This window comes from Gopherus evgoodei, unplaced genomic scaffold, assembly GCF_007399415.2.
Source record: "Gopherus evgoodei ecotype Sinaloan lineage unplaced genomic scaffold, rGopEvg1_v1.p scaffold_48_arrow_ctg1, whole genome shotgun sequence".
In the NCBI taxonomy this organism is placed as follows: domain Eukaryota; kingdom Metazoa; phylum Chordata; order Testudines; family Testudinidae; genus Gopherus; species Gopherus evgoodei.
Genome location: NW_022060069.1, coordinates 289,435 through 361,523, shown reverse-complemented (window position 1 = coordinate 361,523; position 72,089 = coordinate 289,435).

Sequence of the window (72,089 nt, the reverse complement as noted above, 5' to 3'; positions counted from 1 at the left end):
TTCCCTTCATGTGGACCACGTCCATGTCATAGTCCTGCAGGAGCAGGCTCCACCTCAGGAGCTTGGCGTTGGCTCCTTTCATCTGGTGCAGCCAGGTCAGGGGAGAGTGGTCAGTGTACACGGTGAAGTGTCGCCCAAAGAGATATGGCTCTAGCTTCTTAAGGGCCCACACCATGGCCAGGCATTCCTTCTCGATAGCCGCATAGTTTTGCTCCCGGGGTAGCAGCTTCTTACTCAGGTACACGATGGGGTGTCTCTCCCCCTTTTCATCCTCCTGCATCAATACCGCCCCCAGTCCCGTGTCTGAGGCGTCGGTGAACACCATAAAGGGTTTGTCAAAATCCGGGTTTGCCAGAACTGGGCCACTAACCAGAGCCTCCTTCAGCGCCCGGAAAGCCTCCTGGCACTGCTCAGTCCAGATCACCTTGTCTGGCTTCCTCTTTTTGCACAGTTCAGTGATGGGGCCGGCTATGGCACTAAAGTGGGGCACGAACCTTCGATAGTACCCCGCCATCCCAATAAAGGCCTGGACCTGCTTTTTGGTTTGGGGAGCAGGCCAGCCTCTGATCACCTCCACCTTGGCTGGTTCCGGCTTCAGGCAGCCGCTCCCCACCCGATGGCCCAGGTAAGATACTTCAGCCATCCCCACCTTGCACTTCTCAGCCTTTACTGTTAACCCAGCCTTTCGGAGTCAGTCCAGGACTTGTTTAACCTGGGACATGTGGTCCTCCCAGGTCTGGCTGAAGACGCAGATGTCGTCAATATACGCCATGGCAAAACTCTCCATCCCCCTCAGTAGCTGATCCACCAGGCGCTGGAAGGTGGCCAGCGTTTCCTTGAGGCCAAAGGGCAGGGTCAGAAACTCGTAGAGCCCCAGAGAGGTGATAAAGGCCGATTTCAGCCTGGCATCTGCGTCCAGCGGCACTTGCCAGTAGCCCTTTGTAAGATCCATAGTGGTGAGGTACCGAGCACCTCCCAGCTTGTCTAGGAGCTCGTCAGGCCTGGGCATGGGGTAGGCATCAGATACGGTAATGGCATTGAGCTTTCGATAGTCCACACAGAACCGGATTGACCCATCCTTTTTGGGGACCAGCACCACTGGCGAGGCCCAAGGGCTGGAAGACAGCTGGATCACCCCCAAAGCCAGCATGTCCCTGACCTCTCTTTCAAGATCCTGGGCAGTTTTACCAGTGACCCTAAAAGGGGAGCATCTTATAGGGGGATGTGACCAGGTCTCTACCCGGTGGACAGTCAAATTAGTGCGTCCAGGCTGGTTGGAAAACAGCTGTCGGTACAGATGCAGCACCCCTCTGATCTCAGCGTGCTGGCCCGGGGTCAGCTGATCAGAGAGGGGAATCACCTCCAGGGGGGAACCAGCTTTTGTCCCAGGGAATAGATCCACTAAGGGGTCATCTCCCTGCCCCTCCCAATGTCCACACACGGCTAACACCACATTCCCCCTGTCATAGTATGGTTTCATCATGTTCACATGGTACACCCGACAGTGATGTGCCCGGTTTGACAGCTCCACCACATAGTTTACCTCATTCAGTTACTTGATAACCTTGAAGGGCCCTTCCCAGGCAGCCTGGAGTTTGTTTCTCCTAAGGGGGTGAGAACCATCACCTGATCCCCGGTGGCGAAGGCACGGGCCCGTGCCATGCGGTCATACCAGACCTTCTGCCTCCTCTGGGCTCGGGCCAGATTCTCCCTGGCCAGGCCCATGAGCTCGGCCAGTCTTTCCCAGAGGGTCAGGACATACTCCACCACTGACTCTCCCTCGGGAGCGGCCTTCCCCTCCCATTCGTCCCTCATCAGGTCTAGGGGCCCCCTTACCCGCCTTCCATACAACAGTTCGAAAGGTGAAAACCCGGTAGATTCCTGGGGTACCTCCCTGTACGTGAACAGCAAGTGAGATAAGTACTTGTCCCAATCCTGCGGGTGCTGGTTCATAAATGTTTTTAACATCATCTTCAGCGTCCTGTTGAACCTTTCCACCAGCCCGTTGGACTGGGCGTGATACGCTGAGGCCCAGTTGTGCTGGACCCCACATTTCTGCCATAAGGACCGGAGCAGGGCCGACATGAAGTTGGACCCCTGATCCGTTAAGACCTCCTTGGGGAACCCCACCCAGCTGAAAATTGTCAGCAGCGCATCTGCCACTGTGTCTGCTTCAATAGAGGACAAGGCCACCGCCTCGGGGTAGCGAGTGGCAAAATCCACCACCACCAGGATGTATTTCTTCCCTGACCGGGTCGTCTTGCTGAGGGGTCCCACTATGTCCATGGCCACCTTCTGGAAAGGTTCTTCTATGATGGGTAAAGGCCTCAAAGCCGCTTTCCCCTTATCCCGGGCCTTCCCCACCCTCTGGCAGGGGTCACAGGATTGGCAGTACTATCGGACATGGGTAAAGACCCCAGGCCAGTAAAAGTTCTGTAGCAGCCTCTGCCTGGGTGCGCCGGATTCTCTGGTGCCCTGCGAGAGGGATGTCATGAGCCAGGTACAGCAGCTTGTGACGAAACTTCTGGGGAACCACCAGCTGCCTCCTGGTCCCCCATGACTCTACTTCCCCTGGGGGAGCCCATTCTCGGTACAGGAACCCCTTCTCCCACAGGAACCTCTCCTTGCAACCTCTCCTCATGGTCTGTACCGCACTGAGGTCAGCCCGGTCCCTGGGCTTCCGCAAGGATGGATCTTTCTGCAACTCGGCCTGGAACTCAGCAGCTGGGACAGGGATGGGGACCGGCTCTCTCTTGCTGGCTGGGTCTGAGACCGCAGCCTCTCTGAACCGTGCCCCTGGGCGTTCCCCGCCCCCTGGGTTAGGGTCCTGCACCTTGGGTCGAGTACCTTCCCTGTTGTCGGGGTGCAGTGCCCTTTGCCGACTCTGACTACGAGTCACGACCAGGGCACTCTGGGTGATACTAGGCCAGTCCTCGAGGTCCCCTCCCATTAACACGTCCGTGGGCTAATATGGGTGTACCCCCACATCCGTGGGGCCCTCCTTGGCCCCCCACTTCAGGTGTACCCTCACCACGGGCACCTTGAATGGGGTCCCACCCATGCCCATCAGGGTCAGGTAGGTGTCAGGCACCATCCGATCTGAGGCCACCACCTCGGGCCAGGCCAGCGTCACTTCTGCGCCCGTGTCCCAGTACCCAGTGACCTTCCTCCCATCTACCTCCAGGGAAACAATGCACTCTTTCCGGAGGTGCAGCCCCGCGCTCACCTGGTATACCAAAAACCCGGAGCCTGGAGCATCCAGCCCCCCAGAGGAGCTGACCTGGGGACCTCCTCCCTCCTTCACGGGTGGTATGTTGCCAGCCTCCCTTTCCTGGGAATGTAGCCCCTCCTCCGATTGGGTTTTTACCCAGTCCACCCTCTGCGGGTTGGGTCTGCTTGGTCTGTCCCTGAGCTTGGGGCACTGGGCCCGTATGTGGCCTCGTTGGCCACAGCGATAGCAGCCCATGTCTCGTGGGTCCCCTTGAGTGGGTCGGAGGGACCTGACGCTGGATGTTCCCCTTTTGGGGGGGTTCTTCATAGGCCCCCTTTTGGAGGTCCCATGATGACTCTCTCTCTGCATTGAGGCAGGCCTGCTCCTTCGAGATTCCTCCCCGCCATCCCCTGCCCGACTGTCCACAAATTGGTCAGCCAGCGTTCTGTGGGTTCTCCGGCTTCTGGTCCATCACCCACAGTCTCAAGTCGGACAGGCACTGCTCGTACAGGTGCTCCAGTATGAATAGGTCAAGCAGGTCCTCTTTAGTTTGGGCCCCAGCTGTCCACTTGCGGGCATACCCCTGCGCCCGGTTGACCAGTTGTAGGTATGTGACCTCACGGGTTTTACGCTGGCTCCGGAACTTTTTCCGGTACATCTCAGGAGTCAGCCCAAACTCGCGGAGCAGGGCCTGTTTGAACAGTTCGTAGTCCCCTGCCTCCGCCCCTTTCAGTCAGCTGTACACCTCCACGGCTTTGGAGTCCAGTAAGGGGGTGAGAAATGAGATCCTGTCTGCAGGGTCAACCCTGTGCAGCTCGCAGGCATTCTCAAAGGCCCTCAGGAAGGTATCTATTTCCTCCCCCTCCTTACGCCAGGGCAGCAAGTGTTTATCAAAGCTCTTTGTAGGCTTGGGTCCCCCCTCACTCACCGCAGCCGGGGCCTCACTGCTCCTCAGCTGGGCCAGGTCCAGCTCATGTTTACGCTGTTTCTTCTTCTCCTCCCGCTCACGCTGGCGCTGGTTCTCCTCATGTTTACGCTGGTTCACCTTCTCCTCCAGCTGTCGCCTCTTTAACTTGAGCTCCTCCCGTTTCAGTTCCTTTTCATATTCCAGCCGCATCCGCTCCATGGATGCCGAGTGTCGCCGGGAGGATCCTCTGCTGGGGGGTGAGCTTCGCTGGCAGGATCCCCTGCTGGCCGGGGGGGTCACGGTGCCCTCGGTATTCACTGGGCTCCTCCTCGCCCTTCCCCTAGGCCTAGGAAGGGGGGGTCTCAGGAAGCCCTCGTCCGCCGGCTGACCACTCCCAGCAGGGACAGACACTGGTGCCTGCGCTGCATCTGCCCGGCTGTTTCCCTCAGAGACAGGGCTCCGTTCATTCATGCGGTATCCTTGCTCCAGCTGGGCAATCAGCTGGTCCTTGGTGAGCCTCCCCGGGTGCAGCCCCCTCTGCTTGCACAGCTCCAGCAGGTCACACTTGCGCCGCTTGGCATACATCTTCCTGCTGGGCACTCACAGGCCGGGGTGCTCGCCGCTCCCCACAGTTTCCAGGGGGACCCCTAGTGCATCAGCCCTTCTTGAGGTCACCACCTCTCTGCCAGGGTCGAGCTGTAGACTCCTCCGCCCCTGGGACTGCTCACTGCATCCCCCGGGGGACCCTGTTACTGCAAAGTCCTTCTCACTGGGCACACACTCCCAGGGGTTAACCACCCCTTCGTTTTATGCTCCCCAGTCACTTACTACAGGAAGCGTCGTCCACGGGGTGCAGTATATCCCACCTCTGCCACCAGTTGTCACGGAGTGTGGGGAGTCCAGTCCTGCACCCCTCTTTCTGGGACTTACAGTGACTCTCAGCCAGCCAGTAAAACAGAAGGTTTATTGGACAACAGGAACACAGGTGTCATAAACAGATAGCTAAGGGTTAATGTTCTTTTACCTGTAAAGGGTTAACACAGGGAACCATACACCTGACCAGAGGATCAATCAGGAAACAAGACTTTTTCAAATCTGGGTGGAGGGAAGTTTTGGGCGTGAGTTCTTTGTCTTGGTTCGGTGACCCTCTCGGCTCTGAGATTGATTTTTCTATCTCCAGGCTTTCTAATCTTCTGTTTCCAAGTTGTAAGTACAAGGATAGTAAGACAATAGATTTATATTGTTTTCTTTTGTATTTACATGTGTGTAGTTGCTGGAATGTTTTAAATTGTATTCTTTTTGGATAAGGCTGTTTATTCACTTTTTTCCTTAAGCAATTGACCCTGTATATTGTCACCTTAATACAGAGACTATTTTTAATGTTTTTTTCTTTCTTTTTTATATAAAGCTTTCTTTTTAAGACCTGTTGGAGTTTTTCTTTAGTGGGAACTCCAGGGAATTGAGTCTGCAGCTCACCAGGGAATTGGTGGGAGGAAGAAGTCAGGGGGAAAATCTCTTTGTGTTAGATTTACTAAGCCTGACTTTGCATACCTTCTGCGTGAGGGGGAAGAGAGATTAGATCTCTCGGTATTTGTGTTTCAAGGACTGGAAGCAGGGAATCTCCTAGGGTCGTCCAGGGAGGGGAGCCTGGGAGGAAGTAACAAGGAAACAAGGGGAGGGGGTTATTTCCCTTTGTTGTAAGACTCAAGGCATCTGAGTCTGGGGGTCCCCCAGGGAAGATTTTGGGGAGACCACAGTGAGCTAGGCACTGTATAATTCCTAGCTGGTGGCAGCAATTACCAAGTCCAAGCTGGTAACTAAGCTTGGAGGTTTTCATGCTAACACCCATATTTTGGACGCTAAGGTCCAGATCTGGGAAGAAATGTTATGACAACAGGTTACAGCAGAGCTTGCAGGCACAGTCAGGACCCCTCCATCGAGTCCTTCTGGGCTTTCAGAGTGCTTGGATCCTAGCTAGGATACCCTGAATTACGCCCACACAGCCCCAAGCCCAAACTCAAACTGCTTCCCTCCTGCCACTCCCTTCCTTTGTTCCCCTTCCCGGGGCAAAGGTGTTGACCTTTCCCCTCCCTTACCTAGCTCAGGTTACAGGCTCCGGTATCATCCATCCCCTAAAGTCCTCCCCTGCTCTCCCATTCCCCACACAGACAGCCCCTACTCCATCACAACTTCACACAGCACACATTTAAGATTCAGAACTAAAACAATTCTGAAATTGTGTTTTGTAAGCGTTGATTTATTCCCCCAGAGGAAAAAAACCATTGCCTTGGATTGCAGGTGTGAGGTCAAGCTTTACACTGAATGTATCGGAGAGAGTGCAGCCTCTGAGGATTATTAATGAGGGTTTCAGGTTGCCATGTTAACGTTTGGCCCTTCTGCTCCGTAATAACTCAATAATACACTTCAGTGCTCACCACTTTTTCAACCTCTTTCTCTCTGCTGCATCATTTTGCAAGAGCTCCTTATTCAGCAATGACTCCCATTAGGGAAGCATATCTCAACAGCATTAACAAGACAGGTTGATTAGCTGCAAGGTGGTTGCCTCATCATGAAGCAAAAAACTATAAAATAACTCCCAGAAATACGTTTCCCCACCAGTCCAGATTCTTGCACTTCCCCCACACAGAGCTCCACAATCTTCTATTCAAGAAAGGCCTAGTTTAGCACATACTTGGATGGCATGCTGGAAAGGACTTAGAAGTCCTGGCTTTTATAGTGCCTAGCACAACAGGGTCTTGGTCCATTACTTGGGTTTCTAGGTACTATGGAAGTACAAATAATAATGAACATGAGCTCTCAGGGTGGTGCAGCAGGTAAGAAGGCGAATACAATCCTATGATATATACACAGGGTATATCAAGGAGGAACAGGGAGGGGGTATTTTCTCTACATGCAACAATGGGGACACCACTACCGGGATTCTTGATACAATTTTCAAAAGAGACTGTCTCTCTTTTGAAAATGGGTATAAGGCTTCTACAGCACTTCTGGTGCTTTTGAAAATGTTATCCACTTCTGGTGTCCACATTTTTAAAAGGATGTTGAAAAATTGGAGATAGTTTAGAGAAATAAGAACAAGTCTTGAAAAAAACTTGCTTTATAGTGAGAGAAGCCTAAGAAGCTCAATGTTGTTAGCTTATTAAAGAGAAGGTTAAGAGGCGATTTGATCACAGTCTACTAGCAGCTACCAGGCATAAGATGTCCGATAGCAGAGGGCTCTTAAATCTATCAGACAAAGACAAAATGAGATCCAATGGCTGGAAGTTGAAAACAGGAAAAAAAAAAGGCACACATTTTTAATCATTAGGATAATTAGTCACCGGACAGCTGGAACTGGAACAGCTTATGTAGGGATGCAACAGATTGTCTATCATTTGGAGTCTTGAAATCAAGATTGAACATCTTTCTTAAAAAAAAAACCACTCTGGTTCAGTGGTTTTCAACTTTTCCCAGATTGGGATGCCTTTTTTGTAAATTAGTGACCAGCTTGTCCGCTGAAGCCAGGAGGAGTTTATATCCTTCCAAACTTTTTCAAAATCCTTACTAATGTAATTGTAGCAGTTCCTATTTTCCATATACTTTTTTTGTTTGGGGATTTTTGAAGCTTTGAGCCTCACTGATATCTTGTGGCTATGAGTTCCAGAGACCAATGGTGCTAATTGTTGGAAAAAAAACTTTTCCTTTTTGCAGTTTGAAAGCGCTATGGCCTGAAGCCTATGAGAGACAGGAAGTAACTGAGTGAGCTGTTAGCTGGAGAGTAAGGAGAGTTGACTGAGGGAGGAAGTACCCTATTTACATATTAACTGCAGATGGTTTGGAGACTGGGGTATAATTTGTCTAAATTTTGTACTCAGCCCATATTTTAGAGATTACCTTGTTGGGAACCACGTGGGCAAAGCCTTGAGAATGACCAGGTAGCGGGGTCACCCTGATGAAGACTGATGTTTGCCAAGGTTGGGTAAGAGACTCTAGCCAGAATCCTACTTCAAAGGCAAAGAAATTATGTATTCCTGGATTGGTGTTGGGAATATTTCTCTGGCTGATAGGGACTTTGCTAGGTCTTCCAGGCCACTGGTTCTCTTGTATTTAAAAGAGCTGAACTTGCTTTACATGGACAGGTCTCAGCAGTGGTTCTAGTCTATCTTAGATCAGCTGGACTTGTTATGCTATTGTCCTGTATCTTATGCAGTCATTTATATGAGTGTCAAATACAACCATTCCAATCTGGTAGGAATTCATATCCATTTTGCACTAGTGTAAATAGCTACCATGTGAGATCAGTTATATTACAAGCCCACTTTCTTCTACTGTAACTCACTGCACAGGAGGCATGGACAGCAGAAAAACTAGGCCCTATCATCTTTTGTCTATGACAAGACACTCAAGGCACAGTGCAAGCAAATCTACCCGTGCTCATGACTTCACTGAAGTTTTAAAGGAAACAGAATTTTTCAATATAAACACCAGATGAAAAGGGAATTGCTCTGCCTCAGGCACCAGCCAGTCACACAGAGAAGCACATCTGGAAGAATCATAGATTATTAGGGTTGGAAGGGACCTCAGGAGATCATCTAGTCCAACCCTCTGCTCAAAGCAGGACCAATCCTCAAATGACTCCTTCAAGGATTGAACTCACAACCCTGGGTTTAGCAGGCCAATACTCAAACCACTGAGATAGCCCTCCCCCCACTCAGCTAGCCCAATACAACAAAGCACAGGTTTGGAGAGGAGTTAAAGATTCAGTTAAATAAATAAATAAATTAAATAAATCCTTTTGTTTCTTAACAGAGGTAGAAAAGGCTAATTAATCCCAGCTGGGACCAGTGGATATGCAGCTGCACTCAATGATTATACATTTCCATTCCCATGCTGGTGTATATTGTGGAATACCCACAAGGAGAAAGCAGCATCGCTTTCCATTTCCTTAGGTCATTGATGTATGTCTGAGGATACAGGGTGGAAGATCACCCCTGTGCTGGGAAAACACCATGTTAAAAAATCATGAGTCAGATCTCAAAAAGTCATGAGACGCTTTAAAAAAAGATAAATGTTGTTTTTTTTCTATTTGCCTTCTGGTGTTGGAAACTTTAGGGGTCAACATTTTAAGCCATGGGGCTTAGAAACTTGCTGCTTATTTTCTTTTTTTAAATAAAAGCTGAGATTCTCACCTAATCACAGGATTCCAGGAGCTGGGGCTTGAAGAAAAAACACCACATAAAACTTTTTATCTGAGGATTTCCAAGTGCTTTGCAAACATGGATTAATTAAGCCTCACAAACCCCCATTTTATGTTATTAGCAGTAATATTATAGAGGATCCATTTAACTAAGCTCTGTACAAACTCACAGAGGCAATCTTTGCCTCCCCCGTCTACCCTGCTATTTTTAGCAGTGTAGAATCCTGCTGCTGGAGTCATCCCCTGCCACTGTGAAAGGCTCTGGCAGGGGGAGGCACTGGAAAAATATTCCAGCAGCTTTCTGCTGCCAAGCCTTTCCCTACTGGCTCCCTTGGCCAGAACCTTTCACCGACATGTAGCTATGCACCACTGTGGACGCAGCCTGCTTTTCACTGCAGCACGTTGCTACACCTATCTGACACATTGCCACAAGAGACACGCAGTGCAGACATAGCCTAAGTAACTTGCCCAAGATCACAGAAGCCAGTGGCAGAGCAAGGAACAGAATCCAGGATATTTATTGGACTAGAGAGAGATGGACTATCTAGCCCAAGGTTTAGGGAACTCAGCTGGGATGTGGGAGACCCAGACTGGAGTCTCTATACCACTGAATATTTAATGATTTATACAAAACGGATCAGCTCCAGAAGGAGAGACTGAGAAAACCTACCCCAGAATGGTTGATAGCCTGGTATTTATGGCACTCACTTAGGATGTGGGAGACCAGGATTCAAGTCCTGTTCCCAGCTAGCCCTAACACTGGGTTGCTGAGGGAGTGCTCACCCTTGTTTTTTGTGGTTTTTTTTTAAATGGCCTCAGTTTTTCCTCCCTAAGTGGGGAACAGGGACTTATTTGAAGTCATCAAAATTTTTACAAGATGGAAAAACCACTTCGTGTCCAGCTCTATCCCTCACTCTTTCCACTAGAGCCACTTCTCCTTTGGACAGTGGAGTTCTTTGCTGTATGGACATACCCCGAGAAACATTAGCTTCAAGAACTATGAACTTCCCTGTTGCTCTCAGTAGAATAATCACTCTGAAGTATACTAATAAAAACATCCGGCTATGATACTTACCAAGCATAGGTAGACTATATGAAAGTACATTCCATACAGATTTCAAGTTTTATGTTTTACTAAAAATTGAATATGATGTCTATAATATAATTTTTGTCCTTAGAATGAGGCCTGCGAGGTCGAGGGCAGAGAAAATGTCTGATGGGAGTGGAAGGTCTCCAAGGCAGGGGAGGGTTCATGTGAAAATCTCAAGTAGGCACTGAAAGCTCTGAACTTGGGGGGACAAGAAATTTAAAACAAGACTGGGCAACAGTTTTATTTCAAATTATTCAATACAAACAAACATAACTTGGTATGAATTTTCTTTTAAAAATCCAGTGGATTTTTCTGCAAAATCCAGGGCAAAAATTCCAGTAAATAGGGAAAATGTGCTGCCAGGCCCTGGAGGTTTTTCGCCTTCCTCTGCAGCATGGGGCACGGGTCACTTGCTGGAGGATTCTCTGCACCTTGAGGTCTTCAAACCTCAATTTGAAGACTTCAATAACTCAGACATAGGTTAGGGGTTTGTTACAGGAGTGGGTGGGTGAGATTCTGTGTCCTGCATTGTGCAGGAGGTCAAACTAGATGATCATAATGGTCCCTTCTGACCTTAAAGTCTATGAGTCTATGTGAAGTGGGGGAGCCCCATCTCCTAGGAGATTTAAAACTAGATGGGCCAAAGTACTAAAAAATATGGTGTGGGGAACAACCCTGCACTGATCAGGAGCTGGGAGTCAGCGGGATTAACAAAATCAGGGGCGGCTCTAGACATTTTGCCACCCCAAGCACGGTGTCATGCCGCAGGGGGCGCTCTGCCGCTCACTGGTCCCACGGCTCCGGTGGACCTCCCGCAGGGGTGCCTGTGGAGGGTCCGCTGGTCCCGTGGCTTCGGTGGAGCTGCGGGACCAGTGGACCCTCCGCAGGCATGCCTGCGGGAGCTCCACCAGAGCCGCGGGACCAGCGGACCCTCTGCAGGCATGCCGCCGAAGGCACCCTGCCTGCTGCCCGACCGGCAGAGCACCCCCCGCAGCATGCCGCCCCAAGCAAGCGCTTGGCGTGCTGGAGCTGGAGCCGCCCCTGAACAAAATGTGACCTACCGACGTAGCTTCTGCCTTTCTCTAACCTCTATGGTTCATAGGTTACATGTATTATGGATTCACCTGATTGTCATCCTGTTTATGTGAGATTTCAGTGCAGTTACTCCTGATTTGCACTGGTGAGGGAGAAAAGAATCCAGCATGCACATCTTTAAATCTTCCTATTACATGACTCGCATATTCATAAGCTCACAAGTACAAGCCTGACTCATAGCACAGACCTCATCATCTCTATACCAAAAGTTCTTTTCCCCTTCTGGCTCAACTTCAATTCCTCCCCCTTCTCAGGGTACTAACCGACCAGGCATTTGCCTACCAGGAGTCTAAGTACCACTTAAGCTGCCCCCATGAGCTTCTTTCTCATTCTCTAGTCCTCGCAGACCCTAACTTGAGGCTCCTCTCCGCCCCAGGGCGGCCCCAACAGGAATGAGCAGAGCTACAGAAGCAGGGTGGTCTGGCCATAGTCAGTCCCAAACTTCTGGCCCTTTCTCTGAGAAGAGAGAACTCTCCTGAGTTCATCTGTCCCCTCAGCTTGGGCTTTGCTAGTTTTTGGTGCGGCAGTCTCACTCTCCTCAACTGAGTTACCTCAGCTCCTTGTACACCCTCGCTCTGCCCCCTCTGGACAGGAGGCTAGTAACCAATTGCCTCCCAGGTGCAGCACATAACTAATTAAGTTCTTTCCCTTCCCTTACAGGTGATGGGGTTAAGCCCACCACAGGGACATTTTCAAAAAGCACCTAAGGGGTTTAGGAACACAATCTCCTCCTAAGGCTGTGAGCTCTTTGGAGCAGGGACTGTCTCTGTATTTGTGCAGCACCTAGCAAAATAGGGGCCAGATCTCAGTCAAGGCCCCTATGTGCTACCATAAATAAGTAAATAATGCACAGAGAGGTATAGACTAAGAGACATGACACTGCATATTCTCTCTAATCTCTAGGGTTCTCTGATAAGTGACCAATAGCAGCTGATACCATCTGGCTACTGTTCCATGGCTTAGAGAAATTAGTTGTTAGATCCCCATCTACTTCCCCGTGACCAGGTTTCCACAGAAAAAGAGAAGCCCATCACGGGGTCTTGTCAGTGGTGTGGGTATTTGACACTGAGTCAGTGGGGTTTCGTCTGAAACATGCTGATGCCACTTGGTTTTATGCTACTTCCTACCTGGACCCATCCTGCACTGGTCCTGGCATCTCTGGATTTCTGGATTCCTTGGCTAGATTAGTTTCTGGCAACTCTCTCCCCTCTGGGGAGTCCTCCATCATCCTGGTATCTGCCTGGGTCTCGGCAGCTTTCGTTTCTGTGCTCTGGAGATTCGACAGTTCTTGGCCTGGAGCCAGCAACTGCATCCTCTCTCCTCAGCAGTCAGCTGAGCTGCTCCCTTTTATACATGGGTTCCAGCTGGAGCTTATGCAGCAGGACCAAGGGGGCATGGTGTCCTTGGCCCACAGCGTGGGCTTAACCCCTGCTGAACAAGTGTGAGGCAAGCACACCCCCTCACACTCCCTTCACCTCTTTCCCATCCATTTGTTCAGTAGGAAATCTTGGTGCCATCTTCCAACCATGACTCCTGCTTATCATTGCCTCTTCCAAGGTGAGTTCAGAAGATGCAAAATAGTCCAGACTCTCTTTCATCGTAGAGGAGAATAGTTTCTGAGTGCAGGTACAAATTTCAGTCTGGCAGGGAGTGAATGAATTACCTGTCAGGCCTCTCACCCACAGCAGCAGGAGATGCTGGTTGGTATTTCAGAGGAGTCAGCAATAGGGTTGCAAGTCATTTCATCTGCGGTATCAGCATTAAATAAAAATACATTAAAAATTCCCAAAAAACAAACATCTTGATACTAAAATATACGATTGGTGGCTATCCAAAAAGCCTCTCCTTATCATGGGAATGTTTTACTGAAAACTCTATAGCTCAATAAAATGCTAAGTTATAAAAACGCCATCTGTTTCTTTACATTTTCCTTCCATCTGGGTGCTTTATTGAGAAATTTTATAGCCTTCTGTACTTCTATATACCTCTTTCAAAACATGTATACTAAACTGCAGAATAACCATTCAGACCAGGAGAGAGGGGCGGGGGAGGAGATAAAGAACTTTAACAGTATCCCTGAGGCACTTCAATTAGCAAACAAGATATATGCTCAAGAAGTGCTAGGCTCCTTCATATATTTTTTGAGAAGGACAGATGACTTCACACTGAAGTATGGTCAGTATCTTCCATTTAATAAAATCCCCTGAGGGTTAGGGTGAGAAGGAGACTAATACAAAGTATTGGAGGTTATTTAGGCTTTAAAGGTACATTTAAAAATAGCATGAAACCCCATTGCTTTACCATCGTCACTGGTAGCAGGTTCGCATCTGGTAGCAGAATAAATTTGCTCTGGAGTTTAATTGTGGAGCTGCTTCTACTGGGAGATGGTAGGTTTGGAGGTAATAAGGACAAATGGGCAGTATTGAGGCAGAAGTGTTCAATAAATATTTCTATTCTGCATTTGGGGGGGAAAAATGATGTAGTCTCATTATATGGTGATGATAACACTCTTTCCATTCCACTAGTATCTCTGGAGGATGTTAAACAGAAGCTACTAAAGTCAGAGCTTTTAAAATCAACAGGGCCAGATAACTTGCATTCAAGAGTTTTAAAAGAGCTGGCTGAGGCGCACACTGGACTGTTAATGTTGATTTTTAATTAGTCTTGGAGCACTAGAGAACTTCCAGATTGGAAGAAAACTAATGCTGTGCCAATTTTTAAAGAAGGTGAATGGAATGCCCTGGGTAATTATAGGCCTGTCAGCATAACATCGATCCCAGGCAAGATAATGGAGTGGCTGATACGAGACTCAATTAATAAAGAATTAAAGGAGGTAATATAATTATGGCAAACCAACATTTTTTTGAAAATAGATCCTGTCAAACAAACTTGATATTTTTTAATGAGATTATAAGTTTGATAGATGAAGGTTATAGTGTTGATGTGATATATTTCTGTAAGTCATTTGACTTGGTACCACATGATACTTCGATTAAAAAATGAGAATGAAATAAAATGAACACGACACACATTAAATTGATTGAAAACTGGCTAACTGATATATCTCAAAATGTAACTGTAAATGGGGAATTGTCATTGAGCATGTCTGTTTCCAGTAGAGTCTTGGAGGGATCAGTTCTTAGCCCTATGCTATTTAACATTTTTATCAATTATTTGGAAGAAAAAATCATCACTGATAAAGTCTGCAAGTGACACAAAAACTGGGGGAGTGGTAAACAATGAAGAGACAGGTCACTGATTCATAGTGATCTGGATCACTTGGTAAACTGGGTGAATATGGATTTTAATATGGCTAACTGTAAATGAATACATCTAGGAACAAAGAACATAGGCCACTCTTACGGGGTAGGGGACTCTATCCTGAAAAGCAAGGACTCTGAAAAAGAGTTGAGGGATGGAGATATAATCAGCTGAACATGAACTCCCAGTGCAACCCTGTGGCCAAAGGAGCTGATTAGATGCTGGGATGCAGAAACAGGGGAATCTCAAGTAGATGTACAGAGGTTATTTTACCTCTGTGTTTGGCACTGCTGCAACTGCCGCTGGAACCCTGCATCTAGTTCTGGGGGCCACAATTCAAGAAAGATGTTGACAAATTGGAGAGGGTTCAGAGAGGAGCCATAAGAACGATTAAAGGATTAGAAAACATGCCTTATAGTGATAAGCTAAATATATTGAGCTCCTGGAGCCTAACAAAGAGAAGGCTAAGGGGTGACCTGATCACAGTCTGTAAGTACGTGCATGGGGAACAAACATTTAACAACAGTCTCTCCAGAGTAGCAGAAAAAGGTCTAGCATGATCCAATGGCTGGAAGTTGAAGCTAGACAAATTCAGACTGGAAATAAGGTGCACCTTTTTGAAGGTCAGAGTAATTAAACATTGGAACAATTTACCAACGTTTGTGGGAGACTCTCCATCACGGACCATCTTTTAAAATGAAGACTGGGTGTTCTTCTAAAAGACCTGCTCTAATAATTATTTTGGAGAGTTCTCTGGCCTGTGTTATTGAGGAGGTCTGACTGAACACAATGGTCCCTTCTGGCCTTCGAATCTATGAAAATCTCCTTAGCATTGTGGCTATGTTGGGCCAAACTCAACCCTACTGCATCTCCAGGGAAGCTTACTGGGCCTATTATGCTGTAGATTTTACCTCCTGAAATGTTGGCATCATTTCACTATATTAATGCCCTGTGTTTTTTTGCATCTTGCTCACATTGTTCCAGGGTTAGTGACCTGACACCATGGTGATGGGTGCACAAAAAAGATACATATTCTGGGTGAAATTCCTCGAAACCTCAAGGCCTGTGTCCCACTTAGGTGATTAAAATAGTCGTAAGTGGTACACAGCTGGCAGTGACATCTCAGGAAGGCTTAAGGCCAGGTCTGGCATTGGTGTCCTCTCATACTGACTTCTGGGACAGACCGGAAAATTCCTGCAACTGAAATCCTTCCCCAGAATACTCTCCCTCCATTTTCAGTGCAACCCCAGCAGAAAATCTGGTGCTTTATTGTGAGTGCATGCATAGGCCATTGTAGACAGTACAGTAAGTCTAATGAACAATGCAAATCACTCAGCCATTCTCTCTCTCTTGTTAAATATTTATCACTGGACACATGCACACAGCCAAATCTGAAATTACTATAAAATTGTGAGTGCTACAGGGAGTTCTGTGAGTGTTATGTCTGGGACTGGCTATGAACAAATGCCCGTTCTTGCAGTATCTCTAAACCACCAATCACAGACAAAAATAAATAGGCTGGGACTTGTTCTGGTCACTGCTCAGTACTATAATAATGGAATATTGATCAAAAGCCCAAAATATTGGGATTGTGGCTCACTCTGTCATTTACAGAGCTGGTCAGGATTGTGTTATCCACAGGGTATTTCTCTGTCCCCGCCCCATGTTTAAGAGAAGTAATTATAGCATAGTAAAAAGGGAGTAGTTGAAAATGTCTGAGAAAGTCACACAAGCGAGACCTTGTGTTAAAACAACATAGGACTGGAATGGCAGAGACAGATACGCAAGCACAGGGGACTGGATGATTGGCATCTGACACAATGAGCAGGCAGAATTCCCCCAAGATAATGTTACAAAAATGATGAACACTGAACCCTGAGCCCCTGGTGGGGGCTAGGAGGCTGATGTGTCAGCATTTCCCCCCCCATAATTCAAGGTGACAACTGAAGCTTCAGCAGAAAGGCGAATGGAATCCTTTCTCTTGCCTGGCTGAACTTCGGCAGCACTGTGCCATTTGATGAGCAGCTGCAGAGCCATCCTTGCCCCGCCACACCGGATTAAGATTACCCTCTGAGCTCTCGGCACATCACGAACAAAAACTCTGTCAATTGTCCCAGATCCCCACGCGGCTAAATTACTCATGGAACAAGAGGCAAGGAGATCAAAAGTGAAGTGACCAGATATCCCTGCAGGAATCAGAAGGGTTCTTTGCTTAGATGAGCATTGGCGGCAAACATCTGTATTTGCTGTTTGGCATAAAAGGGTTGGTTTGCAGCTGTGTAATTCTTAACCACTGCTAAGCTTCAAGAGTCAGCCTGAAATCTGATAACTCTCCAGAGAAATTCCCTATCCTTCCTACCCCTCACTCGGCTTCAGAAGCCCCTGTCCTGTGGGGAACTGGAACACAATCTCATTCCTTAAAGGGTGGGTCACCAGTCTTCTCTTGGGAGGAGTCTGTGTTGCCTGTTCAAGGGCGTTCCATCGAGCGTATCTTGTAGCACAGTGCTTTCAGGGCAGCTATTCCATCTCCTAGTGCCTGCCACGTCCTACCTCTGACCACCGGCTTCCTGCCAGAAAGCAGAGCAGGGCAGCCAGTTGGATGCATTATTTTATTTCAATCTGAGTGCTCTCTGCAGGCTGAGCACTGTTGGCACCTCTCCTTGGCCCCAGCAAATAAGAATTGTTCAAGAGGACTCTGGGTCACTCTCTTCCCCTAGAGCCCAATGACATTCTCAACATTACAAGAAAAAATGGATTTGTTGTTAAATCAAAGCACTCTGTTTACTCCCAGCAGGAAACACCTATGCAAGCTGCCCAGCCGTGCCCTGCTAATAAGTCTCAAGTCTGAACTGGATGTAGTTCCTCTGCATAAGCAAAACCACTACTAGGATACTGCACCCAGTTCTAGTGTCCACATTTTAAAAGGATGTTGAACAATTGGAGAAGGTGCAGAAAACAGCTGCAAAAATTATTCGGGGGCTGAGAAAATGCCTTACAGGCCACGTCCACACTACAGAGTAAAATCAAAATTAATAAAATCGATTTTATAAAACAGATTTTATAAAATCGATTTTACGCGACCACACTAGGGCACATTACTTCGGTGGTGTGCGTCCATGGTCCCAGGCTACCATCGATTTCCGGAGCGGTGCACTCTGGGTAGCTCAGTAAAAGAATGGGACCAATAACTTCAATTTCCGTCCACACTAACCCTAAATCGATTTAATAATATCGATTTTATGGTTACTCCTTTCGTTTAGCTGGAGTACAGAAATCGATTTTAAGACCCCTTAAAATCGATTTTAAGTGCCTTGTAGTGTGGACGGGTACAGCATTAAATTGATTTAACGCTGTTTAAATTGATTTAACGCTGTAGTGTGGACCTGGCCACAGTGTGAGGCTGAAAGAGCTTGATCTGCCTAGCTTATCAAGATGATTGAGGTAACGCTATGTAAGTTCCTTCATGGGGAGAAAATACGAGGTACTAGAGGACTCTTTAATCTAGCAGAGAAAAACAAAACAAGAATGAATGGCCGGAAGATGAAGCCAGACAAATTAGAAATTAGACAAATGTTTAACAGCAAAGGTGATTAACCACTGGAACAAACTATCAAAGGAAGTGGTGGATTCTCCATCTCTTGGAGTCTCCAAATCAAGGCCAGGTTGCCTTTCCAGAAGATAATGTAGTCTCGCACAAAGGTCTCGTGGGGTGTCTGTGGGACTGTTAGGGCGACTGCCTGAATTGGCACCTGACCTTGTCTCGTAGGAGTTCTCTGTTACGAAGGCATCCCTGCCTCCTAACTGAAGTAAATATTCTAAAGAATATTATCCCTGCTCAGAACTTTAATAAAAGGCTACAATGCTTTAGCCAAACACAAGTTATTGGGCTCAGTACAAGGGAACTGAGTGAAATGTAATGGCCTGTGCTACACAGGAGGTCAGACTACATGATCTCATGGTCCTGTCTGCCCTAAACCCTATGAGGGTGAAGGGCAGAGGTTCTGTTTCCAATTCCTGGCCCTTTTGCTGAGCTTGCTAACAAGGGTGCTGCTTACTGCCAGTGATGGTGACATACACATCCCCTGGGAACTGGCCAGAGAATCCCTACCCAGCTCCTAGCATATGCATCAGTGAAACAGCTACTGGCTAACAGTGACTTTCAGTCACAGCTATCCTAGCATCCTGTCTCCAGCAGCCCTACCAGACGCTTCAGAGTAAGCTGCAGCGACCTTTAAGTGGGCTATTATAAAATAACTTGCCCTTCGGGGAAGGTTTTTCCTAACCCTCTCTCCACTGGATTGTTTATGCCCTGAAGCAGGAGGGTTTATAAATCCAAAATTTTTGAAAACTAACCCAATCCAACGTGAGCATGGATGTTCTGATTATGCACATGAATGCACGCCGTACTGTGGATGAAACTTGGGTCCCAGATATTGGAGGGACGCGCGACATAGTTATACTGACCTAGGCCCTCAGTGCAGACTGCGATGTGGATGGGAAGGCTTCTCCTGTTGACACAACTACCCCTTCTCGGGGAGCTACCACTTCTCTATGCTGACAGGAGAAGTGTCTTCACTAAGCACTACAGCAGCACAGCTGCACTGCTGTAAGTGTAGACAAGGCCTTAGACTGTAAACTCCATTGGCTCATCTTTTATTTCTGTCTTTGTTCAGTGCCTAGCACCAGGTGGTCCTAGGCCTCCCAGTCGCTATCTTAATACATGTAAACAAACAAAACAAAAACAAAAAAAAAGGGTCCACTCAAGAACTGAGACACCCAAAACCACCAGTAATTTTTGTCAGTTTAGGCCCATCTCTTATTTCCAAACTACTGAGCCATTCAGTCTCTCCAGCCACTGGCATCTGACATGCAAACATGCATCTTCTTTTCTGGCTCCAGGTTCTACATCCTCCACCACCTAGCCCTTTCAATAGCTTACGTATGCTCTTTGCGTATTATTACAATACACACAAGCTGTCCCTCTTTGATTTTATTCTATTCCAAAGCACTTTCAGAGGATGAATACGGAGCGTATTGGCAGAGAAATGCACAGCCTTTCAAAGCACTCACAGAAAGGCACCTTATGGCAAAATGTGCCCAATGCAGAGGCCAGCACAAGTCCTAGGCAACACTGAAGTCCCTGCTCTTAAAGGGATAGCATCCTACCACAAGCAGTTCAATAATGATAATGAAATTGCAGCTGTCCGTGGTTGAATACCGTCACTTTAACTTTTGGGAGGTGCCACTAAAATCCACAAGAATCAAATATGAAACGAAAAGGGAAGGTTACACCATTCTGAGGTGTCAGGGTTGTGATTAATGGAATCCAAACCATTCTTTACAGCCTGGAAGCAAATGTAATTCAATAACATGTGAGAAAGTACAGAAGCCCTGGAGATTAGCTTCAGAAAACAATTTCTTTTTTGTAAGAACTAATTTGAGTCTTGACCATCCTCATTTACAGCTTGCAGAGGAGACCAGCAGATATTTCCTTGACTATTTCAGTCTCTTTTATGGTAACGTTTCATCAAGTAGAGCCTGTCTGAAGCATTTAATTGTAATGAAATGAGGTAATCGATGCTGCTCGGCAAAAACACCCAAGTTGTTAAGGTTGACATTTTAGGAAAAGTAAAGTCATATGAAAGGGAAAGGCCTCTTTATGCATTTAATTTTAGTTGGAAGTGCTTTGTCCCTCAGTCCTCCAAAAACAGGTCATTATATTACATATCATTTGTCAGACCCCACAACAGACTAATAGACCCTTCAACAGTGACAATATTTTATGTGAGCTGAATATTGCAAGGAATATTAGAACCATGAGCACCAAGCAGGAACCTTCTGTTTTTAAAGGAGAGACTCAGCGGGTGATATCATGTCCAGAGAATCCAGCATGAGGCCCAGGTAACCAATGAAGTCCCTGCTTCAGCCCTCTGGTTGGTGGCTCAGAAGCATGTAGGCCTTGTGGGAGTTAAGTGATAGTACTGAGCTGCCCTTCTGCACATTCTGTTCTAGCCTATACACGCTCATCACCATAATATCTGAGCACCTTCCAGTCATGCTTTAAGCAATCTGATGAATATTAGTCACACGTTGTTTGTTCTCTTATTCTCTCCCCGAGAGGGAAAAGCACGTGCAGTGGAGTGTTTTGTTTTAGTAGGATTTTGTTTGTTTTAAAATACAGATGCTTCCCGGGTTACGCAAGACCCAAATTATGCAAATCCGCACTTACGGGAAAACGTTCCATAAGCTAGAAATAGGAGTTTTTTGTTTTTTTGCGCAATGGTCAGAGATACGTTTCCGACTCATGCAAAATTCAAGTTATGCAAGGCATTCCGGAACGGAACGCTTGCATAAGTCGGGGAGCATCTGTATACATATTACTGTCACTTACATTAGAGAAGACAAGCTCAAAGGAAGTCCAAAGCAGACTGTTAAGAGTTATGAAGTGATCTCACAAAACTGGCTGACTGGCCAACAAAATGGCATATGAAATTAAATGTTGATAAGTGCAAAGTAATGCACATTGGAAAACATAATCCCAACTACACATACAAAATGATGGGATCTAAATTAGCTGTTCCTACTCAAGAAAAAGATCTGGGAGTCATTGTGGATATTTCTCTGAAAACATCTGCCCAGTGTGCAGCAGCAGTCAAAAAAGCGACCAGGCTGTTAAGAACCATTAGGAAAAGGATAGATAAGATAGTAAATATCATAATGCTTCTATATAAATCCATGATACACACACACCTTGAAAACTGCATACAGTTCTGGTCACCCCATCTCAAAATGATATATTAGAAATGGAAAAGGTACAGCAAAGGGCAACAAAATGATTAAGGGTATGGACCAGCTTCCATATGAGGAGAAATTAAAAAGACAGACTGTTCAGCTTGGAAAAAAGACAACTAAGGAGGGGAGGGTGTCACTCACTGCCAGACTGGCCACTCCTCCTGGTACTCTGGGGATTACCTCAGGGTCGAGGCCCCCCATTGCAGTTTGCACACCGTTACTCCATCAGGAATCGCAGCATCCTCTTCGTGGCTTGGCTCTCTGGCTGTGTCACTGTCAGTGTCCTCCCCCTTCCAGGGGAAGTTTAGCTCCTCAATAGTACTAGGCAGTCCTCCCACTCAGTGCTTTGGTGCCACTGACCCAGTGACTGGTAGGGAAACCTGGGCCTGCTCTCTTCTCTGGGTTCCAGCCCAGGGCTCCTCAGCTCAGCAGTCTGGGCCTTGTCTCTATCCCTGGGCTGCTTCCTACCACTGGTTCCCCTTTTCTTCCTGGGCCTACCAGCTCCCAAAGCCTCCTCCCTCTTCCTAGGGAGTGGCTGCAGCCTACAGTCCACACTCACTCCTTCTAGGGTGTCTACGTTTTCCCACAGCCCCTTCTGCTTTCAGCTCCTGGGCTTTATAAGCCCCATCTATTCCTGCCCAGCTGAGCCTCCTTAATCAACTGCCTAATGGGTTAACTGGCCCATCTAAACTGCATTAAGCCTTGCAAGGTGAGTGTGCGGCAGTCACCCTATCACAGGGGGATATTATTGAAGTCTATAAAATCATGAATGGTGTGGAGAAAGTGAATAAGGAAGTATTATTTACTCCTTCTCATAATATAAGAACTGGGTTCACCCAATTACATTAATAGGCAGCAGGTTTAAAACAAACAAAAGGAAGTATTTCTCCATATAACACACAGTCAACCTATGGAACTCATTGCCAGGGGATGTTGTGAAGGCCAAAAGTATAATTGGGTTCACAAAAGAATTTATCGTATACAAGTTTACGGAGGACAGGTCTAGCAATGCCTATTAGCCAAGATGGTCATGGCTCACTCGATAATTGCCTGTTCTGTTCATTCCCTCTGAAGCACTTGGCATTGACCACTGTCAGAAGACAGGATACAGGGCTAGATGGACCATTAGTCTGACCCTGTATGGCCTTTTTTATGTTTCACTGTACCAGAGGATCACTGTCGACCAATGTCTTCATCCTATAGATTTAGGATCATTTAGATATCCTGGGTCTAGACTATAGAGTGTCTTGAAGTAAGAACTAAAACCTTGAACTCAATTCAATATTCTCTGGGAAGCCAGTATAGGGAGTGGACAACAGGTCTGATGCTTGCAGTACCATTTGTGGCTGAGGAGATGAGCTGCTGTGTTCTGTGGTATCTCTAAGTCCTGAAGCCTTTGTGTGCAGATATAGTGCATGGCTGTAGTCCAACAGAGAAGTGATGACAGCATGAATAACTGAGGCCAGGACATCGTTCACCAGGATGGGACCGAGCCTTCTAGCCAAACAGATATGATAGAAAAAATTACTTATGGATGCTGCTCTGTAACACACACGGGTGAATTTCACCCTCTACAAGCCCTCAGTCTCTTAAACATTTAAATTCTTTCGAAGTGCTTTGTTCCCTTTGTACCTTCTGCCCCCGCGGCACTGTCTGGATGCACTGTACTCTCATTGATTATAAAGTCAGAAGGCACCATTACATCATCCAGTCTGACCTCCTGGATAGCACAGGCCAGAGAATTTCACTCATTCTTCCATCAAGCATAAAAAACTTGGGCTTGAGCTAAAGAGTATCTTTTAGAAAGAGACACCTCATCTTGATTTAAAGATCCAAGTGGTAGAGAATCTGCCACACCTCTTGGTAAGTTGCTGTAATGTTTAATTACCCCTCTTGTTAAAAGTGTGCTCCTTATTGTCTGTTTGAATTTAGCTAGCTTTACCTTCCAGCCAAGAATCATCCCAGTTTTACAGATAAGGAAACCAAGGTACAGGGAGACAGAGAACAAAGCACAGATCTGGACTGCTTTGTCTATTGTAGGGTTTCTCATGAGTAAGGCTACGTTTTAGTCATGGGTATTTTTAGTAAAAGTCATGCACAGGTCACGGGTAGTAAACAAAAATTCACAGCCTGTTACCTGTCCATGATTTTTACTATATATCCCTGACTAAAACTTGCGGGGTGGGGCAGCTCAGAAGGGGAGTTCCTGTTGCCCTTCTGGGGAGCCCCTCCCAAGTAAGCACCATCCCACATCCCAACTTCCCCACACCCAAACTCCTGCTGCTGGGGGACATCAGGGCCCAAGACTGCCCCAGCAGTGGCCAGTGTGCCTGGTCTGGGAACTGCCCGAGCTGCTCAGGCAGCCCCTAGGCCAGGTGCACCAGCCGCTGAAGAAGTAATGGAGATCACAGAAAGTCACAGAATCCATGACTTCCGTGACCTCCATGACAAATATGGAGTCTTACTCATGAGCACTAATGGCTATGCACGCTGATTTGCTATTACAGTATTTCTGAGGAGGAACAGGACTGTGCACCAGTTTTTTAGTGCAGGGATGGTTAGGAGTATTGGGTCAGGCATTTAGTTATTGAAGAACTGCTTTTGACTGCAGGAACTGATTGAAGATCATTACAAGGGGCCTTGTAAAGAAAACAGTAGGTCAGATTTGAGCCTTCCAACCTTGATAGCTTCCATTTAAACTTGGAAACATAATTGCTCTCAGAACAATATAGAATGATAACAGCAGACTACAATCAAATTATATAACAAAAATAATGTTAATATTTTATCTTGCTATTAATTATGTATAAAGAAAAAAACACTTCAAAGATGGGTCCTTAGTAACAGAAACTAGAAGCAGTTACATCAAAAGGAAGAAATGGAAATATTTTCCTGTTCAGAATAACAGATTTTAGATTACCCCTTGTCATTATAAACCTGAGCCTGACATCAGAGAGAGAGAGGTTTTCATTATCTCAGGCCTGTGTGAAGTTCACTGAACTTGGGATAATATCCAAATGTATTTCTGTAATGTCTCCAGTGTTAATCACTATTTGGAATGAACGCACATCATGCTTTATTATTAGATAGTGCATTTTCATATTCTGTACACACAGGGTTTGAACAAGGATTACAGAGGGGAGTACAGGGATTCATATGCCACAAATACCAATGCAGAATTGGGAGTGTGAGCAATGGGCAGGAAAGGAGCTCTGGAGAAGAAGGGACCCACAGAGCAGAAAGCCTTATAGGCACTGAACAGCCAACAGCTGCACCAATCTAGCAGAGGCCCTGAGGGTGAATTGTCATTCTGTAGCAAGATCTATCTTCTCTGGGAAACAAATTAAGGTTCACTCTTTCTCATAATGCAAGAACCACAGAGGGGATTTTTCTGGATTCTGGAGTTTAATGTTTTCTCTGCTGGTCCATCTTTTTCTTCATCCTTTGCTTTACAAAGTTATGGCAGGTGTCACCATGGTCTTGTTACACAGTCTTCCAAGTTCTTTTTCTTAGCATGCAAGCAGATGTTCAATCTTATGAAGACATGCTGTGTTGTTCATTTTTGGTTAGGTAAGGTTCTGTGTAGAGGCAGTGGTCCTTATTGAGGGAGTTATGCTAGTAGTGGGAAAAGAGTTTGCTCTCAGCTTAAGGCCACTTCTTGAAGCAAAATTGCTTCCTGGGAACCAGATGTTGACATTAGGCTGAGAATCCTGAAAAAAGGAATTGCTCTGTTCTAGGACTGGCGTATATGTGTAAATAAAACAAGTTACCCTTAGAATATATGCAGACTCTGCCTCATTGATTTTTCCTCCACTGGCAAGCAGGCTTGCAAGTGCCCAGATATTTGCTAACACTTGGCAGAGTCTCAATATTCTTGTTTAATTTTATTGCATGAAAGAATCTTCTTCTATGTCACATGATCTTAAACTTTTCCTGGTCCCGTCTCTCCTACTCAAATTAAAGGGGTGGGGGGAATTATTTAAAACTGTGTTCTGAAGAAAAAAAACCCACTACAAAACCAGGATGTAAATATGAAAGTAACTGACAATGACTAATACACAGCTGTCTTATTGCTTCAGTAATGTTTTATCAGTAATGAAGCAGCATCTTCCTCTGTCACTCCCTGATATATACTAATCTCCCCAGAATAGGGTAGCCATCTTATAAGAATCTTTTCCCCCTAATATGTCTAGCTGACCCTTTATATTTGGCAGAGCCACGCAGCCATAGCCCTAAAGTAGCTGTTTAGAAAACTAGCTGTTGTTGGCTGCATTACCAACAACTAGTGAAGGGTGCCAGATTGACGGACCTGAAGGCCTAGAGTCACTTGTCTACAATATACCTAAAAAGCTGCCAGTACACTGTTGGTGCTAGATCATAATGCATTAATAGTCAATGAACAGGTGCAGTATAAGCCATGCAGTCTTCCCTCAGACAGCTCTGGCTGGAGTGACCCCCATCTGTCCCTTCCCAGGTATTGATATAGGGGAGTCCAGCCTCTGTCGCCTTGTCTTTCTGTTGGCATCACCAATGTGCGTGCCCATCTAGTTGTGGTTTTGGTACTTTATTTAATTTCTGCAACTATTAAGAGAGGTGCTCTAGGCGCCCTTATAATAACTTAAAAATACCCTCTGTGCAACAAGCCAGGCAATTTAATGAAATGCTCATCGCACTCCAGTGATCCTCCACAGGTTTCAAAAGCTTGGGAACAAAAATTAGCTCTGCAGCATGGAACCTTGTCCACTAGGTCATACACAGAGATCCCCCCAATGCACTTTACCTACATAGGCCATCAAAGAGCCAGCAAACGCACATGACTTTCTGTTACTACATGCCACAGTCTGATTTCACGTACAGGCTAGAGGAAAAAACCTGCAAAAGGCCCATTACAAGCCACCCAATCTCTCCAAACAACCACAATTATTTGGGGTGCATTATCCATGCACTATGGACCTTTGGAATTAAAAATAGGCATTTTCAACTACGGAGGAAGATGGCCCCGGAGTTAGAGTGGGAGACCCAGGTTTAATTCCTCACTCCACCACAGAGCTGCTGTGTTACCTTAGGTAAGTCACTTAATCTCTCTGTCTCAGATCTTGTTCAAATGAAGATAATAGCACTTCCCAATGGATAAATCCATTAAAGACTAGTAGGCACTCAGATACTGGCAGCTATATAATGATCTAAAATAGCTTCATAGCACCTTTCAGATTCTCCAAATTTTGAGCATTAAAAAAATCTCTGCTTTTCAGGGCATTTAAATACAAGCTTGAATTGGTTAAGTCTCATCAGACATCCACAGCAACACTTTTTTTCAAACACTTGAGTGTAGCCGTGCTGCCAGAAATATATCCTAGCTTTTCTCACTGATGAAAATCAAATTCAAGAGTGAGATGGAACAGCAATCCATGTTTTATAGAAACAGGTAAAAAAAAAAATCACATTGCCCTTAAAGTAGTTCAAAAATCTTTATTTCTGTAAGAAAATAAGTTGCTACTTAAGCACCTGGCAAGTCAATTTGGAAGATTGCTTTGCTGGCATCACTATGCTACAGGAAAACCACTAGTGTAATTCCGCCCAAGAGGAAGTTTGGGATAAGTGAATTGGAGGGTAGCAAAGCTCAGATTTCTGCAGTTGTTAAGATGGTAGTTACCATCAGCTGATTTTAATTATTCTTGGGGAAATCAAATTAGCTCATAACAAACAGGATCATATAGTCTTTCCCTGTCATGTAAATATTCTTAATTAAATCCCATTAAAGTTTATCAACAATAAACAGAACGGTTACTGTGTAAGTTTTACTGCAGGTTTGCAAATTGACACAAACTCATGTTTCCTCACATAAAGTTAAGGCAGAGGGGCAGATTCTCATTTATACTTTATTTTTCTCTTGCAATGTAAAATGGCCATAAAGTGAGAACATACGTGTACCCATTTTTAAGGCCCCTTTGCACAACTACAGTTATCCCATTAGCCTCTTCTCAACATTTTGTCATTACTTATTCTCAGTCCAGGTGACCTTGGCAACATACAAACTATCCCAAATTGCTTTACAAATTTATCACCATGGTATATATGCACATTCTATCACTGAATTGCAGACACTTCTGGAGTAAAATATGCCCATAAAGCAATCTTTCTACCAAACAGTGGTCCATGCTCTGGAAAAGTTTGAGAACCCCTGGGTTAAGGTATTAAAAAGCAAAGCCTCAGTGACCTCATGCCAGAAAGAACCTTTGAACAAGGAGCTTTATAGGGAGACAGATTTTAATCCATTTTTGCTACTTCACTCAGGATCTGGGGATGCCTGAACCTTTAATATCACCATAAGCAGAGTGAGTGATTACAAATATATGGTTTGCTTGTATGTTGATGACTTACTTACTCATTCTGCAGAACACCACAGATTAGCTGCCAGTTCCAGATTTGCAATTGTCTGTAGGGTTTAAGTCTTCTTAATGTTCTGGTCTTAATTCAGTTGTTTGTATATCTTCTTCCTTGAAATAAACTGGAAGTAAAGAAGCACTTTTTTAATATATAATGTAATTTTTCTTTTTATGGCCTGTAACTACATCTTTTGCACATAATAGATAGTGCTGAGGATAGTTTTTATGGTATAAACAGATATTAAAATTGCTCAGGACCCCATTTCTGCTCATCGTTTTGTGAAGGAGTCTAAACTACATCATATTCTGACACCATCACATCTTAAGCAAGGGAAATATCTCCATGGGAAAACAGTTATGGGTAAAACAAATGGCAGTGCTGATAAAAAAAGACTAGTAGGTTTTCATCTGTCATTCAAAGTGTTTTTGAACTGTGGAAAATAATTTTATGATAAATAAGACTCTAGCACTCACTGACCTGTGCAGTGCAAAGGTTTATTGGCCAAGGTTAAAGGAGGAGACTCTCTCTCAATAAACTTGCTCTTTGTCCAAATATTTGCTATTTGAAAGAATGAATTGTGTACAAGTTTGCTTTTGAGCAGGAACTGAAATATATTCATTTGCTCTTTTATTCTTGCTTTCATAGTGAGGTACCACCTTTATTTATTCCTATTGATTGGATTTTAATCACAAAAGCTTAGCAGTAACCTGAGTCCAATGTCCAAGAGGGCCGAACGCAGTGTCAGTAAGAATAGAAGAGGCATTGCTGTTCTGGAAGTGACTTTGGGCCTTCTAACTGTGAAATAGATTAATAGGGTTGGAAGCAATGGCCCCCACAGCTACAGGATGAGGGAATCTGATACAAACAAAATAAATATGCTAGTCAAGTGAGAGCACCAAGGTGGCAGGTCACAGATGAGAATGCAGCATGGAAGGACATAAGAAGGAATGAAGAGCACAGCATGGATTGTGGGAAGAGTGTAACAATAAGTTCAATGTCACTGTAGTTTACCTTCATGTCAGAGCTATAATTCTCGATTTGCCTCCAACCCCAAAGACCCATTTTGAGGTGGGAGCATTGTCTAGTAGCTAGAGAAGAGGACTGGGAATCAAGACTGCTGGGTTCAATTCCTAGCTCTGTCAGAGACTCTCTTTGTGACCTTGGCACAACTCTCTCTGCTTCCTATGCAACTAACATGTGCAAAAGAGCATTAACAGCCTTGACTGAAAGGTGCTATACAAGCTGGACCTCTATGTACTCTATAGCAATTTTTTAGCAGTCTGGGGATGCTGTGACAGAGAGGTTCAGTGAATGACACAATCAGGACATCAGCCCCTACGTTAGTGATGTTGAGATTAAGTTCAATGCATGTTACAGCGTTCCCATATTTTCAACAGGACTCTCTCTGTATCATTTGCGGTAACAATGCATAACTGTAGCAGATGTTTTGGGATGAACACTCAAGATTTTTGGCATTTAGTTAAGAGACACCTGGAGCTTTCTGAACCTGGGGAGGTGTGGGAGGAATAGTGGGATCAGCACATAAAGCTGGGAACATCTATTAAACACTAAACACTCACAGAAACAGTCATCTTTAGCATTCAGTGTTAACAGTTCTTTGAGAGGCAGGGGGCAGTTTTCTTAGAGCTGTTGTTCTAGGCTTTATGTAAACTCAGGGGAGACCAAACTGCATTGTCAGTCTCTGTTCATGTTTTCAAGGTTTTCTTCTCTCATAGATCCAGATAGGCTTCCACCAGACTGCTCTGATGTTCTCAACCTCTCAGCAGGTTGCAAAGCTATTTTCTCCCCTGGTCTCTCTGGCACATTTCCTGGGCACAGACTCCCAGCTTGTTACCACTTAATGGAAATGGGGCCCTGCAGCCTTCCTACCCTGGGCCCCTGGACCAGTACTGACCTCCAAGATACCCCAGTAGCTTCAACACCACTCGCTCCTGGAACTCCACCAAAGGTGTGAACCTTCTGGGTTGCTGTTTAACTCTCTTTGGGGGTATGCAGTAAGTGTAGCATCTCTCTCACACACACACTTTGCACAGAAATCTACAGCACTGTTACTCTTTACTTAATCCTTTGAGAAATACATAGATCTATACAAAAATAAGAAACCCTACAATTATTGCCCATCGCTCTAGCTTACCCTTCCAGGGGAAGTTCTTGAAGAACCATCTGAGCTTACAAAGGTGAGATTCCCTCACATCATCTGGCTCCTGCAGCAGCTTTCCTCCTCTTAAACCAGTGAAACTGGCCAAAGACACACCCACCCACCCAAGGAAAGCAATTACTGTCCTTTCTATAACCTTGCAGTCTCCTCTGGTCAAGTTGAAGGGGTGACTTCATCGTCAGTAACTCTCTCCTGACAAACCAGTTCTCCAAGCATAAGCCAGTCTATTGTCTAGGATGTTTCTAGTTCAGTGGCAGAGCACACAGATTTAATGGGCTTCTATTGTCAGCCCTGTACCATGAACTCATTGGAATTTCAGTCCAACATGGAGGTAAACAGGCAATAGAGAAGGTAAAGAACACCCCGTCCAAAATGGAGTCTGCAGTCCGACACAGATATACACAAAGAGCCTCCAGTATCACAGAGTTCATCAATTGTACAGACAGATTCCCCAAATAATCACAGCCATGAGGGCTGTAAAAACTAATAAAATGAAATTTTAGATTCAGGAGCACAATTCTGGACGAGATGGTAGGTACCAAGGTTATAGAATACACAGGGTTCTAGGCAAGTATTATTTATATAGCATTATTTATATATTATTTATATAGCAGGTCAACAATTTTGGTTTTTGAAGCAACTGAAATTTTCACAGAATTTCTAGGCTTGTCAAAATTTTTAGTTTTTTCAAAAAAATGAAAACCAAAAATTCTAAGCAGATTTTTTTTGAACTTGAAACCATCAAAAATAAATGTATAGCTGAAAAATGTTTTGATTTCAAAAAAAAATAAACAGCGATTTTTAGTTGCTGGGGAAAAGCACTTTTAAAAAAAATGAAAATCTAAAAATTTTAAAAGAGAAATTGTGACACTTCCCCAAAAAAGTTTCTACTGAAGAATTGTGCATGCATTCTCCTCCCTCCCAACACCTGTAGCTGTTATTGTTTGTCACAGTGCTGTGTATATATTAAAGTACCATCAGCATAGGTAGCAATTGGGCATTGGCTCTAATAGTGCAGGTAGATTACAGTTGATCGTATGACCATGTTCTCATCTCAACAGAATCTTGATGCCTGTCTGAAAGTTTTCCTTGTTTCCATTTGGCATGAATATTCATGGACTAACTGATTTTGGCTGGCGGAAAACCTCAGCACTTATAATTATTCCAGAAATGTTGTATATGATGAAAAATTAATTAAATTTGCTACAAGTTTTTTTATTTGATGTTTTCACATTTTAAAAAATGCTTTGATAAGAAAAATATCCTTTAAACTCATGTCATGTGGGGAAATGTCATAATTATTCACAGCTACTGTGCATTGTTCAATCTGTCCTCACAACTAAACTGCATTTTGAGTTTGCTGTGAATGAATGAAGTAAATAGAGCTCTGTGAGCTGCTTGATAGCATATGCATATTGCTCGCTCAAATCCTCCACTTCACAATGGTCCTGAGGATGCCAGCAAGGAGGAACTTCGCATCCTTTTCTCTCATTCTGAAACTCAGTGGTTTTAAAGTTTAATTTTACCATGTTGCAAAAAGTGCTTAGAAATGGTGACAGCCCAGAGGGGCCTTATAAGATACCCGCAGGGATTTATGGGATTTTCCCACTGGATTATGGGAGGTTGACCATTCCTTCCACATATCCCCAGAGCACCTGCAAACTATCCCACTAAGCTTTTCAAAATCACCTAGAATGCACTGCCACTTGGACACTGGTACCCAAGATGCTCAACTGTGCGATCAGAGTTCTGACATGGATGTGGGGCAGGACTTGATTATGCATGGCTAGTGTACATATGCACTGAATCAAGTGTGCAACAAAAGACACACCACATCTTATTTGACTAAAACTAGGCAAATGCCTCACCTCGCTCCAACTGTTCTCTCTGCCAGCCGCATCACCTGCAATACTAAACACGTCTCTTCCCTCTCACTGCAGGGGTACCCTGCCTTCGTGCAAGTGGCTCTTCACCTAGCAAATGGATTCTGATTCCAGAAAGGAGCTTGGATCACACACACACAGAGCATCCAAGATTACAGGCCAGACAAGCCTGCAGTGTTACACATGCAGAGAGCCCAGTTCTCCACCTATCAGCTCATCCCTCCCCCTGAGCCTCGCAGCCAAGGGGCAGATAGGGAAGGCACCTAAATCATGTAACGGTATGTTTACTTGCAGTACATTATTCAGCCACTAGATATTTCTGTGCATTGTACAGTATTCTAGGAATGTGGGTACTCTTGCAAACCAGGATGGCAAAGCTGGCAACACAAGTTGTGTGGAAGCTTTGTTTGGGGCTATTGGTTTCAGATATTTTCTTTTATAAATAACTCCTGTTTGAGACAGACTGTGATTTCACATATCAAGGCAAACTGGGAGCCGCATAGGTATAACTTTAGAATTTGTTCCTCCCTCCCGCCTTTGGTCCGTAATAGTCCAGGTTTGTAAACGTTCATGCATTCTGTCAGCCCTCTCTCTTATCTCTGGTTCAGTGGATAGGGAGTGGGCAGCAGGTAGGGGAAGCTCTGATAGGCTGGGTAGTGGATGGGGAGGGAAATTAGTTTTTTGTTATACCTTTGCTATTAACAAGGTACTAGGAACAATTGAAGGGTATCTGTTTATTTAAGCATATATTGTGTATTTCTAAAGAGCCTGTCAAGACTGCTCAGAGCCTAGTTTGTGTGCCCTTTTTTTAGCTGTAGTAGAAATTTAAATAAATAAAATAAATTCTCCTCTGGATGCCTTTAGTCCAGTGAAGTCCTCCTCATGTATATTCAGTAGAAGAGGAGATCAGTTCATATGCCATCAATGAGTGGCCGGAGAATACACTACTCCTGCTTTGGGCCTTTCTGCACCCTTCTTATCAGAGCGTACTTAAAAAATGCATATTCAGATCACAAGGGGCAAGTGCTTCAAGGTGGCAGAGACGTGACTACATGGGAATCCAGGCAGGAACAATTGATACTTCTGATATAATTCCTGCTTCTTTGACTTATGCACCTCTCTAGGGTGGGATGATCGGTTTACTATGTGCACACTCCTGACAGGCGTTAATGAGGAGAAAAATAAAGCAATCTATTCATTCCTTTGGAGCGTTAGCTTCGTGTTTTTGCAAGTAAAGTCTGAGGAAGAGTCAGCATCACTATTTCATGAGGAAGAGCCCTAAGGTTTTAAATGTTTAGAAATACAATTAAAAATTTATTTCTTGAAAGCCAGTACTGAATGGGGAAACAAAGAGCCCTTTCTGCTTGTGAATTCAGAGACAGAACCACTCACCTTCGATTAATAAAACTACAGAAGTTACTTCAACTTTCTTGCAGATTTTTGAGAGGGATAAGGAAAAACCACTGTAGGAAGAAGCCGTTTAAAAAAAATGTTTTATGCCAATTTGCAGTGTTGTTTTGAGTTTTACACAAGCACCTCAGTGTGTCCAAGACCCAAATATCAATGACGTGACAGGACAGTGACAACCTTTGTTAAGCAAAGAAATTGCATGTGAGGACACTCCACCCACCCTGACTAAATACTGGTATGAACTTCTCAGGGCTAACGTTGGCATTGGTACATGTTACTCTGTCAGTTCATAGGGTTAAGGCCAGGATAGATCATTACAATTATCCAGTTTTGCCTCCTGTATGACACAGGACAGAACGTTACCCAAGAATTCCCAGATCATGCACATTTACATTCCTACATAAATCAGCATTATACAAGTTGATAAATTGTGGTTGTATGATAGCATCTCTTTGAAACAGACACTGACTCCTGATGTTAAGACTCCATGTGACTGAGAACCTATCGCATTCCTTGGGAAGCTATTCCAATGGCTAATTACCCTCATTCAGTGCTAGTTTAACATAAGCTTGTACCTACCACCCCAGCTCCTAAAGTTATGCCATTACATCTGTCATCTTCTGTTTTTTTTCTTTATTTTAAGTAAAGGCTTGTCTACATGGGGACTCTCAGGTAAATTAATCCAAATTAACTAACAGGTGTGAATTTAAAATGGATTAGTTAAATTGCATTAAATCCCTGGGTGGGCCCACTCATTCAGAATTAAAGTGGCCTTAATTCACTTAATTAAACTAAACCAAATTCAAGCCACTTTGATTCTGAATGAGAGTATCCATACAAGGTTTAAAGAGGTTTAACTAACCCACTTTAAATTCACGCCTTTATTTAATTTGACTTAATTTTCCTGAGGGTGTCTCTGTATAAACAAGCCAGAAGTTTTTAGCAGGAGCTTGGCGGGAAACAGTTTTCCCACTCCACAAGAATTTGAGAACTCGAAAACTTTTCCTGACCCAAGTCAGGATGCGGGTGGTCAGGGAGGAACGTGCCAACACCAGCACAACAGAGAACTGGGTATCTGGCAGGGAGGGAGGGAGGAATGCATGAGGTTTGGTCCATTCACCCAAGCAGCTACATCCCAGTGGCTGAGGTAAATACAAGGGTAGGGGAGAACCACCACCGTCCCTGCCTTTTCTGAGCAAAAGGGAGTCTTTGATGCCACTTCCAGGGGAAGAAGCAGACCCCATTGTGATGCAACTCTGCCACACTGCCTGGGGGATGGGACTGTAGTGCAGAGCTTGTGTGACGGAGCGCCCAGGGCCTCACCTTGCCTCAATCCAACTTTTCCCCCACTTTGCATTCTCTTATTTTCCATTTGAATTCCTTCCCCTCCAGCTTTTAAAAAATATCATTAGTATCCAGCCATTGGCTTTGCTCTGCCTTCCTCGGCTAGGTTCCAAGTGCTCCTGGGCTCCCACCATCAGCTAGTGAAGTCACCCAGCACTGGAGCACATCCATTCAGCATCACAACAGAAAGAGAGAAGGGAGTTAGGGCCAGTTGTTGACTCCATCAAATCCTGGCCTTGCTGTGGATTCGTGCAGGCTGCTTTTGGCAGACAGCGCACTCCAACTGAACTGGCTTCACCACTTCCAGGCTCAGGCAGAATTCAGCAAAAAGAGCGAGCAGAGGAGAGTGGATTCTATAAAGAGGGGTAAAAGGTCAGGTTAGGCAGCACTGGGGCTGCTTCTCCAGCACAGAGATGCCGTAAAACCAGCATAACTGGGCAATATTCTCTTCCTCAGCAGGGAGAGCAGCCTGTGATGGCTTGGAACCGCTGTAAGTTACTCCTGTGTCGCCTTCTCTCCCCCTGCTGCCACCACATGGGGCATGACTGAGTCTCTTGCATCTGAGGATCACCACAACCTGCTGTGAAATGTGGAGAAGCCCAACTCTGAAGACCAACACAGAACCCTTAAACAACAGAAGGCCCAGTAGATAAAATGCCACATCTTCATTTTAGATTTAACACAAGGAGCAGTGTCAGCTGGACAAACATTGTAGCATGGAAGAATAACTCCTTGTGCTGCTGGAACTAATGGAGCAAGTGGTAAGGCCTGTGCTGTGCATGTCAAACAAGATGATTATAACTCTGGCCCTTTTAAAAAATAATAAATAAATAAATAAATAATCTATGGGACAGCTTTTCAGCAGGTGTCAAGTTAACATCATTCTGCTGAAGCCAATACACCTACCTGAATTTGGAATCAGTGAGAAACTGGTCCTACAGCTAGCAATCCCTAGGCAAAGCTGTCCACTGGTGAGGGCAGATGTGGGCAGGGCTGGGACAATCTGGAAACTGGAGAAGCAATAATGAATCAATACTGGAAGACCATGAACCTGGACGGTGTGCAGAGCAACTGATCTCAGCATTAAGGTATTTGTAGGGGAAACTTCTTACAGTTGGCAATGGAAGGAGAGATCGCCATCCTGCAGCTGTCCTCTCACTCTTCTGCATTGTGAGCAGTTCAAACACATCTCTTACCTTATTACAACTCTCCTGCTGCCTCTGCCTTTGAATCGGAGTCAGATTTGACATTAAAGCATCCGATTTCTGCAGCTTTTACATTACCAGAGACAGCGAACAGATCCTAAAAGCTATCCTGCCAGGGAAAGCTAAATGCTTGACAAGCTGCAGGGTTCAGTCCCTAGAGCACATGCTTCCTCTCTTCTGAGTGCTTCACTACAGCTTCCAGTTCTCGTATCCGATGCCCCGTTGGCGTTTAAGCCCAGGATTCCCACCCCACCAGCACTGGAACTAGCAGAGAGGGGATGACTGACAGCTGCTGTGATTAGCTTTGCCAGCAAAGTGCCTCATTAAAACTAGGGGAAATGGTACTAATGAGAGTCGCTGTCTTTCTTTCACCAGATGTACCATCAGGCAGGTACTTACTGATATCCATCTGCATTACAGCCCCACACTGATAGGTCATGCACCCATTGGCAAATCTTTTGATGTTAACAAAGTCACACAGAACACCCCGTTAGAAATGGTCATTGCTAGAGCAGATGGGGGGGGAACAACTGTCTCTCTATACAGAGCCAAATGTTTGACATAAAAGTCATGGTGCATAAATCCGCCAAGTCCTACAGCCTGATCCTGCAGACACACCCATAAACAAGTCTTACAAAGCCACATGCGAGGAAGGATGGTCTTGTGGCTAAGGCACTGGGCTGGGACTCAGGAGATCTGTGTTCTATTGGGCAAGTCACTTCAGCTCTCTGGAGTCCCCATCATGTAATAAAAGGATAATAACTCTTACTTTACCTGACTTGTTTGTTTAACCTGTAAGGGGTAGGGACTGTCTCCTGTTTGTACAGCTCGCCGAATGACAGGGCCCTAATCTTAGTTGAGACATTCAAACCCTACTGTAATACAAATTATTATTAATAATAAAAGCCCATTATCAAGAGGAAAATTACACAATCTTGGACTCCAGGAGAAGTGATTAAATGTGTAGCCTTATTGTTAACTATTATGGGCCAGGATGATGTAGCTAATAATTAGAGGTCAGTGAAGAATAGATTTTTCAGTTCAGGGGCCAAACTGAAGTTTGAAGGAAAAAAAATTGAGTTAATTTCAACCAGAAACTGAATATATGCATTTTTTCTTGATTAAATTAACCCCTCTGTAAGCGTGCGGGACTCACCCCTGCAGCGCCTCCTGCTGGTACCTTCCAGGAATTAGCTCTCCAGCCATCAGAGCACCCTCTGCAGGCCGGTGTCCCGCTTTCACCAGGCCCCTGTGTCCCTCCTGGACCCCCTTGCATGCCAGTGTGCTGCCCCCTGGCAGTACACCCCTCAGTCTCTGTGTCTCCCCTCCCCAGGGAACCCCCACCCACTATCCCCACCTTGCCTCTGTCATAGGCTACTGCCAGTCACCAGCTCACCCCCGCTCCCTAGGACAGACTGCAGTATAACCCACTCATCACAGGCAAGGTTGGGTTTGGACCGGCTGCCTCTACCTATAGCGGAGCTGCCCCTCTGCAGCCCTAGTCCCCTCCAGTGGGGCCTTACTTCAGCCTGCAGCCTGGGCTAGGCTGGAGCTCCTCAGCTCCCTGGCCCTTCCCCAGCACTGCTCCACCCTCGGTACCTTCCTCAGCTCCCCAGGCAGCCTGGTCCCTCCCTCTCCAAAGGCTAGAGAGAGAGTGTTCCTGCTCCTGGCTTCCCTGGCCTTTATAGGGCCAGCTGGGTCTGCTTGGGGCATGGCCCCAGCTGCAGCTGCTTCCCAATCAGCCCAGCTTTTCTGCCTGCCCCAGCCCGCTCCAGGGCTATTTTAAGCCCTTCCAGGCAGGAGCAGGTGACCACCTTGCTACACTCTCCCACACACAAAAAACGTCATTCAGGTTGACTTAGATAATTCTTAGACCTGCCCTGAGTGCAGAGGACTAGACAAGATGACATCTTGAGGTCCCTTCCAGTCCTACACGTCTATGATTCTAGGATTTCAAAAATGTCATTTCAAAACGAAACGTCAAAACAGTATGTTTCAACATTTCCAAATAAAAAAATTTTTGGATGAACTATTTGCCAAATTTAACCCCAATTTGTAAACAGTTTCAGGCCCCCCCCAAATGAATTTTTCAGTGAATTTACCATTCCCCCACCAAAAAAATTGCTCAGTTCTACCAATAATACTGTGCTTTGTTGCCTCCATGTTAGGACTGAAGAGCATTTTTGTACACTGTGTTCTGAACACCAAATGCAGTGATTGGGCACCCCTACCCACTCCTTGGAATCAATAGAAGCATATTCATCCCAGGAGACAGGCACCCTTGTACTTTTGCAATGGCAGCTCTTTAGAACAGAGGTTTTCAAACTGTGGGTCGCGATCCAGTACTGGGTCGCGACCCAATACTGGGTCGCAGAATGGAAAGCACTGGGTCGCAATGGCTCTGGTCAGCACCGCCAACCAGGCCGTTAAAAGTCCCGTTGGCAGTGCTGCCCAGCTAAGGCAGGCTAGTTCCTACCTGTTCTGACACCACAATGTGCCCCAGAAGCAGCCAGCAGCAGGTCCGGCTCCTATGCGGGGGGTCAGGAGTGGGGGGGAGGGCCTGCGTGCTGCCTCTGCCTCGAGCACTGGCTCCGCACTCCCATTGGCTGGGAATGCTGGAGGGGTGGTGCCTGTGGGCAAGAGCCACACAGAGTCACTTGTGCGCCTCTACCTAGGAGCCAGACCTGTGCTGGTTGCTTCTGGGGCACAGCGCAGTCTGTGGTGCCAGGAGAGGCAGGAAGCCTACCTCTGCACCCCAGCTGTACTGCTGACCAGGACCCGTCAGCAGGAATTTTCTTCAACTGGGTCGCCAGAAAAAAAGTTTGAAAACCATTGCTTTAGAATCCCCTCATAATGCCACAACAGGGGCTATTCTTACTTAATATCATATATGGTATGCATGGCTTTTAATACTTCAGATTTAAATTCAATAAATAGGTAGTTACAATATTAAAGGTGCCAATATTCAGTTAATACATGTGGGGAAGTGTTCCCATTACCACTTTTAATTCTAGCAATAAATCCACTGTTGCCTATTCCCTTTGGATGGACACATCAATGTGCTGCCACGGAGCATAAAGCAAGCTGTCCCCATATTTAATTAATGCCTGTTTGGTATAAATATATCTTATTAACCTACATAATAAACCGGCAATAGTTGCACTATAAATGTGAAATTGCCTCTTGAAAATGCCTTTTTTTAAAAATAAGCGGCAGGATTTATATAGGCCTTCAGCTCCCATTGGAATTAAATTGCTTTATGCAAACAAAGGGGCTTTGCCTTCGAGTTATGTGCTGTGGACATATTAGTGCGGCTTGCTGAGTGAGCATTTTTAGGAGGCTATGTGTGAGAAAGCAAACTCCTTCTTTGCAAACACCATCTATCTCCTCCTAATAACTGACTCTTATTTAATGTATTTTATTTTTAATTAATCTATTCCCAGCCAAATGTCCAGCTCACAAAAGATGCTGTTGGGGTTGCGCTGGAAGGTACGATGAGAAAAGTCCTCAACTTACCATACAGAAGATAGTCTGTAAAAGGGGAGGATGGAGTTCTAGATATTGTGACCTAGATCAGTGGTTTTCATACTTTTGTCTGATGACCCAGTTGAAGGAAACTGTTGATTCCTGCAACTCAATGGAGCTGGGAATAAGGGGTTTGGGGTGTAGGAGGGACTCAGGGCTGGGGCAGAGAGTTGGGGTGCGGGGGTGAGGGCTGCGGGGTAGGGCAGAGAATGAGAGGTCCAGGGTGTGGGAGGGAGCTCTGGTCTGGGGCAGGGAGTTGGGAGGGGGTCAGGGCTCTGGGTTGTGGGGTGCAGGCTCTGGGCTAGGGCTGGGGGTGAGGGGTTTGGGATGCAGAAGGGGGCTCCAGGTTTGAGGGGAGGCTCAGGGCTGGGGCAGGGGATTGGGGCGTGGGGTTGGGGTGCAGGCTTACCTCCAGCAGCTCCCAATCAGCAGCGCAGCCAGGGTGCAGAGGCAGGCTTCCCGCCTATCCTGGCACTGCGGACCGTGCTGTGCCCCGGAAGCAACCAGCAGCAGGTCCGGCTCCTAGGCGGAGGTACACAAGCGGCTCTGTGTGGCTCTCACCCACCGGCACAATCCCCACCCCCCCAGCTCCCACTGGCTGGGAACTGGGCAATAGGAGTGCAGAGCTGGTACTTGAGGCCAAGGCAGCATGCGGAGCCCCGTGGGCCACCCTGCCTAGGAACAGGACCTGCTCCTGGCTGTTTCTGGGGTGCAGCTTGGTGTTGGAACAGGTAGGAACTAGCCTGCCTTAGCTGGGTAGCACTGCCAACAGGACTTTTAATGGCCTGGTTGGCGGTGCTGACCAGACCTGTCGCAACCCAGTACTTTCCGTTCCGCGACCCAGTACTGGGGTCGCGACCCACAGTTTGAAAACCACTGACCTAGATCTTCAAAAGCAACTAGTGATTTTAGCTGTCCAACTTGAGATGTTGATTTTTAGAAGCGCCAAGCACCTCTTTAAAATTTAGGCCCCTTTCAGGAGTCTTAAGAGGGGCACCGAAAATCACTAGTTGCTTTTCAACGTTTAGGCCACTATCTTGTTTTTACTGAAATAAACTTGGAGGTAGAACAAAGATGGGGATCCAGGCTGAAGATATTGGTCTCAATTCAAAGATAACTGCGTGAAATTTAATGGCCTGAAATATGCAGGAGGTCAGACTAGAGATAATCTAATGGGATCTTTTCTGTCCTCAAACTCTATGAATTCATTTCTGTTTGGGGTAGCAAATTTGGGCTAGCTCATATCCAAACTGCTCTGCCCTAATCCCTAGTCCCAATCCCTATCCAAACAGATGCGTTTGCAAAAGGGTTTGATAGCATTAATCGCACCAATCAAACAGGCAAGTAAATTGCTCTAGCAATCTGCTGGCTTCTTACCCTTGAATTCCTCAGGAATGCCAGTGATCAGCCCCATGCATCTGAGGAAGTGGGTATTCACCCACGAAAGCTCATGCTCCAAAACGTCTGTTAGTCTATAAGGTGCCACAGGATTCTTTGCTGCTTTTACAGTCCCTTTCAGTCATTCGGGTGTTGTCTGAGTACCTACCACTAGAGAAATTTAGAATCAGGAGCTATAATTTATTTCAAATCAGATCCTGTGCCCTCCCTGAAAATTGAGGGGTTTTTTATTTTGTACAGAAACATTCTTTTATTACACAATGTAAATAACCTTTTATATTTGCAATGCAATTTTGACGTTTCCTCCAGTGTTGCCAAAAAATAATCTGTTTAAGGAAAGACTATCATTGTAAATTCACTCCCACCCGTGACATCTCTAGATACTCTGGGCTTCTGCAGTCACTTGCCATTCAGACACAGCTTGTTTTTATTGTTGATTCCAACCCAATAATTTCCACTTTATCAAGTTTCCAGGAAGTTGAAAAGAATAAAAAATAAAAAACAGTGTCTTAGCCTGTCCCAGGATTGACACTTCTGAGCAGCTGGTTCTTTACACCCTTTTCAAATGTTGTTTCTAAGCACCACTTAATGCAGCTTGAGTCATAAAATGACAGTGAAATTACTTCTCCGGAATAGAGCATTGTCAGACTGAGTCCAGGTGAACTTTCTCTTCATAGTGATAAAAAAAAGTCTTTTGAGGCTGTGATATATTAATAAATATCATACAAGTTCCATTTATATAGCCCCTTGCATCCTGACAGTGCTCAGAGCACACAAACACAGAAGTTCTTGCACTCAACACCAAAATGCAGTTGCCTCTAAAGTGAAACTCAGCCACCCAACAGTACACAGCAATTTTGGTACACAGGATAAGACTCCCGGGCCAGACTCCCAGAGGAGGCTGAGTGACTTGGCCAAGGTCTTCAAGCAAGTCAGGGACAATCTCAGTAAAGGAAATCAGGGCATTCAAAGCCCTGTGTCCTACTCACTAGAGCACATAGCTGAAGTTCATTGTGAAAAGGAAACAGAAGACTAGACCCAACCTAAAATGGAGACATATTCTGCCAAGCATAGGGAATATTGATATAATCTACCAACAGTGCCATAACCTCTAGGGCTACAGCTAATTCATATTGGATGATATTCATTCCTGTGCAGACAGACAGCCTGCTATACACCACTGAATTCAAGAAAGATGTGGAGAAATTGGAGAGGGTCCAGAGAAGAGCAACAAGAATGATTAAAGGTCTTGAGAACATGACCTATGAAGGAAGGCTGAAAGAATTGGGTTTGTTTAGTTTGGAAAAGAGTAGACTGGGGACATGATAGCAGTTTTCAGGTATCTAAAAGGGTGTCGTAAGGAGGAGGGAGAAAACTTGTTCACCTTAGCCTCTAAGGATAGAACAAGAAGCAATGGGCTTAAACTGCAGCAAGGGAGGTTTAGGTTGGACATTAGGAAAAAGTTACTCACTGTCAAGGTGGTTAAACACTGGAATAGATTGCCTAGGGAGGTTGTGGAATCTCCATCTCTGGAGATATTTAAGAGTAGGTTAGATAAATGTCTATCAGGGATGGTCTAGACAGTATTTGGTCCTGCCATGAGGACAGGGGACTGGACTCGATGACCTCTCGAGGTCCCTTCCAGTCCTAGAATCTATGAATTCCTTATGAGGCTGAAGTGGGACTTAAGTGACACACAGATCTTGTGCTAGCTCCTCTGCCCGAGGTGAATTTCACCCACACCTCCTAGCACCTATCTGGTGGATTAATCCAGAAAACTCTCCACCAGAGCCTCCTGCCCATCCATGTAAACATATTGATTCCTCAAAAGCCACGTGAAGACAAAAGTCTAGAAATAGGTTGCAAACACAGCATAGGGCACTTACAGTGAAATGGTTTTTGCAATGAGATGATGCACTTTGTGGTGGTTAATGGTCATTACTGCAAACAGAGGTAGGTGTTAATGATGAGGCATTGAGCTGCAAATGTCCTTAGAATCACTTATCTGACCAAAGAAGGCAATCTGGGACATTTTACTACACCTATAAAAACATCTTTTCCATCAGTTTTTTAAATTTAAATTAAAAATATGTTGTACTTTATCAGAGCTTATCTTTTACCACTACGAAGAAATACACAGCAGAAGGATGTTAAAAATAGAATAATCTTCAACCTCAGAATGGATGTTTTGTGCATACAAATTGAGTCACCATACACAGAGATTTGAACAAATTGATATAAGCTTTGTGTGTAATTTGTTTATTGAGAATTCTTCTCTCTCTCTCCCCTCTTCTCCCCTGCCCTCCTTATTTTTTTTTTTTTTAAACTATGGCCTATGCAACTTCTGTAAGAATTTTTTTTAGCCTGTTACTTCAGATAATAGTTCGATGTTCTCCTCCCAAATAAAAACATTGCTCATTATTTTTCATTACACTGATTACATGTGAGCAATTATTCCCTTGGATAAGAAAATACTCACTATTCTGTCATATTATTCAGCACATCTGTTAAGACTGAGATATGGCATCAAAAGTGTTCCTTGCTTTCTTAGTGTTACATAGCATGCACATCTCAGTTTGGAAGAATATAACTGTGCTTCTGGTTCATTTCACTTAAAATACTATAATTTGTACGCTCTTATTTTAGAAGCCTATCAATTGCCAGACTCTTTCAAGCTTATGGTCCATCTAGTCCAGTGTTCTGTCTCCAGAAGTGGTCAGTACCTGTTGCTTCAAAAGAAGGTGCAAGAAACTTTGTGGAAGACAGATCTGGAATAACTTGTTCACAGGAAAAGTTTCTTCCTAACCCCTATTAGTTATGCCCCCATAGCATGAAAGTTTACATTCTCTTCCAAATCCTTGCAATTTAAAAAATCTTAATTATTGTAGGTTTGGATGTTTTCATTTTTCAGACAAACAGGACATTTTTTTACTTTTTAATTCTGCTAAGTGTTTGGTCTTGATATCAAGCGGCCATGTGTTCCACAAGCTAATTGTGTGAGCACGTATTTCCTTGTAGCAGTTTAATTTTTACTGTCTTTTAATGTCAGTTTGTCTCAATGACGTTTTAAACTTTCTAAACTCATCTTAGCACCAGATCTATTTTTTCTCAAATCTCCTTAATCTTTCTTACGCTCTGTAAAGTTTGTCTTTTCCACACAAGTTTTTGCAGGTCTTTTTCTGCTTCAGACTTTTCTCAGATCACAGTAAATGTGAAGGTTCTGATAAAATTTTGCATTTACAAAGCACCTTTCATCCCCTGCATAAGAACTTATTGACTTTCAGCTGTGTTAGTTCATCCTAAACACTTAGCTGGGGAGAAGGATATTAATCTCTGAATTTGCCCACCTATCCTGAGCATCCAGAAGATAATTAGACAACATTCCAAATGCTCTCTTTCTTTTAGATTAAATCACTGATCTTTCTCCCTGTTCTATATTTTTTCATGTTAATACTAGAGGGCTAAGAAATGCTAACTGGAACTATAACTCTGACCTTCAGTGTCCTACTACCTCTATATGGATAAGGAGGAAGCATATACATTATTTTCCTTCTCTTCCCAAAAGACCTTTTTCTAGTGCAAAGCAAACAACTAGAACCAATTTGCCCAAGTTGAAAAGCGAAGAGTTGGCTAGTTCAGGGTAGTACTTGGCTGTGCAGGAATGACCATGCCTGAGGATAAATGATATAAATTTATTTCCATGTTAATCTCTCATCTGGTTGACCAAAAGACTGTCCTGTCCTGGTGGATAGTGACATGACCTCAGTCATACCTTTGAACATGCAATGTTCCCTTGCATAAAGCTGTCAACTCTTAGGAAACTCCAACGAGTGCAGCACATCTTTTCAGCAACCCTGGAAGCACATCATACCTGCCTTCCACACTCTACCTTGGCTTCTTGTCTTCGAGGAGTTCAATGGCCTGGGCACAGCATATCTAAAGTGCTAAGATGAGGACATAACTTTTACTATAAAAGTGTGCAAGAGATAAAGGTTTTGGGGGGGCTGGTCCTAGATGGTGGAACAAACTCCCAAAGGAGCAAAGAACTACCACAAACCTCACCACTCACCCTCCAAGTGCAAAGCGCACATCTGGGACTTTGCCTTCTCCATAATAAACACAGAGCAGAGTGGACGTATTAAACAGTATCAGAACAAAACACTCACTGCACACACAATTTCTCCCCTTGGGGAGAGGGCCAGAGAGGGAGAATGAACCACAACATGATAGATGTTAGCCACAATCACTTACCACATGACTGAAAGGCACTTTGATACCATAGTGATAAAGGTGCTGTAAGAAACTAAACAGAACAGAACTCCAAATAATCACTGAGACTGGGGTTTATGTTATATTCACAGACATCCTCTGGCCAACAATCATTGTGCCATGTCCCACAGATCAGAAGAGACCACTGTGATCATCTTCTAGTCTGACTTCCTGTATAACCACAGGCCATAGAACTTCCTCAAAATAATTCCTACAGCATTTCTTTCAGAAAAAACGTCCAATAAGAACCTAAGAATGGACATACTGGGTCAGACCAATGGTCCATCTAGCCCAGTATCCTGCTTTCTAAAAGTGGCCAATGCCCAAGTGCTTCAGAAGCAATGAACAGAACAGGGCAATTATCAAGTGACCCATCCCTTGATATCCACTTCCAGCTTCTTGATTTAAAAATTGTCAGTGATGGAGAATCCACCACAACCTTTGCTTAATTGTTCCAATGGTTAATTACTCTCACTAAATAGTCATGGGGCAAGAGAGGTCCTTTAATGGATCGGTAGATAAAGGACAGGAAACAAAGAGTAGGAATAAACTGTCAGTTTTCAGAATGGAGAGACATAAATAGCTGTGTCCCCCAGGACCTGTACTGGGACCTGTGCTGATCTGGACAGAGGGGTAAACACTGAAGTGGCAAAGTTTGGAGATGGTACCCAAGTACTCAAGTTAAATCCAAAGCAGACTGCAAAGAATTGCAAAGGGATCTCACAAAACTGGGTGACTGGTCAATAAAATGACAGGTGAAATTCAGTGATGATAAACGCAAAGTAATGCACATTGGAAAACATAATTCCAACTATACATATACAGTGATGGAGTCTAAATTAGCTGTTACCACTCAAGAAAGAGATATTGGAGTCATTGTGGATAGTTCTCTGAAAACATCTGCTCAATGTGCAGCTGCAGTCAAAAAAGGCAACAGAATGTTAGGAACCATTAGGAAAAGGAAAGATAATAAGAGAGTAAATATCATAATGCCATTATATAAATCCATGGTACACACATACCTTGAATACTGCATGCAGTTCTAGTCACCCCATCTCAAAAAAGGTATTTTAGAAATGGAAAAGATGCCGAGAAGGGCAACAAAAATGATTAAGGGTATGGAATAGCTTCCATATGAGGAGAGATTAAAACGACTGGGACTGTTCACTTCGAAGAGAGACGACAATGGGGGGATATGATAGATATAGGATATAAAATCATGAAAGGTGTGGAGAAAGTGAATAAGGAAGTATTTTATGTATCCCTTCACATAATACAAAAACCAGGGATAACCCACTGAAATTAATAGGCAGCGGGTTTAAAAACAAACAAAAGGAAGTATTTCCTCACACAATGCAAAGTCAACCTGTGGAACTCATTGCTAGGAGATGTTCTGAAGGCCAAAGGTATAATTGGGCTTAAAAAAGAATTAGGTATGTTAATGAAGGATAAGTCCATCAATGGCTATTAGCCAAGATGATCAGGGATGCAAACCCATTCTCTGGGTGTCCATAAACCTCTGACTGCCAGATGCTGGGACTGGACAACAGGGGATGGATCACTTGATGACTCCTATGTTCTGTTCATTCCCTTTGAAGCACCTGGCACTGGCTGCTGTCCGAAGACAGAATATGTGGGTAGAGGACCATTGCTCTGACCCAGAATGTTATGTTAAAAAATTATGCCTTATTTCCAGTCTGCATTTGCCTAGTTTCAGCTTCCAGCCATAGGATCATATTGCACCTTTCTCTGCTACACTGAGGAGAACATTATTCAATATTTGTTCTCCTTGTAGGTACTTAGTCACCCCTTAACCTTCTCTCTGTTACATTTTACGCTCTGAGTCAGTCAGGTTTTCCAATCCTTTAATAATTCTCGTGGTTCTTCTCTGAACCTTCTCCAGCTTATCAACCTCCATCGCAAACTGTGGATACCAGAACTGGACACACTATTCCAGCAGCAGGTGCATCAGTGCCAAATAGAGAGGTTAAATAACCAATAATAATACCAGTATGATATTTTAATGCCTTGTCTGCTGGATGTAATTATGGAGAAATTCAACTTTCATTTTTTAAAAATAAGTAGATCCCTAGTCCTTGTGATTGCAAAGAATAGCTAGAAAATTTGACACCCACCCTCCCTGACATACATACACTAAAACGTTAAAAAATTAAAAGGCAAATTAAAAGATTCCAAAAAAAAAAGTTTTTAAATCTTATTTTTTGACTTGTGATTTTTACACGTGTGGAGTTGGCAATACTGAAAGTTTATCACTGGATAGTTACAAAGTCAGGCCCTCATCCTATAATTGGATCCAAATCTCTGCATCCCAATAGGCCTATAACTGCAAGGACCACTAATGCACACTCACTTCTGTTTAAGAGATTTTGTTTAAACGAGTACTAATAAAGCACATTTCCTCCTAAATCTGTGGTTCTGAGGTTAAATTCTGAGACTGAGTCTAAAATCTTTTTCCTTCTGCTTCTCACAGAATGAGAACAAATACATTATTTTTGCATTATTGCACAGACTTGCCCCTCCCTTAACATCAAAGGAAGTGACTTTGTAGCCTTGATATAATCCAGTGATAGGGCTGACATATAAATGAGATGTTCTGCAGTCAAGGAGAATTTGCTCAGTAATTGCTGTTGCTTGCTATTTTGTGTTGGTGGAGTAAGAGGAGAACAAAATTGGAGATGGGCGTTTATTCTCTCGACAACTCTCTAATGAGATGAGCTTCATAAAGGAGATCTTGAAGATTTTGTATTAACAAGCAAACCTGGAATCCCAAGGCTGGTTTGTCTACATTTGTTTGGTCCTTCCCTAGAGCTGACCTATAATGAGATCTGATGCCAAATGGAGGTGGGGGGGAAGAGCATGAGAGACCAGGAGAGCAAAACATATTTGCCAAACACCTCAGTCAAAGCAATAAATCAGTGTGAAAGGCCAGTGGGACTCAGTTCTCATCTGAAACCTGCAATTGTGTACTGAAGCCCAATCTCAGAAAATCCTCTACTGTGCTTCTGTGCTCACATACCAGAGGGTTTGCTTTGTTAAGTCCTGCTGGGTGAAGTTCACCCCTAAGCAGAGGGACAACTCGAGGCCAAGGCCCCAGTTCAGTGGGACTTAGCTCCTTTGTGAAATCTAGCCTTAACTCCCTTATCCTCCTTTGAAAATCCCAGTCTTCCCCGCAGAGTTAGCCCAGGTGTTGCCCCTAACCCACTTCAGTCTACTTAGAAAAACCTCTAACCCAGGCTTGAGGGTTTAGTCCAGGCTAGCAGGCATGGCTGAGCGTATTCGCAGCAGCCCAAGCTGGCAACTCACCTACTCAGCAGCGAGAATAAAGGCTAATCGACCCAGGTGTTATTAGTCTTCCAATCTTATCCCACAGTTCCATGTGGTCTGTATTTTCTGGTCTAACTCCTCCCTTCTTCTGCACTGGAAGTCACCTGTCTCAATGTTTTAACCCCACACTTGCCTACTCCATTTACAGAGATGCCCTCCACAAGCCCTCTTCCAAGCATGCTGACACCTGGCAAAAAGTTGACACCAGCCTTCCAGTAAGATCTATAATTGGAGGAAATATACTCAAAACAACAGTTCTATGACGATGTCACTGAGAAGCTGGCAGCGGACAGGATTGAACAGTTGATATCTCAGTGCAGGGAGAAAATCAGAACAATGGGAAATCTTGCTAGAAATCCAGCCCAGCACAGCTGCTAGTACAGCATCATTGTGGATATAGCCATAGTGGGAGGGATTTGCAGTGGAAACACTCCACCTGGACTATTTTAGGCCAGGCTAACTCTGAAGTGAAGACACACCCAGTGAAACTGCAGTGGTGCCTGGGTCTAGTGCTGGTCCCTCCATATAGGGTGTATTTCACACGTTTTTGAATAAACCCCCCAAAATCAATAGACCTAAGGGCCTGATTCTCTTAGCTGCCGCTTGTATAATCATTGACACCAGTTTGCACAGGTCTTTCAAATATGTCATACCATTTATTCTCCCCGTGCAATCTCTAAAAATTATTGGAGATTTGATATTTGCCATTCTTTCACTGTTCACTACACAAGATTTTATTTTGTGTATATAAAATATAGATGGTGCAATGCTGGTTCATACCAGCTGAGAGTCTTGTCCATTTTCATTTTATGTAAAGAGCAAAATGAATCCTGGATTTCCTTTTCTGTTACCAGGTCAAGAGACATTTTCATAGAATCACAGAAATGTGGGTCTGTAAGGGGCCTCGAGAGGTCATCAAGTCCAGCCCACTGTGCTGACCAGGAAAACCTTGACCATACCTGACAGGCATTCATCCACCTTGTTCTTAAAAACCTCAAGTGATGGGGGTTCCACAACCACCCCTGGAAGCCTATTCGAGAGCTTAACTACCCTTATAGTTGGAAAGTTTTTCTAGAATCTAGCTTAAATTTCTCCTGCTGCAAATGATCCCCATTACCGCTTGTCCTACCTTCAGTGGACAAGGAGAACAATTCATCACAATCCTCTTTATAACAGCCTGTAACATATTTGAAGACTTGTCAGGTTCCCCCTTCAGTCTTCTTTTCTCAAAACTAAACATGCCCAGTTTTTTTTTTTACACCTTTCCTCAAAGGTCCGAATTTCTAAATATTTTATAATTTTTGTTGCTCTCCTCTGGATTGTCTCCAATTTTTTTACATTTTTCCTAAAGTGTGGTACCCAGAATTGGACATAATATTCCAGCTGAGGCCTTGTCAGTGCCAAGTACAGTGGGACAATCATCTCCTGGGTCTTGAATGCAACACTCTTGTTAATATTCCCCTGAATTATATTAGCATTTTTTACAACTGCATCTCATTGTTGATTCAGGTTCAATTTGTGATCCACTAGAACCCCCAGGTCCTTTTCAGCAGTGCTACCACTTAGCCAGTTATTCCCCATTAAAACAATTCCCTTGAATGGTAATTGTCTGCATCATACTTGCTTTCAGTGTGAAATTCACTCCAGTGCAGGTGATTTATCACTTCCAGTAGAATCACATCCAGCAGGCACTATTTATTTCGAGTACAATGTGATAGAGAGCTTCCACCATGTGGTGTTTGTAACATTGTTGTGGTATTTCCAGGAAAGAGGAATAAAAGTGGTGTCATCAGAGCAACTTAGTTTAGGAACACCCTAAGTCACCTGAACTTTGCCAGTCCAGCTTGCCTTGTTTCATTTTCCTATCGCTCCATGCGTCCTGCATTCATTATACCAGCATCACCCTCAGTCCCTGGCTCTTCACACAGCACTGATTTGCATAGCTGTGCTATTCCAAATGCTTACATACTCCATTTCCATTCATCTTTCCATCTCTATAACTAAACTCCTCTCCTGTTTTATGCACTCACTAGCAGGGCTAGATTTTGTGTTTCTTTTGGGGTGAATCTGGAATGCTCCTTAAAAAGTCCTTCTACCTCCACATTAGCCCTTTCCTTACCATGGCAATTTGCTTTAGACTCTCCTTGAGACTGCAGAGATGTATATATTTGCATGTGTTAACAGGCAGAGCAAAGGAGTGACTGAGCTCTGTGTATGGCTGGCACATTCCCATTCTGATGATATTTGTTCTTGCAAACATGTCATGCCCTTTTCTCTCTCTGCATAAATTGTAAAAATCATTGGGGGGCGAGGGATTGAAATGTGCCATTATTTCACTGTCTGCAACACATGGGGGGTGTGTGTGTGTGTGTGATTCAAATGAACTGGCTAATTTAATAATTTAAAAGCAGATTGTATTTTTAAGCCTAAAGCAAATTCCCAAACTGATTCAATCAAATAGTTGAGTTATCTTCTGGAAGTCAGAAAAGGACACAGACACTCGGATACCATGTTGATGGGCAACAATATAAGAATCTAAAGTAACCTAATAGCAACATGCAACCTTGAAGATTCTTCTTGACCTAGAGTCATCTCCTCATATCAGTGTAACCCATAGTTCTACAAAATGCATCCCTTGTAATCTCATTGACTGTGGTACTTGTCATGTATTTGACACACTGGAAAACAGATGACATAGTAGTTCCACTAAAGATAGGTAGAAAATTCTTACCAGCAGTGAAATCTGCAAAGAAAATATGTTTCTGTATTCTAAATGAGCAAAATACTTCCCATCTCAATTTGCATTTTCTGACAATCAAGTGTCACTGTTTTCACCAGCACAAATTTGCAAACTGAAAAATCGACTCCTCTGTTTGCCATAGAGATGAGCCTACACATCCCTTTTCTGTTAGTCCTGTACAGACAGGCACAGATGCAGCTGGTGGCTACCAGCACATGGCTATCAGCAGCCTCCAGGTCTCCTCTCTTTGCAGCCCATTCTGCCTTTATCTCTGCTCCCTTCCCTGGTTCACAATACTCCCAACATCTTCCTCAGTACAGCATTCCCCTTCCAGGATGTATTAGCTCTTCCCAAAAGAGTTAAAACAGACAAGAGGGGTATAAATCTCACCCCTCACTCACTCTGCTTTCCATTGGATCCTTTCTTGTGCTTTTTGTCTGCATATTCAGTTAGGGCTCAGTTCTTTCACCTCCTTACTCCTGCATCCTTTATACATGAACCAGGCCCTTTGGGGCAGGGACCAGGAGCTGAATTCAGAAGGCAGCCTAAGTGAGTTTCAATCAGTGTAAGGCACTCCTTCTTCCAGCCCCCTCAGATGCTCCATCACTTACTGAAGGTGACCCTGAACCCACTTACTTATGCACCCACTCTGAATGTGACTTGGGAAAAGTTACTGCTCAGCAAGCCAGGGTGAGAATCTACAGCCCACCAGCTTGCTGCCAAGTAACATCCTGCGTGGCCGCTGCTATAGTGCACGGAAAGCTCCAGAGCATGGCTGGACTTTCAGTGTGCTGAGAAGTGTCCACGTGGGTGATAACTGTGTGGCAAACTGGTGCGCTGTACATTCAAACCTGCCTTGCAGCACAGGGACTTGTCATGTAGACAACCCCCGGAGTCTCTGGGCCATATTTACAAAAGTATTTAATTGCCTAAAGATGCACATAGGTGCCTCATGTGATTAACAAAAGTGCCTAGGGAGGTTAGGCTCCTAACTCAATGGAAATTAGGCACCTATCCCACTTAGGCACCTTTGTGAATCGCACTAGGCACTTAGCTGCATCTTTAGGTGCCTAGACACCGTAGTAAATCTGTCCCTATGTCTAGATTAGTGTAAAGTATATGCAGTAAAATCAGTCAAGAGTGTGGGGGAAGACATGAGTTAAAAAAGGTCACCTCCTACTTTAACTTAAAGTTCCTCTGAGTTTGTTACACATTTAAATTCCCTCTCTCACATTTACTGATGAGTAACTAGCAGCACTTCGCACATCATATCTGCTTACAACCCCTTGCCTTCATACTTGGCTGTAAAGCATCGAGCATGCTATTGGTGCTACACTGATAATGATTCTGATTTCTCTGTTCATTCTTTATTTATGGTACTTATTGCGTTGCATGGGATGGCACATAATGCACATTTCTGAGTAAAGAGGAGTCAGTGCTTGCCACGTTAATATGCTCAGTGGTGTTTTAAGCTTATTAAGGTAATCCTATTTCCATTTCTCTGAACTAGCAGACACCAGCATTATCATTTGTTAATAACTTGAGAGGTTCATTATACATTAATGGAAACATAGCAGAAACTACTGGATTCAATTGGATTTTTATTGTAATTTGTTATTGTTTCAACACAACTGGTTAGGTAGGTAGTGACCCTCTATAACAGGGCCTGACCTGGCGACCAGGCTGCACCCTTCTAATGGTGCCCTGACTGCTGTAATGGGGCTGGATGGAGCACATAGGCCTCACACCCCAGTAGCACGTCCCAGCAGGGAGGAGCTAGGCTGTGTGCTTCTAGCAGGGCCTGATGAGGGACGCCTGGCAGCACCCAACTGAGTCTTTAGTTTAAGTTCCTCAGTCCAAGAGCATAGCGTTCTCTGAAAAACTGCTTCTGAGTCACCATGCTGAGACACCAGGAAGCCCAGACCTACATCTGGGAGCACAGCTGGACAGACGCTGGATGATAGTAATTCTACCCCTTAAGGTATACTCCAGCTGGCTTGACTAGAGGGGAAGATTTCTCCCGTTATCATGTTATCAGGATTACCAACGAAAGGGGGCTGTCTTTTCTAGTCCCCAGGTCCTATATTTCACAGCACCTTGGGCCAAGGTTAGCTGCGCTGTAGAAAACCTGCAAGTACCTTGCTCCTTACTATGAGCTCTGCTACGTAGCAGTTGCAGAACTATCTTGTGCATGATAAGGAGCCACCCCTTTTTGCCTAGGCTGTATCTGCCAGAATGCACCCTCACTACAGAATTTTTCAGTCACTCCTTTGAGACCGAGTTGAGCTGTCTGACATCCCTTCCCCGAAGCTGGCTGGGTTTTTTTGTTTATTTTATTTGCAGATCGGTGCAGCGTATTCTCAATATAACTCTGAATATTGCTTCTGCTTTACATAAGTTGTATTACCAAACATTATACAAACGACTTAAGCTGCAGCTATTAGACTGAAATGCAGGATGATTCTAGTTGTAATGATACAAGAGCAAAGAAGAGATTTCTCCGGGGCATCAGACAGTCACATGAAAGTAACTTTACAAGTCTTTCTTTTCCATCACTCTGCTACTAATGCCCATAATTAGGCTGAAGAGAAAAAAAATTATTTTCCTTGTGCAGTTTTCTCTCTCTCCCTGTCTCCTTCCCTCCCTCAGTATTAGACCATTTCCTTGATCAAGTTCCTTTCAAAGTCTTTAACTACAACGAACAGCCTCCTCTAGGAAAAAAAACCGTGGTCCATTAACAGTCTCTGTGTTAACTTCACTGACAAACCAATCAATCGTCTCTTATCAACTGAAAAGGCAACATAAAACTGTTCTAGGTCAGGTTGTACATGTGTTTACATAAACCTACTGTGGGTTCACAACTAAGGACACGACATTGATTAATTTCACTGGAAAGCAAGGAGTGATGAACCTGCCTAAGAAAAATAAGGGGCATGCTTTGCATTTATACCTAAGCCCTTGGGTACCATCTGGCAATATAAAAGGGCTTTAAAGTTGCTGTATATTACATTTCTACCCACTTTAAGGGCACAGCAGTCTCAGTGATCTTATTGTGCATGAGAATCAGGTCCATAGTCCCTAAAATCCTTTCAGTTCAGAACTCAAACATTTTACTGAAGGTTCTGAAATGTTCTGACATATTCCTCTCCCCCCACTTCCACTTTTCAGCTACCGCTACTCTGACGAGCACTTTGTAAATGACAGGCAGACGTCTGGTACCTGAGGCAGAAACATTTTTTTTTCATATTTCTGGATAAGACTGGAAGAAGTAGTTCTGGAATTCCCAGAATGTTTGATCTTACAAGGAGCCAGGTTCTCTGTTGCCCTGCACCGTGGCCAGCTTTTTACAATTGTGCAAAATGAGTATGAAGTAAACATAAAACATGACTAGATCAGAATGATTTTTAGCCCCTCTTTGTATGGGTGTAAATGACAACACACTGTGCAAGGGCAACAGAGAATCAGGCCCAAGATTTCCACTACAATTTCACACACTCTGGAAGTTCAGAAAATTATTTAAAAAACTTCACCTGAAGTCCAAACCTATTCAGGTTTCCCCAAATAGCTGGAGTTGGGAAATTCTGGTGAACCCCTCCTGGTAAATAAACATGTTCATCAAACTATCAGCTCAGCTCAGCCAAGACAGGAAAGGCCAGTTCACAGCCCTGGCATGTTCTACTCTGCCAGCCACTGATGCCAACGCATCAACACAATTCAGACTCATATCTTGCAGAGTAAAGTCTCACATCCACCCACTGACACACACTGTCCTCCACTCATTGAAACTGGTGCTAGACAATCAAACCTAGGGACTCGGAGCAGCCCATTTTATTGGTTAGGATGGTGCTTAGGGAGAGAGGAAAGAAGCCAGGACCTTAGCAGAACACTCACCTTGAACTGGACCTAGAATCTGAATTGCAGACCAGTGCAAATTACAGGCTGAATAGTGACGGATACCTGCACCTTTGCCATATTGCCTACAAAATACTTGACTGGTTACACAGCTGGTTTGCTGAGACCACTGCCTGCCATGCTGACTCATATAGTCTCACTGTTTTCTTGTACTTCCACCTCGGTCTGTCTGTATCCTCTGTTGTCGTTTGTTGTATAAATTAAATTGTAAACTCTTCAGGGTAGGAACAGTCTTTTTGTCCTGTGTTTGTACAATGCCTAGCATAATGGGGTCCTGGTTCATGACTTTGGCTCCTAGGCACAATGGTAATACAATAATTAAGGCTGTTGATTAATCACAGTTAACTCACGTAATTAACTCAAAAAATTTAATCGAGATTAAAATTAATCGAAATTAATTGCTGTTTTCACCACACTGTTAAACAATAGAATACCAGTTGAAATGTATTAAATATTTTTGGATGTTTTTCAACATTTTCTAATATATTGATTTCAGTTACAACACAGAATACAAAGTGCACAGTGCTCACTTTATATTGTTATTACAAATATTTGCATGGTGAAAATGATAAAAGAAATAGTATTTTTCAATTCACCTCATATAAGTACAGAAACTCCTCATTTAATGTTGTAGTTATGTTCCTGAAAAATGCGACTTTAAGCAAAACAATGTGAAGTGAATCCAATTTCCCTATAAGAATTAATGTAAATAGGGGGGGTTAGGCTCCAGGGAATTTTTTTTCACCAGACAAAAGACTAATATATATATATATACACACACACACACACACACACAGAGTATAAGTTTTAAACAAACAATTTAATACTGTACACAGCAATGATGAGTGTGAAACTTAGTTGAGGTGGTGAAATCAGAGGGTGGAAGAGGGTGAGATATTTCCCAGAGAATGCCGTACTGCTAAAGGATGAACTAGCACTCCGCTGAGCCCTCAAGGCTTAACACATTACTGTTAATGTAGCCTCACACTGTACAAGGCAGCACAAATGGAGGGAGGGGAGACAGCATGGCAGACAGAGACACACACCCTCTGTGTGTGAAAGAGAGATATGCGCATTGCTCCTTTAAGTATGCTGACCTCACTCTAAGTACATTGCCTTTTTAAGTAGGTTAGCAAGTTGAGACAGCAGCTGCTGCCAGCAAGATCCCTCCATCCTGAGCCCTGTCGTGTCCCCCCCGCCCTATGGAGATGGGAGTAAGCAGGGGGCAGGAGCAGGGCGGAGGGGGACATCCAGACATTCAGACATTAGCCCCCCTTCCTCTCTCTCACACACAGCAAGCAGGAGGCTCGCAGGAGCAGCTCCAAGGCAGAGGGCAGGAGCAGCACATGGCAGTGGGGAGAGAGACAGCTGAACTGTTGGCAACTGATAGCCTGCTAGGGGGCTGCCACACAGGGAACTTAGGGGAGCGGGGAGCTGATGAGGGGCTGCTGGTCCACCCTGGTTCCAAGCCCCCACCAGCTGGCTCCAACGGGCTGCTCTTTCTGCAAGCAATGGACAAAGCAGGCAGCTGCCAAACAACATTATTGGGGAGCATTGCGCAACTTTAAATGAGCATGTTCTCTAATTGATCAGCAATGTAACAGTGAAACAACATTAACCGGGACGACTTTAAATGAGTCGTTACTGTACTGTAGTGCAAACTCATACATGTAGATTTTTTTGTTACATAACTGCACTCAAAAACAAAAAGTATAACTTTAGAGCCTACAAGTCCACTCAGCCCTACTTCTTGTTCAGCCAAATGCTAAGACAAACAAGTTTGTTTACATTTATGGGAGATAATGTTGCCCACTTCTTATTTACAATGTCACCTGAAACTGAGAACAGGCATTCACATGGCACTTTTGTAACTGCATTGCAATGTATTTACATGTCAGATATGCTAAACATTCATATGACCCTTCATGCTTCAGCCATCATTCCAGAGGACATGCTTCCATGCTGATGAGGCTTGTTAAAAAAAAGAGTTAATTAAATTAGTGACTGAACTCCTTGGGGGAGAACTGTATATCTCCTGCTATGTTTTATCTGTATTATGCCATGTATTTAATGTTTTAGCAGTCTCAGATGATGACCCAACTTATGTTGTTCATTTTAAGAACACTTTCACTGCAGATTTGATAAAACACAAAGACGGTACCAATGTAAGATTTCTAAAGATAGCTACAGTACTCAAACCACGGTTTAAGAATCAGAAGTGCCTTCTAAAATCGGACAGGGATGAGGTGTGGAGCACGCTTTCAGATATCTTAAAAGAGCAACACTCTGATGTGGAACTACAGAACTTGAACCACCAAAAAAGAAAATCAACCTTCTGCTGGGGGCATCTGACTCAGATGATGAAAATGAACATGTGTCGAGCCGCATGGTCTGCTTTGGATCATTATTGAGCAGAACCCATCATAAGCATGGACGCATGTCCTCTGGAAGGGTGGCTGCAGCATGAAGGGGCATATGAATCTTTAGCGTACCTGGCACGTAAATATCTTGCGTCGTCAGCTCTAAAGTTTTACATTGTTTTATTTTTGAATGCAGTTTTTTTTTGTACATAATCCTACATTTGTAAATTCAACTTTCATGATAAAGAGGTTGCACTACAGTACTTGTATTAGGTGAATTGAAAAATATTATTTCTTTTGTTTTTTTTACAGTGCAAATATTTGTAATAAAAATAATATAAGTGAGCACTGTACACTTTGTATTCTGTGTTGTAAATGGCGTTCAATTATTGTTTAACAGCGTGATTAATTACAATTCATTTTTTAATATCTTGACAGCCCTAATATTAATGCTAGCTTCATCTTGCACTAGCTGCAACTCCCAAGCAGTTTTCAATGGTAGGAACATAGGAATTTCCATACTGGATCAGAAAATGGTCCACCCAGTCCAGTAACCTGTTCCTAAATCTGACCAGTGGCAGATGCTCCAGAAGAAGGTGCAAGAAACCCAGAATGGGCATGTAATGGATTCTCCCAAGGCTGCCCCCTGGAATTGAGGTACCACTGAGTTCCCTGACCCACCAGCCTAGGCTCCCTCTCACCTTGTAATTCTGTGACAAGCTGCAGATATGCTCCCAATCTCACATTTTCACCAGCACACAGGTAGGGACACCCCCAGCTGTAGTAACAGGCAGACAGGCTTTCTGACCAGCCCCTGCATGGGAAGGCTATACAGCTAGGGCACTTACCAGCTTCTCATGGGCATACCCCCTCTGTCACCTCATAAAATTCACCATTTCACTCAATGTGGAGAGAGATATGCAACAGCTTTCTGCCCCAAGTTATGAGTTACACATAGTGGTTTTAGACAAAACAAAAATTAAGTTTATTAATTACAAAAGGTAGATTTTAAGTGATTATAAGGGATAACAAACAGATCAAACCAGATAACCTTGCGAACAAACAACCCAATCAACCCAATCTAAGCTTTATATACTAAAGAGAATGGATATGAGTAGCAAATTCTCACCCTAATTGTTGATTTAGGTAGTTTGCAGAGATTCTTGAGGGGCCAGCTGCACTTGCTTGCAACTAGAAAACCCCAGGTATTCCTTTCGCAGGCTAGAAATCACTCTAGACTGGATTCAGTCCTTCCCCCAAGTTCAGTCCTTATTCCTCAGTGTTTCCAGGAGTCTCTTTAGGCAGGGAGTTAGTGAAGAACTCTGATGATGTCACTCCCCTGCCTTAAATAGCTTTTGCATATGGCAGGAATCCTTTATCTCCAAGATTCGTTCCCATGCCTTACACTGGAAAAACACTGGTATTCCAAGATGGAGTCCAGTACTAGATGACTTGGTCACATGACCCCATAATATTATAGCAGCCATGAGTCAGAAGCTGTGTGTAGCATCCACAGGAAGACTCTCTGGTGAGAGATTAGCTTCTTCTAAAACCTATTGTTCCCCCTAATGGCCTTTCCCAGCCAGCCATCTAGACTGACTTCATTCTGCCTAGAGGGCATTCCCCAGGTGTAAATGTATTTCTAATAGAGGAATAGACAATATTTCTAACTTCAGATACCAAAATGATACATGCATACAAATAGAACAGTCATATTCAGTAAATCATAACATTTTCAATGATATCTTACATGACCCATCTTGCATAAAATACATCATAGTTATGCCATAATCATATCATAACAATATCTCTATGAAGAATATGGGGCATAGTGTCACAGAGCAATTAGATAAACTACCCAGAAAGAAGTTTCTTCTAAACTCTTTGGTTGGGGTTAGTCCAGACCATGCAGCAGGAGTGTTCATACTCCTCCTAAATTTCAGGATTTTTTTAAAAATTCTCGAACGTAACTATGGCTATTCTCATTGGGCCTGAGCAAATACCCAGGGATGGAAATGGGAACCCTCTTTTCACTGCTTCTGACTTTGGACCAGGACCATTATCCCTATACATTAGATAAGGTCTATCTAGCCCTATAAATGACTACAAAGAAATTGCCATACTGGTTCAGAAAATATCCTGTGCTCCTACCCCTGAAGACCATTTGGGAGTTGCAGCTAGTGCAGGATGAATCTAGTGGTGGCAATCTTATATAGCCCATTTCTCAAAGCCTTCACTGGACTGCAATTCAAATTCTAGGTCCTTGCAGCTCAACAAGACAGCAATTCAGTTTGGAGATAAGGGTTTGGTTATGAGCATAAGATCACTCTGAAGATGGAAATACAGGGAACTAATGGTCACATTTTTACCAGTGTCAACTCATCACGCACCTAAGAATTTGTCAGTGGCTTTAAAAGTGAGATGTTTCAGTTTCCCTTTCTATATTGATTTTTGCACAAACTAGTGGAGACAAATCTAGCCTAGTCTGTTCTGCTCCATTAATGGGAATTGCATGAGGCAGAATTTCTATTTCTCTCCTTAGAGTGATTACTACAAATGCTTCTAAACAAAGAAGTTATTTACAAGTCAAGGCTGCTTAGTAACACAATCCCAAGCCCCCTCCTCTTTGAGAATCATGCTGCCTGGAGATGCAGGGGACACTTAAGATCATGTTTTTATGGACTTGTGTGGGGATTTTAACCACACAGCTTAGAACCTCTCACATATTTCAAAGAATCAGTCAGAGCTATGTGAGATCAGGTGTGAATGACAGACAGTTAGCAAAGCCCATAACTAACGGGGACTCTATTCAGTTGATCTCAAAGAAGAAATTGCACCTAGGGGGCGGTCTCTGTGCCAGCACCCCTGGAGCAGTCCCTTCACTTGCTTTCAGAGAGAACAGTACCAGGTCAATATTTCCCAATGGGCCTCCCTGCAGCATGGCAGGTCCATCCATTATCTTTTTGATTGGCTGACATGCACAAGGCAAAACCAGAATTTAGACCAGTCAGATTGTTTGCAAAGCCTTGAAGTGAAGAGGTACTGTCACTGTGAAGGAGATCTGCCTGGCTGCTGTCAATCCCATTGCAGCAGCGAAGACTCCAGAGACTAAATTAACCATTTTATGCTCCCAGATTATAAAAATAATCAGATTTTTTTAAAATTGCTTAATCAGGAAGTCAGCAAAATCCTCCTAAAATAATTTGAATTTTCTCTGTGATAAATCGCTTAATGAGAAAGATTCCAGACTTTCTGATTGAGTAATTTGTTATCCAAATCTTATTTTGTCTCAGTATTAAATGTCTCTGTTAGCTCCCAGAGCAGAGGTTGTTGTCTGAACTAAAGCGGGAGCGAGGAGCAGAAGGAGCAAGGTTTCTTCCCCCTCCCCTGGTGCGGACGAGACATTTACAGAATATTTTGCATTTGTGTTTATGTGAATGTAACTGTGATGCATGGCTAGAACGGGTTAACCATTCTGTAAAATAAATAACTGTCAAAAGACATCTGGGGAGATAATGTTTGTGGTTTTGTGTATTTATATGTGTATGAGTAGGGTCAACAATATAATCAACCGTCTGTGTCTATGCTGTATTCAGATAGTTCAGAGATCAAAAGAACATCCTAGCATTCAAATGAATTGTAAACACGGGATATCTCGGTATTCATCTCTCTTTCAAATGTACTGTGAGTGGTGGAGGAACAAGAAAATTGCCTTATGTTAATTCTATAGTTAAGTACTGAGGATGGACCTCCTTCAAAGTCATCCTAATTACCTTTCGTTCCCAGAGGAAATCGCAACTTGTCAAAGAGGACATGAAATTGTATAAAAGATCCTTGGGTCCTATTCTGTCATCTCAGATCTGCTTGAGGCTTCATACAGGGGAAGCTTAGGCCATAAGGACTGAGATCCCAGTCCTAAACTGGAACACCCTGCAGTGACATTGGACTATAACCTATGAACTATTTCTGAGCGAATTCTTTGCAACTACAAAGCTCACCATCTCTGCTATGAATTTGAATCTTAAGAATTAAACTCATGTCTGTATGTATACTGACCTTTTAACCATACTCTCCCTCTTTTGTTATTAAATAAATTTTAGTTTAGTTAATAAGAACTGGCTGTAGGGTGTATTTAGGTAAGATCTGAAACATTCAGCAACCTGGGAGGTAATGTGTCCAATCCTTTGGGATTGGTAGAACCTTTTCTTTTATATAATGAAATAAGATTTTCAGGAATCTTCATCATATTTGACTTAGGTACCTGGATGGAGGCCTGAGGTTGGATCACTTTAGGGGAACTGTGGTGCTTGGACTTCTGAGTAACCAATAAGGTAATAAAGAAGCTGTTTCATGCTGGCTTGGTAAATCTAAGGTTTCAGAGTAGCATCCGTGTTAGTCTGTATCCGCAAAAAGAACACGAGTACTTGTGGCACCTTAGAGGCTAACAAATTCATTTGAGCATAAGCATAAATTTATTAGTCTCTAAGGTGCTACAAGTACTCCTGTTCTTTTTTTAGTAAATCTAAGTATTGGAATATGCACAAGCTTTATGGGGATTGTCTGTCCCATTCTTTGCAGTTCACCCTAATTGAGTGATCATAGCTGGCCCCCATTGGAACCCCGGTCACAGAAACCCACTCGCAAGTGAGTGCTACAGGTCCCCCTCTCTATCAATTCACAGAGGGTATGAGTTGTTACAGCCCCACCTACAGAGTATTAGTTCTTTAGCTCAAGATCATACATTGAGCTCCGTTTACTGGACAGCCCAATCTTGGCTAACACACCCAGGACTGAACCAGAGACCTCTGGGAACCCATCTCCTCAGTGGATTGGTACAGAGAGGTCCTGGGACGCACACTCACCAGTGAGTTACATGAACAAACCCTTAAACGGGACTTAAAGTTGCCACTCCTTCCCTCTGACATGCCACAAACGTCAAAGCAGGGTGCATGGGCCAGAATCCTCTCTGAGCAAGCAGCCTCCTCAGCTGCTGTGGAGCTGACACAAAGGGCCCTGCTGCCAACCCCACATGCAGGTGGCAGGTTGAAATGTGACCAAAGAGCATTGCACTATGGCCCTTCTCCACTTCTCAGGGGATTTGGGGAGCAGAATGTAAATCAGAGATGCCTCACGGTGGCTGTAACTAACACTAGAGACTGGCCAGGGCCCAGCACAACCCCAGAATATGGGGTGTGCAAAGGTGGCTTAAAGCCAACTTATACTACCACCACCCCAGTCCCTGGTCCAAGCACAGGATGGAAGAACTGGGCAGCAGACCCCTTATCTTTGCATGGGCTTTTCGTATAGCAAAGGGAGCAGGGTTAAATGGACAGATGGGAAGACATTTCCCCTGGCACCATTTGAAATATGCAGGCATAAAACCACACAGCGAGGGATGGCTTTAGTAGTAGCAAGCAACATCAATGACTGCCGGCAGGTCCAATGCTATTGAGAATCCTATACTACCTTGCAACTTGCGTGATTCACCTCTCCCCTGCGTGCAATGGAACTAGAGGGGAAAAAGTCTCAGATGCCAGTCTCCTCAGCAGCAGGAATGGAGTCAGGGAGAGAGCTAACAGTCCATTTACTCACATACAGTGTACGTCCACACCATAAAAAAGATGTCTTCAGCATAGTTAACCCAGGTGAAAATAGCAGTGAAGGCACGGCAACTTGACTTTTAACTTGCGTTAACAGCCTTAAAGGCTTTATATCAGCCTGGGGTTGAACTCAAGCTGCTAACCCGAATTAAAGTCAAGTGGACGTATTTCTTCACTGCTATTTTAACCCTTATTGGCTAACCTAGGTTAAAATCACTTCTTTTTTTTTCTTTTTTTTTTTGCACAGTGTTGTTATACACACAGGTCCTACTAGCCTGGGTGCCACAGATTGCAAGGGTAGCCCTTAAAGTGAAAGTTTTATTACTCCTGGGGGAATTCTGCTACTGCACACGTGCATAATTAATGAGCCATTAATACTTTTAAATTTTAGTGCAGAAAAAAGTTTCTGCCGAAATATTGCTGTAGTTCTGCCTTTTTTCCCACCAGAGGGCACTGTGGCACAAGAACACAGCAGCCACTCCCAGCCCCCCAGGGAAAAGAACGAGCCTGTCTTCTTCTTAACACCTGTCCGGCCAGGTCAGGAGACAGGGGCTATGGGGAGACAGACAGAATGAGGTGCTGGGGGTGGGGGTCAGATGGGCTCATAAGGGCTAGTGGGGGAGGACAGACTAGGGCAGGGGCTGAATGGGAGTGGAGTCACAGGGCTACATGGTGATGGATGAGGAGGTACAGAGACACATGGGGACAGGGAGTGGCTGGGTGGGGGCACAGAGACTTCTGGGGACAGGGTGCAGGGCCACATGGGGATGGGGGAGTGGGTGTCTGGGGGTGGAAGGACACATGAAGACACAGGTGCAAGGACACATGGAGATGGGGCAGATGTGCCTGACTGCATGTAGAGGCTAGGAATCAGCCAGGGTCTGCACAGGGGAAGCTTCCAAACAATCCCTCCCTGCTCGCCCCCCCAAAAAACCCTGTTCCATACTTTTCCCACCCATACCCAACAACCTTCCAAGTTCACACCCAGGCTCCTTTCCAGCAATTTACTTCCCTTTCCCTCAGCTCCTCCATTACCCCTGACTCCCCCAAGCTTTTGCAATGCTTCTGTGGGGTGCGAGAAATGTGGTTCTGTATTGTAGTTTAAATGAATTACTCAGAGTTCTGTATTAATATGACTAGTGAGGAATCTATTTGTCAAAACACATTTCCTGAATCTTTTTTGTTGTCTCTCTTGTTTCAGAAATACTTGCTGACAGGTATTTTGAAACAAATGACCAAAAATAGTTGAAACTGGTGTGATTATATTGTGTTAATATGCAGAATTTTGAAATATTGTGCACAGAATCTACCGACAGTGGTCAATGCCAGGTGCCTCAACTTATTGTGGCCAGCTTGTCAAAAGAGCTCAGTTCACATAGTTTGGGGGGCAGTGGGAGCACCACATGGGAGAGGGAGAGTCTCCATTATTCTCAAGGGGGAGTATGTGGATGAGATCTTTTGCATATCTGTCCCAAAGTTTCTGAAGCCCTGGTCCTTGCTTGCCCCACACTTTGCAGAGCCATTTACAGCAGTTGTGAAATACAAACCACTAGTGCTTTATGCTCAGGTTTCCCTGATGTAAACAGCACAAGAGGCATCAGGCAGCGCAGAATCTCAGACCCCATCCCTCCATCCTGGATCACTTTAGAGAATGAGCTCTAAAAGTCAGGTTTATGCTCTGCTCTGCTCTGCTCCATCACTGACCTCAGAGGCCCCTTCTCCTCCCTCATTTGCTATTCCTAAAATGTCAAGGTTTTGGAAGGCTTGTCTCTGGAATCCAGTCCCTAGGATTAGATCTCACTTCTGTTCAAAACTACTCCATTTTTTGTTTAAGTATATCATGACTAAGGCTACAATTTTGTCATGGAAGTCACTGAATCTGTGATTTCCAAAGACCTCCATGACTTCAGCCCCAGTGGCTGAGAGCAGCAGGGTCCCGCCACCTCCCACAATGGCAGGAAGTTGTTGGGTACCCCATGCTGCCTGAGGCAGCAGACCCCCAAGCTCTCAACTGCCATGGGCAGGAGGGATACCTCACAGCTCCCAGCTGCTGCACGCAGCGGGGGGGAACCCCACTGCTCCTGGTCGCTGCAGGGTGTTGGGGGATCCTGCAGCTCCCCTCCGCCATGGGGGGAGGAGGTGACAGGGGGACCCTGCAGCTCCCAGCTGCCCAGTCCCTTTCCATTTCATCATGGATATTTTTAGTAAAAGTCAGGGACAGGTTATGGGCAATAAAGAAAAATTCACAGAAGCCCGTGACCTGTCCCTGACTTTTACTAAAAATATCCATGACAAAATCTTAGCCTTAATCATGTCCAATACTATTATGTCCATTTCTAAAGAGATGGGTTAAAAAGCTTATAACAAGTGTGGTAGACCCAGGCCAGTTGGGTACAGCAGAATAGCCAAAGGCAGCTATACTGGCCAGTGGATTAACAGTTTTCTGTTCCCTGACTGACCAGAGCAGGGGCTGCTCCAGGCTAATGAGAACACCTGACTCTAATTAACCTGCAAAGAGTCAGCTGAGGCCATTAAGTTAATGTGACCACCTGACTCTAATTAAGGCCCTGCTGATACTATAAAAAGGGCTCACTCCAGTCAGGCAGAGGAGAGCCAGGAAGCCAGAGGAGAGGAAGTGCAGCTGAAGGGCTCGTTAATGAAGACACCCTCAAACCATTGTTAAGGGAGCCCTAAGGTAAGGGTGAAGAAGGGAGAAGCAGGAGATCTGTGGGGAAGTGGCTGAGGGAAATGTAGCAACTCTAGCAGTGAAAGGTTGGTCGCCAACAGCTGCTATCATTAGGGTCCCTGGGCCGGAACCTGGAGTAGAGGGTGGTCCCGGGTTCCCCCCAACCCACCACTACAGGAACATCTCCTGGGAGGGGAAGTCAGGCCCCTGTCAGGACAGGAGGCTAAACAGAGACTGTGGGAGTTCTCTCACCAACCTACTTGCTGGCCTATGATGAAAAGGGCTCAGTAGACTGTAACCCTGACCCTAGAGAGAAAAGGGCTACGTGGAGGGTCACAGTGAGCCACTGAGGCTAGCATAAACTGCCTAGAAGTGCAGGACCCATGGGAGCAAGGTCAGAGCTCTGCCACACAAGGAAGAAATTTCTGGAATATGTGATTAGCACCACAGTACTTTCCTCTTATTAATATCTGTACACATGATCTTTTGTTTTTGACCAGTCATCATGGCTTCCTTCTCAGCTGCAGCACCAGGAAAACCTTTAGCATAGGCACAATAGCACAGGGCAAAGCCTGTGATGTGTCTATGCTATTTCTCTTAAAACTCTCCATTGTTACTGCCCCCTATGCGGCTTCATGAGAGGCAGTGTTGGAGGAATCCCTAAAGTACACAGGCTGCTGGCACCTTAGCCAAATTATCTCATCTAACTCTGCCCAGAATGGGTCAACAGGATATCATGGACATGGGGGAGGCAGTGTGACCTATTGGACAGAGCACTGTTTTGGGGCTCAGGAGACCTAGGTTCTATTTCTGTCTCCTACACTGACCAGCTTGGTCAAGTCACTTCACCGCTCTGTGCCTCAGTGTTTCCACCTGTAAAATGGAGATATTGATACCGACCATCTTTGTGAAGCGTTTTGAGATCTATTGATGAAAATTACTGGATAAGAGATAGGGATTATTATTTATTATTATTATTAATAAAAAAATTATGGTTGCCTTCAGCACCTTGGGTAAAGTTTTCCAACCCATCTAAGTGCCTTAGCTTCCTAAGTCCCATTTTCAAAATGACTTAGGTGCTTAGTGTAGACAAGGAGTAAAATTTTCAGATGCACCCGTCTCCCCCATTTCTGCTAGCAGCAGTGGTGGGAAAAATCTATCATAGGCACAGCCTTTTTTATGTTCAGATCTACTTATTTCTGCAGAAGAAATATCTCTACTCATGTTCCTTTGGTATCAATTACATTTGGAAATGCACAAGGTGCAAATCAGCATTACAGCCAGGGCCGGCGCTACCATTTAGGCAGCCTAGGCAATTGCTTAGGGCGCCAGGATTATTGAGGGGGCGGCATTTTGCCGGGACGGCAGCAGCTCCACCGGAGCCATGGACCAACAGACCCTCTGCAGGAATGCCTGCAGCAGCTCCACCGAAGCTGCGGGATCAGCGCGGGGGGCGGCGAAACGGCCGTGTGCCTAGGGCACGAGAAACCCTGGCGCCGGTCCCAATTACAGCCAGAGACCAGGGCTCTTAGCCCCTTTGAACAAGCGCATTACAGTAAATCCACAGAAGGATATTAGTGCGAGAAAGTCCATGTTCAGATCATCTACAAGGACTGAATCCAGAGCTTCTGGATCTAATACAGTAAGCAGTTATGGCATGAGCTAAAGTAGTAAGTCCATTAGCACTGAAGCAGCAGCAAGCACATAAGCCTATTTATGTGATCTAGCCACTAACATGGCAAAAAGTGCTACATGGTATTCGAGGGAGGTTATGCTAAGCATTGCCAGATTCGTAAGGAATGGACTGTGAAACTTTGGTCATATTTTGGGTTTATAGAAGACTCCAGAATATATATATTTTCAAACAACAGATTCATAGATTCTAAGGCTAGAAAAAGGCCCATTGTGATCATCTAGTGTCTGACCTCCTGTATGAAACAGGTCATAGAACATCCCCAAAATAATTCCTAGAGTAGATCTTTTAAAAAATAAATCCATTCTTGATTTAAATAGGGCATTTGAAATATTTTTCATAATTTACAGAATGATTTTCTTTTATGCTTAAATCCTTGTTTACAGGGGAAGCATTTAATTTAAAAAGTGTATTTCTAATTAAATAGAAGACAGCATTGCACAAACGTGTTCCATTTCCCGGCCACTTGCTTAGGGTTGCCAGTTTTGGTTGGTTGAATTCCTGGAGGTTTAATCATATGACATTATCTTTAATTAAAGATTAATCTTTAATTCCTGGAGACTCCAGGACAATCCTGGCTGGGTGGCAACCCAAAGTTCAGTGTTCTACAAAAGTAAAATTTTAAAATACTGAACAGCAGCCCAGAAGTCATGTTTTGCCAAAGCCAAACAGAAGTCAGATGGGGCTTTGAATCTAGAACCCACTATTCTCAAGTAGGCCCTGAATTTCTCCAAAGCCTTTTCTACACTGAAATTTGAGACCACATCTTATCTGGAATGTTTCTTTCAGCACCCTCTTATCAACAGAGCTGAGCTGAGTTGTGGATAACAAATTCAGACTCAGGGTCTGTCTACACTAGGGTGATCAGAAAGCAAATGTGAAAAACTGGGATGGGGGCGAGGGGTAATAGGAGCCTGTACAAGAAAAAGACCCAAAAATTGGGACTGTCCTTATAATATCGGGACATCTGGTCACCCTAGTCTACAGTGTCCCACAGTGCGAACTGTGGAGAAAATTGCATTTTCCACCAAAATGCTGCACTGTAACTGGCCAGTTTGAAGCTTGGATTTACACAGACATTTCAGTCATCCAGCTGTGCATGAGACACATACAATGTGGAGGTATTCTAAATATCCTGATGTGCAAGTCTAGCACACACGTTCATTGAAGGCAGTGGAAGGATTCCTACTGGCTTCAATGGGCACTGGATTAGATCCTACATGGGGTGAGAAGGTACTGTACTGTATTAGTTTAGATGGATTATATGGCCCAATGAGCCACATATGATGGTCTATAAACATTCACTCACTTTTTATAGTTGAGATCAGTCATAACAGGTGGACAGTAGTGGTGAATAAGGGCAGTGCCCGGCCCCTGTCTTGGATGGGGAGCATAACCACAATAGTTAATAACAGAATCCCCAGTTGTTTGAATAATTTCTGCACACATTTCTCCCAGACTTCATTTCACCCTGTCATGGCTCCCTGTTATCTTTAAGCTGTGCAGCAGGACTTCAGGGCACAAAACACTCAAGAATGGCAGAACCCAAACTTTGTTTTCATCTAGCTCTTCATCAAGGGGCTAATGGGTACACAAATATCTTCCTGCTCAGACTGGTATGGAAGGAAGAGCTACACACTATTCAAACTCAAATATCTTCAGTAATAGCTGAGGGCTAAGAAGAAAAAGGAGCCTAGGACTTTTTGTTGTGTAAATATACTCTATTTTCAAGCATGCTCCATGGGGAAAGTTCCTCTTAAAATACTGTTTAGCATCACATGGATAAGAGACATAGGTCTTTTCTACCTTTGCATACTGGATTGATAGAACCCATTATTAAATGATATTGTGTTATGAAGTTCTGAAATTGGACTAGTTGAACATGTCATTCTCCTGTCCTGAATCTCAACTTTTTGAGCGCTGCCTGCCTGTCATTTACATTCATGTCAAGCTTTTGAATGGTTTTAATAATTGAAAAAACTAGAGGAAAGTCAGTCCTACAGCACCTTTGTTATATTTTAATATCTGAAGTTGACAATTCAATATTGAGGCTGGCAGCATGAGAAAATGGAAAAAAGGAAATATCTAACCAGCCTGACAAAAAAGCAGAAGTAAGAGGAGCATGGAGGAATGGAAGTTAACTGAACTGCACACTTAGAAAGAATGAAAGATGAAATAAGCTTAACAAATGGTCCCAGGATTTCATTTCCAAATGAGGGGAAACTGATCTCTGAAACATTAACAAAAAATAAACTGGCACAACAGAGCAGCACCTTCTCATAACACAAACTGTTTAATCACTACAATGAAAAGCCTCATGCGTGCTGGTGAACTGATTCTCTTAATGTCCTAGAACTAGGGAAATATAACCCCTATTTTAGAGATGGGGAACTGAACCACAGAGATTAGTGTTGATTCAACAGAGCACATGCTGAAATCCTGTTGCTTTCAATAGAATTACTCACATGCTTCCATTATGCATCTGCTTAAATGATTTGCTGAATAGTGATTAGACTAATCACTTGCCTGATTTTAAGCACATGCTTAAGTGTCTTGCTGAATCAGAACCAAAGTGACACGTGACATAGGCACAAACTGAACGTAGGTCTTAACCATGAAGTGCCTTACTCCTTGGCTCTCCCTCTTCTGGGAACATATCTGTTTCATCGCAGCCATAAGAGGTTATCCACAGAGATGTTCAAGCCTCTTACAGGACTGTACTCAGCCAAACTTCTGTCACACCTCCCTAGATCAGATTCTTCAGGCAGCCCACTGCCTGACAGCAGTAACTGAAACAGGAGAAATGCAATTCTTCCAATTCATTTTTACCCTGTTACTCCTTCTAACACATGGATTTTAAACAGTAACACAAAGCATGTGGCAATAATGCATGAAACTTATCTAGATCAGTGTCCTTGGCACAAATGGTATTTTAATTACTTTGCATGAAGTGTTACCTAAAATACTGAGGGGGACTGAAGCTCCAGATATATCAATGGAGCCCAAAACCCTTGTTTTCTGCAGGGAAAACCTAAAGAACTAGTTGAAATGGACATTTATGGTTCCAAAATCCCACATAAAGTTGACTTTGTTGTTTTGGTTTATACAAGCCTGCTTTAAAACTGGTGTGCAAGCGTATGAATCCTTTATGACCTCTCAGGGCATAATTAGAGCTTCTAATGGAAAGCTCTAGTGCAAAAGCCAGTATAAACTGGTCACTCCATCTAATAATTCAAACAGAAATTTTAGATATGTCAAATAAAAAACAAAAACAAAATATCACAGGCTGCTATTCTCTGGCCTTTGCAACAGAGGGAGTCAGATTAGATCATAATGGCCCCTTCTGGCCTCAAAATCTTAGACTCTGAAACAGCTGACTAGGAACCTTTCCTTTTGAAAGTCTGATGATGTAAGGCAGGACATAGATTCATAGACTCTAGGACTGGAAGGGACCTCGAGAGGTCATCGAGTCCAGTCTCCTGCCCTCATGGCAGGACCAAATACTGTCTAGACCATCCCTAATAGACATTTATCTAACCTACTCTTAAATATCCCCAGAGATGGAGATTCCACAACCTCCCTAGGCAATTTATTCCAGTGTTTAACTACCCTGACAGTTAGGAACTTATTCCTAATGTCCAGCCTAAATCTCCCTTGCTGCAGTTTAAGCCCATTGCTTCTTGTTCTACCATTAGAGGCTAAGGTGAACAAGTTTTCTCTTTCCTCCTGATGACACCCTTTTAGATACCTGAAAACTGCTATCATGTCCCCTCTCAGTCTTCTCTTTTCAAAACTAAATAAACCCAATTCTTTCAGCCTTCCTTCATAGGTCATGTTCTCAAGACCTTTAATCATTCTTGTTGCTCTTCTCTGGACCCTCTCCAATTTCTCCACATCTTTCTTGAAATGCGGTGCCCAGAACTGGACACAATACTCCAGTTGAGGCCTAACCAGCACAGAGTAGAGCAGAAGAATGACTTCTCATGTCTTGTTTACAACACACCTGTTAATGCATCCCAGAATCACGTTTGCTTTTTTTGCAACAGTATCACACTGTTGACTCATATTTAGCTTGTGGTCCACTATAACCCCTAGATCTCTTTCTGCCATACTCCTTCCTAGACAGTCTCTTCCCATTCTGTATGTGTGAAACTGATTGTTCCTTCCTAAGTGGAGCACTTTGCATTTGTCTTTATTGAACTTCATCCGGTTTACCTCAGACCATTTCTCCAATTTGTCCAGATCATTTTGAATTTTGACCCTGTCCTCCAAAGCAGTTGCAATCTCTCCCAGTTTGGCATCGTCTGCAAACTTAATCAGTGTACTTTCTATGCCAGCATCTAAGTTGTTGATGAAGATACTGAACAGAGCCAGACCCAAAACAGACCCCTGCGGAACCCCACTTGTTATACCTTTCCAGCAGGATTGGGAGCCATTAATAACTACTCTCTGAGTACGGTTATCCAGCCAGTTATGCACCCACCTTATAGTAGCCCCAACTAAATTGTATTTGCCTAGTTTATCGATAAGGATATCATGCGAGACCATATCAGATGCCTTACTAAAGTCTAGGTATACCACATCCACCGCTTCTCCCATA